Here is a 66530-nt window from a genome sequence, read left to right as displayed (position 1 = left end):
TCAGTAGCCACATGAAGACTAGAGTTGGGTTTATGCAGTTAGTGTTGGGGTTGAGATAGTTGGATTATCTTTGTGGTATAGTTTATGTAGAAATTTAATTGCCACTAGTTTTACAGAGATTTCACGCATGTGGTTAAAATGTCTGCTTACTCTATGCGATCTTTTTTTTTTTTCTTGTCTCAAGAAATATCTGCATCCACACGAAACCACTGAAACCGACTCAAAACGATGTAGTATACATGCCAGACCAGTATGTGGCACTGTAATTCTGCCACAGAGATACACTTAAAACAGCGAATAAGGAGCATGCGCCTAAACCTTGCACTCTGTATACAAACTATAGTAAAGCTTAGAAATAACGCTTTATTTTGGCTCAGTAGCTTCTGCAGCACGAACACAAGCATCTAGAGTCTGCTGTTGTTGTTGTTGTTGTTGTTTTGTGCTGTTAGCAGCGTCTGACTAGGGTCGACACGTGGCGTGATGACATCATCGTTTCACAAAATATACGGATAGGCTGTCCACACGAAAATGCAAAGACAGCGTTTTCAGATTTATCCACTCTTGGACCCGGTTTAAAAAAACAGCGGTTTCACCTTCCGAAAACACAAATTCCAAAATTTGTGCGTATTCACAAAAACGCGTCTACGTGTGGATGGGGCCTTAGTTATTTTTGTGTTTCAATAGGGCGAGGCTGCAGTACAAGTGCGGATGGAGGACACCTGGGCCCAGAGTCTTCGCTCATTATTAAAGCTTCCTACTTTTCCCCCGGAGTGTGGGGAGTTTCTCTCTCCCACGCGTCTTTTTCTTATGTTTTGTTCCTGCCGGCATTTGTGTTCAATTATTTAGATTTGAATTTTTGACAGCTGGAAGTTTGAAAATCGGAACATTATGTCAGTGTAAGCCAATGGGAGTCTTTCCAAGTTTAGATCGTCATTTTTAGACAAAAAAATAAACATTATACAAACCATTGAAGCTCCAATGACCAAAGGCTTAGCTTTTCTTTTAGGCTTGAGAGAATGAATTGTACTACACATATCTGTCCTGTACTACTTTTCATTACAGGTCTGATGAAGACAGGCAACAAAGATACAAAATGAGGCCTACTGAAAAGAATGTGTGACATTTAATAAGACTTTGTTTCTTCTCTTAACATATATAGATTGACTTGTATTCTCTGATATCCTTTTAGGCACAAAAGGCAAACATGACTCCTGAGTTGCAACTTTTGGATGCAAGATGACTTTTTTTCTTTAGTGCTGGAATACTGTAATATTCCATTCAAGCAAATGAAGGATTAATCCTTTTATAAATACTTTCCAGTTACTCATGGAGATCTTGGACATGATACTCCTAAAAGTAGTGCTACAGGATGGAGATGCTGCCTACATGAATCGGTCTCTTACTTGCAGTTGCTTTAGTGCGATTGTAAACAAGGCCCTGTTCAAACAGAAGGCACACTATGCATGGCTTGACAGTAAGTGTGTTGAAGTTTAAATGTTCGCAATGAAGTATGCATAAGGTATGCATAAAGTTTGGCTTTATTAAGTAATCTTGCTTCTTGCATTTTCTAAAGCAGTGTCATGATCTTAGATGTGCTTACGAAAGAGTTCTGTTTTGTGTGTTTTTGGCTAACTGGGGAAAATGGAGTGAAACAGCCAAAGCTAAATTGCTGGTGCCTTTTGAAATAAAAGAGGAATGAAATTAAAATATGTAAAACCGTTTCCGAATCCTGCTCAGGTTTTTAGGGTAACGGGAAGCGTGGTTGCCTGAGAGGACCCAGACTGCTGTTTCATGTGCCAGTAAAGTGTGTAAAGAAGGAAGGTTTAATGATTAAAGGAAATTAAGTATTAAAGGAAGAAAGTGTTCAGTTATATATATATATATATATATATATATATATATATATATATAATTATGTATTACTAACATGTATAAAGCATTTCCTGTTTACTGTGGTGTTGAAGTCATTACTTTGCCGCTAACCAATGAGAAGCGTTGTGGGTGGGGCGACACGTGCAGCCCCGCCTCGATGTGCAGGCTGCAGCCAGGTGTACTTGGAAAAATCGGATCTGTTGGAGACGTCCTAAATATTATTTAGACACATAAGTGGTGAAGCCAGTGATCCAGGGCTGCATGTTTCTGGCTATTCCCATACAAAGGTACTGCACAAAAGCAATTTCATCCAGGTATTCTCTGCTTTTATTGTATTTTTTATGCATTCCATTTTTGTTCTTATGTAATTTTTTCGTTTTCATGTAAGGCACTTTAAATTACCATCGGGTATGAAATGTGCTATAAATAATCTTGCCTTACAGTTGAAATGCAATGATGACCGATGACTGTTTTTTTTTTTTTTTTTTTTTTGAGATGGTCTTGCTTTTAGGGGTTTATATTCTCAAAAACATTGATATTATTAAAGGAACAGTGTTTTTTTCCTAATTTTTTCAACAATAGGCATACATTGAGAATACAGTAGGATTTTGTGAATTTTTTTTGCTTTACTTTCCCGTGTTTCAGCACGCTGTCATGGGAAGAGCACATCCACAACGAGTGTTGCACTCTCTGAATATTTCATTTGCATGCTTTTGTGCAGATAGAAGTTGTAATGTTACATTTATGTTGTGCCTCTAAGAAATTTTAATTAATCTCATAGCATGTGTCATAGAACTGGCTTCAGTCTACTGAAGTTTATTTACTCTTCAGCTTCACCTCATGCAGCTATTCCTTTTAGATGTTTCTTTTTTGATAACAATCTAGAAACGTTTTTTTTTTCCTTGTCATTTGTTCATGTTTTTATGTAATATTTTTATTTGTCAAAATGATTTTCACAACAGTCTTAAATTAATTTTACCATGAGTACTCGTTTTTTGAGACCCATCGATGATCGAAATGAAAAATTGACAAAAACGCCCATTCATAATCACCTTTGGTCATTGTTAAACAGGTCAGATCGCACCTTCAGGTTAAAGAAACAAAATGCACTTAAAATTTAAAAGCACTGAAACTCTCTCCAGTAGTGTAAAATGTTGGAAAACCTTGGATCAAACAAAAATGAACACATGAGAGGACACAAATATTGATAATAAAAAAGATGCCAGAAAAGACTATCTTTGATAATGAAAAGGGACTTTCCCAGCTAATGTTGTTCAAACCCAGCAAACACAGAACAACCCCCTAACAATAATAACTTTGTTACCATCAGTAGGTACACTAACCCCCAGTTTCACAGGCAAGACTTAAGCTAGTCCTAGACTAAAATGCATGTTTGAGCCGTTTTAACTGAAAGCAACTTTTACATACATATCTTAAAATATATCAGAGCCATTGTTTTGTCTCAAGATGCACACCAGTAATGTTTTTTCTAGTGTACGTTTATAAAAGCTACTCAAATATCCTAATTGAACTAAGGCCTAATCCTGGCTTAGGCTAAGTCCCGTCTGTGAAACCGGCCCTAAATGTAATAAAACCAGAGCCATTCTTGCGTTTTGGTGATTGCCTAGTTATTTTTGTTGCTGACATTTTAATCAGGCTACTTGTCCGGTCTGACAAGTAAAATCCTCTTTCACTTGCCCCGGACAAGAATTAATGTCCAGCCCTGGCTTCACCTGACTCGTTCTGCAGGGCTTCTCTTTGGTGTGGATCCTCTCATGCATTTTCAGAGTAGATGACTGTCTGAATCTCTTGTCACAGTATGAATACTTGTAAGGTTTTTCTACAGTGTGAATTCTCTGGTGTTCTTTTAAATCACTCACATTGATCACATGTGAATGGCTTCTTTCCCGTGTGGATCCTCATGTGGTTCTGAAGCTGTGATGTTTGTGTGAAGCTCTTCCCGCACTGATCACACGTGAATGGGTTCTCTCCTGTATGAACTCTCATGTGACGCTTAAGGTCTTGTTTTTTTGTAAATCTCTTTCCACACTGATCACATGCATGCAGATTCTCTCCAGTGTGGATCCTCATGTGTTCTTTAAGGCTTGCTGACAGCGTGAAGCTCTTCCCACATTGATCACATGCATGCAGATTCTCTGCAGTGTGGATTATCAAATATTGATAGCAATGTGATTTTTGTGTGAAGCGCTTCCCACACTGATCACATAAGAATGGCCTCTCTCCAGTGTGAACTCTGATATGACGCTCAAGACCATGTTTGTTTGAGAAACTCTTTCCACACTGAGTGCAGGTGAAAGTTCCAGGTTTGACATGATGTTTCTCCTCCACTTCACTCAGTTCTTCAATCTCCTTGTTCTCTTCCATTAGGTCTAAAAAAAAAAAAGAAAAGTAATTTCACTGCATCAAAATAATTCAAGAGAAATATGAAATAAAAAACAAGTGAAAACGTACTCGGTTACTAACGTAACCTCGGTTCCCTGAGATACGGAACGAGTACTGCGTATGGGGGAAGGTCTCCTTTTTCCCCGTTACTGAAGCCTTTTTCAATAACGCAGTGTAACTGCATCGTCATTGGTTCGCTCATGGAAAGTTGTTGAACCAATGACGGCGCGGCATAGCGACAAAGTGCGTGAAGAAGCCCGCCAAAAGAGGCGGGGCTTACGGCTATATAAGCAGGCATTTCGCCATAGGATTTCAGGTCATACGACTGAAGCGACGACACTGAAGCCGCAGCCTCATGGCACGGCATGTAACGCAGTACTCGTTCCGTATCTCAGGGAACCGAGGTAACGTTAGTAACCGAGTACGTTCCCTTTCGATACTTCACTTGTACTGCGTATGGGGCACGAATTCAACCGCGCCGTGCCACGGCAGGGAATGACTGAACTTGTCTTGGACACCGTGAGGGAACCAGTGGACAAGTGAGAGGGCCGGAGCCGTCAAACCCATGTGTTACACTTGCAAGAGGGGAGCTAACTCCCGGGGTGGCATGAGGTGGAGCTCGATAGAGGCCGCCGTATCATACCGAGAGGACCCGAGCTTGTAAGGTCAGAATATCCAAGTTATAAAATCTGACAAAAGTGAACAGTGAGGACCAGCCAGCCGCCTCACAGATGTCTTTAATAGGAACTCCACTGGACCATGCCCAAGAGGAAGCCATTCCTCTAGTGGAGTGGGCTCTAACTCCTATGGGGCAGTTGAGGCCCATAGAGGAGTAGCAAAGAGCAATAGCGTTGACTATCCAACGCGAAAGACGTTGCTTTGAGACCGAAGACCCTTTGGTGCGGCTGCCAAAGCAGATAAAGAGCTGATCGGATTGCCGGAAAGGCTGTGATCGCTCAACATAGGTCCTCAATGCCCTGACAGGGCAGAGTAATTCCAGCTCTCGCTCGTCCAACGACGGAGGAAGCGCTGAGAGGGAAATGACCTGTGCTCTGAATGGAGTCGAGAGCACCTTAGGAACGTAGCCATGCCTAGGTTTCAGAACGACTTTGGAGTCGTTGGGCCCGAACTCAAGGCATGCAGGGCTCACAGAGAGGGCCTGCAAGTCACCGACTCGTTTGACCGATGCTAGTGCAAGCAGCAGAGCGGTTTTGAGTGTCAGGGGCCTGAGGTCAGCTGAACGCAGTGGCTCAAAGGGGGGCCCTTTGAGAGCTCTGAGGACCAAAGAGAGGTCCCAGGTGGGAACAGTGAGAGGACGAGGTGGATTCAATCGCCTAGAACCTCTCAAGAAATGCGCCACAAGGCTGTTTCGTCCCACTGATTGGCCAGCGATAGGAGCGTGAAACGCTGCGATGGCTGCTACGTAAACCTTGAGCGTTGAAGGGGTGCGACCCATATCTAAATGCTCCTGGAGAAACGACAGTATTGGTGATACGTCACACTCCACAGGGTCTATGCTGCGTGCAGAGCACCAGTCAACAAAGACCGACCATTTCTGGGCGTAGAGGCGTCTCGTGGACGGGGCTCTCGCCTGAGAGATGGTATCTAGCACGTCCCCTGGGAGGTTTGGAGGCTCCCATCGAGGGACCAGAGGTGCAGAGCCCAGAGTTCTGGCTGGGGATGCCAGATCGTCCTGTTCGCCTGAGAAAGGAGGTCCTGTCTCGGGATCGGCCACGGGGCTTCCGTGGAAAGCCTGAACAGCTCTGAGGACCAGATTTGGCTCCTCCAGAGCGGGGCCACTAGGAGGATGTACATATAGTGGGTTCGTGGAAAAAACCCCATATAAATAATTGGACATTGGGCGGATAATGACTCGGAGGGATCGTAGGGCGAATTTGGCGCCCAAATCACCATTAGCTAGGTGGGTCATTTGACGTTTTACGATTACCTTGCCCCCGCTGACCGCAGATCGATTACCCCGGAATACTGGCTCTACGGACCACTCTAGCGGGCGACACAGAGCGAGAAGGCCCCTGGGACCTTTGTAGCAAAATACCACTCGGCCATTATTTGAATGGGTTTGCCGTAATGGGTTCGCGGACGCCGCTACGAAAGGGCCGATCCGCTAGGGGGCGCCATCTTTCTTCTCGTCACGACCCCCCGAGTCGGCCTGAAAAGTTTGGGGGCCCCACGACCTCGTTCAGGGGTCAAAAGGCCAAGAAAGCCACCGCGCGTCCCTCCAAAGCAGCGGAGCGAGGGACGGCCCCCGCGCGGAGACGAAAGGTCGTGGGACCTTGAGATTTGGGATGCCGACTCTCCAGGGGCCCCCGACTCGGGGCCCCAAAGCGCGAACCTCTACGACGTTGCAATTTTTTTCCCTGCGCCTCAGGGCCAGGCCCTTTGGGTATGTCGCTCGGGGGGCCCCCAGGGGCCACCGTGCGAAATTTGGGGCCCCTCGGACCTTTGTAGCAAAATCCCACTCGGCCATTATTTGAATGGTCTTGCCGTAATGGGTCGAAAGGGCCGATCCACTAGGGGGCGCCATCTTTCTTCTCGTCACGACCCCCCCGGGTCGGCCTGAAAAGTTTGGGGGCCCCACGACCTCTTTCAGGGGTCAAAAGGCCAAAAAAACCACCGCGCGTCCCTCCAAAGCAGCGGAGCAAGGGACGGCCCAGGGGGCGTCCCGAGGGCCCGCGACGGATGTGTTCAGGTCGTGGGACAGAGGAGAGTTTTTGACCAAAGTTTGAGCGCTCTGGGGCTTTGCGTTCCCGAGTTGTGAGCAAAAGTTGGTTGAGAATAGTGCGTTTCTACGGGGGCCGCCATTTTGAAAAGTGCCGGATCGTTTTAGTCGAATACCTCCGCGGAGACGCGGCGGATCGTCTTGAAATTTGAACCAGTCGTAGAACTCGATTAGACGGTTCGAACAAGACCGGTGCTGCCAGGGTAGCTTTATGGGTCCCAGAGTTACGGGCGTTTTTCGACCCAAAATTAAAAAATTCATATCTCGGGAACGCTTTGGCCCCGGAGCTTGGGGAGGGTGTCGTTGGAAAGGTCTCGAGGGGCCCCGTCGAACGCGCCCTACCTCGAGGTCGGGGGCCTCTGGGTTCGGGAACTACAGCCGAAAACACAGAAGCATCCCAGTTCCCAATTACATAGTGGCCGCTAAATAACGGGTCCGCGGACACCGCCTTTTCTATGCCAATTAAGCATTCGAATGACTTGGAAAGTAGATGAATCTGTTCGGTTGAGTGTGCTTAGTACAGTTAGAGTGTTTTAATCCATAAAAACTGATATTAAATGTGAAATATCATCTATAAACACTGTAGATGGGAAGAATGATTCCAATTTCCCATCCCTTTGAACTGAGGTTGGATCCAATTTCCCATCCCTTCATTTCCCATCCCTGATTGGTTGGCCTTTTCCTCGATCCTCTTTCCCATCCCTTTGAACTGAGGTTGGACCCGAAAAGACTATAAAAGGCTCCTGCCCCGACAATCTTTGTCATTCATTTACATCTTTTTCATTTTACACCACACCCTACATCACCTCACACCCTCACCTATACACCTGCACCACGGTTGCTGACGCCTTCCGCACTTTTGTTTTACACCTGCGACTAATTAGTAGTTATCTTATATTATATATATATATATATTATTATTGTTTATATACGTTATTATTATATATTTTTTTATTATTTTGATTGTATTTTATATTTGTTTTTCGGTCATTATCGGACATGCCGACCAGCGACTGCCCGCTTTGTTTCCATGGCTACAGCCAGCTGAGCCAGCACCTGGTTGTTAGCCACGGAGTACGGAATAAGGATGAAAGAAAGCTGCTGTTGGCCATTCCATCCGGGAGGGTGGACGTTCGCAAGGGCACCTGCCCCCTTCCAGCCTGCGGCAAATACACCTCCCGGATGGACCGCCACCTGGCCTCGCACACTGAGACCACCGCCGCAGTCCGCCGGCAGGCCATGGAGACCCTCAAAAAAAACAAAATTATTGAGGGTCTGGCCAAGCTGCGGGCGAGCGACCCGGCTGTTGCGATGGTCTCCACTCTGGACCTCCAAGGGGTGCAGGATCTGGAGGACCCCATCACTGCTCCAGAGGAGGAGGCGGCGACGGGGGAGGAGGAGAGGACCTGTGACAAGCCCAGCTGCCGGAAGGCCCGGGACGAGCGAGACGACCTCCGCAGGCAGGTGGACACCCTGAGCGAGGCGCTCAGGCAGGTGACTCGCCGCTGCCGCCTGCTGAAGAGGAGGTCGCGGGGCGCCCCCTCCAGCCAGCTCTCCCGGGTGACCAGCCGGCTGCTGTCTTCTCTTCGGTCCCCCGAGGAGGGAGAGGCAGAGGATGACGAGCCCCTGGCCCTCCCCTTGGAGGAACCGGCCTGCCAGGACCAGGGCCCCCAGGACCCCGCCCCCCAGCCGCCGGCTAAGGCGTCCACCTCCTCTCAGCCCCCGGCTAGGGCGTCGACCTCCTCCTCTCAGCAGCAGGAGAAGCACCCCTTCCCGGACCAGGTGGCGGCCCTGAGTGAGTACCGCGCTCTGTCGCTTCTCCCTGTCTCGCTCTGCGGCTTTGCTTGTTCTGACCCCGTTGTTCTTGTGTGTTTTCTCTTTTCGCAGACGTCCTCCTCGAGGAGTACCGCGGCCACCAGGAGGACGCGGATCCCGGGCCAAGGCTGGTAAACAACGTGGCGTCCAAAATATTCCAGATCCACCACTTCATTGGGTACATGGCGGCGGGGCAGACCGACCTGGCCAGCCTGGGCTTCCTGAACCACACGGCGAGGATGCGGTCTTGGCTGAACAGCCTCAACCAGGCCAAGATCGCGGAGCCCACGGTTCACCATTACCTCAAAAATGTCGCCCAGTTCCTGGCCTACGTGGCAGAGACCCCGCCGCCCACCTGCCGACTCTCCCGGACGGTAATGGTTGGACTGAACCGGGAGATAAGGAACATGATCCGGTCTGTGCGGCGGAGAGTGAAGGTCCACGAGGTGAGGGTCAAGCAGGCCAAGGAGGGCCGCCTCATCCCCAAGGCCACTCTCCGCCAGTGTGTTGCCTCCGCCAAGGCCGCCATCCCTGATATTCTGGGTAAGTTTTTGCCTCCTCTCACCTTTCTCCAACCTCCCACACACGCCTTAACACTTAACGCTTCTCCCTCTTTTCTCGCAGCCCGTCTCCGAGAGACGGCCGACAGGACGCTCCAATGGTCCTTCTACGGACACCTCACCGCCTACTTTGCCTGCATATACGGGCATCGCGGTGGGGTGTTCCAGAACATGACCATTGGGGAGGTGGAGGCGGCCCAGGCCGGATCAAAGGAGAGGGGTGCTTCGTCATCAACGTGAGTGGTTTTATTTCTCTCTCTCTCTCTCTCTCTCCGCACGGTTCTCCCTCTTACGCCGCTCGCTTGTCTCTGTTTCCGCAGATTTCCTCTCACAAGACCAACCAGGCCTTCGGGGCGGCCCAGCTGGCCTTGAGTGCCGAGGAGTACGGGTGGATGAAGGACTTCCTGGAGATGAGGCCCTACCTAGTGGGGGGTGAGAACCCTCACTACTTTTTTTTTACTTCAAAGCCCAGCTCATGCAAGAATCTAAATCAATATTTCCAGGAAGCATGGGCTGGGCTGGTCCTCCCAGGAAGTCCGACGTTCACCGATATACGCACTTCCATCGCCACTCACGTAAGCGTTCCCCCACGGCTTTCTGCCATGTGAGTTTCCGACGTGCGTGTGTTTGTTGTTTCTAACTATGCTTTCCTCTCTCTGCACAGGCCAGAAACTCGCACAGCCCCGGGGATCGGCACAAGGTGGCACAGTTCATGTGCCACGACACCTCCACGGCTGACCGCTTCTACGCCCTCAACCTGGACGCCAAGCAGGCGGCCGAACACCGCCGCCTGTTTGAGGCAGCCGTGGAGGGTGAGGACACCACCCCGGGGCCCCCGAAGGCCACAAAGAGGTCGGCGAAGGGGCGGCCGAAGCCCACACCCGCCGCCAGCCCGCCGACCTCCTCCAGCTCGTCACCCTCTGGCAGCCCGTCGGGGGATCGCGACCCGAGGGAATCCGCTTCCATAAGTCCGTCTTCTCACGGGGGGCTCGTTTAACCGTTTGTGCGGCGAGTAGGTGTGTTTGCTGACTCTTTGCCTTTCTCGTTTTTTTTTCAGGAGCAACCTAGGCCACCTAAGCCAAGGCAGAAGGTGGCCACGCCAAGGAAGAGCTTCCCTCGGGTCCAGCTGTCGCCTTTGAAGCGTATGATGCTTCTGAAGGTCTCGAAGAGGCAGAGGAAACAAACAGATTTTTTTTTTATTTATTTTTACGTTCGTTGTTCTGTTTTTGTTGTCATGTTGTTCAATAAATGTTTTAAAAGTTCCTACTGTCATGTCTTTTTTTGATGCAAAACACATTTCTTATACACATTTAATTTAAAAAAAAATTGAGGGCAAAATGATACTGACCAAAAAACAAAAAAGTGAAAAAAGAAAAAGAAAAAAAAAAAAAATTTAATTAAAAGTGGGCGGGGCATTTTGATTAGTGAGCGTTCCTTGTTCATAAGGGCCGCTATTGGTTAAAAAAGGGGAGTGTAACGACCGCCATTTTGTGGATCTCATTTCTGATGCTGACTCATCAAGAAAGGTGAGATAATCTGTCATATTATTCTTAATTTATGCAGTTAAGTGTTATTATAAATGGCACGTTTGTAAATTCTTCGACCTCTGTCGGTACAGTTGGGGTTAGTTCACCAGCACACACTGCTCATAAAGCTTTATCGCGAGATTCTGATGAATTATAATCTGCATATATATATTTTCCGGCCTAAATCGGAGCATCCAGGTCTGTTATTTAAGGCCATGGTCCCGGAGGATCATCCGACCTTATCTTTATACATTTGTTTTATTATAAATTGTACGCATGTAAATCTTTCGGCATCGATCGGTACAGCGCGGGTTACCGGTGCACACCTACGCGATTTTGATGTATTATATACTGTATGTATACATATATATATATATATATATATATATATATATATAGACGTAGATATAGATGTATTTTTCGGCCTAAACCTGACCATCCAGGTGAGTTATTTAAGCCCAAGGTCCTGGAAGGTCACAAGTAAAAAACATTTAAAACATTCATATCTTAGTCTAAACCTAAAGTAATATTGACAAACTATATATCATTTGAAAGCTTGCAGTCTCTAGTTGTTATATTTGTTGTCTGCTTTTCCCAAAAAAACAACTACACACGTACAGTAATTTATTAATGTTATAAAATTACATTTTTTTTTTCCTTCTTCTTCTTCTTCTTCTTTACAGATCATGCCGAACAGATACAGCTCCGGTAAGTTGATCTCTTCTGTGATCCTAGTTCCTTGTGCCATCACAAAGTGTTACGAATCGTTTATTACACATTTTGCGTCGTACACTGTGTGTTCTAACGTTTGTTTTTTGTCAATTTTCTCATATTAAATCGTCTTTTCATATAGCAGTCAAGTGTCCGATGTGCCCGACGTGGATCGTCAACGTCACGAAACACCTGAGGGCGGTCCACGGTGTGGCCAATCAACAACAGAGGGGCCTCTTGGCCCAGCTTGCCCGCCACAGAGTGAGGCTGGCCAATTTAATTTGTCCAGTCTGCGGCAAGCTGGTCAAGTACATAGAGAGGCACCTGGAAAGAGGCCACAGGGGCATGTCGGTAAGTGTTTGACCGGTTGTTTTACGTTAATGTGTCAAATGGCTGTCTGTTTAAAGAATACTGAAATGTTGTTTTTATAATGTTTCAGGAGTCATCACGTTCAAAGGCGGTGAGGTCGCTGGAGAGGTCGGTGACCGCGGGGAAGCTCAAGATCTTACGGGATTCAGAGCCGGCCATCCCCCTGGTCGCCGACTTCTCCCAGCCCGAGGCCCCGCCCGACGCCTGGCCGGACATTGAACTGCATCGGGCGGGGGCCTTAACACCTCAGGTGCCGGCCTCACCGGCTACGGCTGTGGAGGAGCGGAGCCTCGTCCAGATATGGAGTAAGAATCCGTTGATCGTCATGATCCTAATAGTGCTGAAGTTACTCAATAAGTAAAACTAAATTGATGGTTTGTGTTTCAGATGAACTGTTTCCACCGGCATTCCAGGACGAGCTGAGCCTGCGGAACAATGAATTCCTGTTCCAACTGTAGTTGAAGTTACTGTTCAATTGTTTATAAATGTCATGTGTTTTTATGTGTTTTTATATACTTGTGTTTTTTAAAAAAGTTCTTATTGTGTTTTAATTAAAAAAAAATGTTCTTTTAATTGTGTTCTTGTCTTTTTTTGGCTGCGAAACAAATTGCATAGATACAGTGTCCGCAGACCCATTATTTGGCGGCCACTAAATAAATGATATCTGGGATGTCTTTGTTTTTTTGACTTCCATTTGTATCAGAAGGTTACAAATGACTTGAAAGTCAGTGGAACGCATCCGACTGAGTGTGCTTAGTGCAGTTAAAGTGTTTTAATCCATAAAACTTTATATAAAATATGAAACAGCATCTATAAACACAGTGTCCGGGAACCCGTTATTTGGCGGCCACTGTATAATTGGGAACTGGGATGCTTGAGTTTTCTGCTCTTATCCCGGGAACGCAGAGGAGGAAAATTCTGAAATTCGGGTCGAAGGAAGGTCTTGGGGGCCTCTATCGAACGTGCCCTCCCCCGAGGTTCTGGGCCCCGGGGTCCTGGAGTTACGGGCGCTCAAACATTTAGGGTTTTTGCCTTGTATCTCGGGAACGCTTTGGCCCCGGAGCTCGGGGAGGGGCTCGTTGGAAAGGGCTCGTCGTGCCCCGTCGAACGAGCCCAACCCCGAGGTCGGGGGCCCCCGGGTTCGGGAGCTAGAGCCCTCGAAAGTTCGGGACCCCGCGGATCCGCGATCCGCCAGGGGGCGTCCCGAGGGCCCGCGACGGATGTGTTCAGGTCGTGGGACAGAGGGGAGTTTTTGACCAAAATTGGGCGCTCTGGGGCTTTGCGTTCCCGAGTTATGAGCAAAAGTTGGTTGAGAATAGAGCGTTTCTATGGGGGCCGCCATTTTGAAAAGCGCCGGATCGTTTTAGTCGAATACCTCCGCGGAGACGCGGCGGATCGTCCTGAAATTTGAACCGGTCGTAGAACTCGATTAGACGGTTTGAACGAGACCGGTGCTGCCAGGGTAGCTTTATGGGTCCCAGAGTTACAGGCGTTTTTCGACCCAAAATTTAAAAAATCATATCTCGGGAACGCAGCGGCCCCGGAGCTCGGGGACGGTCTTGTTGGAAAGGTCTCAAGGGGCCCCGTCGAACGAGCCCATAAAAACATATATAAAACGTGAAAAAGCATCTATAAACACTTTGTCCGGGAACCCATTATGGGGCCGCACTACATAATTGGGAAGCGGGATGCCTTTTTGTTTTCGGATCCCGTTCGTACCAGAAAGCCCCAAATGACTCGAAAGTTAGTGGAATGCGTCCGGCAGAGTGCGCCAAGCATGGTACGGGTGGTTTCGTCCATAAAAAAAATATATAAAATGTGAAAAAGCATCTATAAACACTTTGTTTTTGGGATCTCCACATCTCAGCCCCAAAGAGGTCTAGAGAGTCGGGACTTGCGCTCCTGTCTACGTCTCAGCGCCCTCTATCAGAATCCTGAGTTTCGAGAAGATCGGAGAAACTTCATTTTTCCACCCAAAGAATCTATAACCCCTTTGAGGTTTTTGGCCGAAAATTTTCGAGGTTCTCCGATCTCCTCAAAACTCTGGATTCTGATAGGGGGCGCTGAGACGTAGACAGGAGCGCAAGTCCCGACTCTCTAGACCTCTTTGGGGCTGAGATGTGGAGATCCCACTTTAGGTTTATTCCATTGTACCGAATAACGGGTTCGCGGACGGCGGAATTTTACCACGAAACTCAGTGCCACGGACTCGGGGGGGCCTGCCGAGCGCAGTAAAGTGGTTTTTATCACGACAGGAACTACGGTTCAACTTGTTGAGTCACAATGGTTTAACTGGTTAGTGAACAATCATCCCAGTGGCCCAGTAAAGTGATCCCAAAGCAACTGCAGTGTTCAACATTAGGCAACAGGTCATTTGCCCAACATAGTGGGTAAGCGGGCAAATAACGGGTTCGTGGGACGGGGGCGTGGCTTGGGAGCGGTCAGGGGGGGTCACCTGATCATTTGCCCAACATAGTGGGTAAGCGGTGTAGCGTCTGGATAGATCTGGCGGAGTCAATCAACTTTAGAATCTTCAGAATGCTTTTAGCCTCCTGAACTGTCTTCTAAACGATAAAACTCAAGTATAAACTGTATCTCACCTTTTATGTCTTTGCCATCTGACAAGTTTGGTCTCATTGTAAAGCTTTCGTTATGCTCTAATTGAAAATGTATGTCACATGACTGTAAAATGCATTCTTCTATTTTTAATGGTACTTTGAAGAAAATGTACTCAGATCGGACACTTCATAAACCATGCAAATTAGGTCATAAATGGAGACAAAGAAAGAGTTTGCCCGCCAAAATCGCACCCTCATCATTGGCTGATGTATCCCAGGAGGCGTTCTGGCCTGTTGTCCTTAAAACACAATGACACGCATCTCTCATTGTCTCTCGATTGTCTCTCGCCATTTAACACACGTCTCTCCCGGACATCTCGGCGACCGCGCTTCCATCACGCGCCCCCTCTCTTCGGGACGACCATCTTTTGGCAACAAGTTTCTTTGTCAAACCCTCTTCATCCGTCGCCCTAAGTCTTCTCTCTTCATCGCCTAGGAGACGGACTCTTTTTCTTTATTTTCCGGTTATCTTACTCTTAAGTCAAACCCTTGTTTGAAAATCCCGCCGAAGAACACCTTCTCGGAAAAGGACCAATCGCTTCAGCCGCATGCACCGAAACTCCTGCAGAAACACGAAACGACCACAGCACCTGAACCTATGCAAGTATAGAACCATTCTTTCCAAAGCGTTTTAAGCTCGATGTGTAAGCTTAGTTTCCTTGCTGGCTCTCAAAGGTTTTAACTGTTAGTAAGTTGCCATTCCTTTGATCACCTCTGTTTTCTTGACTTTACTTTCGCTTTCTATATATGTGTATTGTTTGTGTATGTTTAGTAATATAGTCTCTGTATCCGTAGTTTCATATATTAAATACATTATATTCATGCTCGATTGTTTTTTTGCTCATGCAACAAACCCAGGTCACTTTAACGTTTCGATCCAGTATCCTTGCTTTACGCATTGATGCTAGAATAGGAAGTCTTTCTCGTGGCCAGAGAAAAACCTTCCTTTTATAATCGGCTATGAGGAGCTAACGGTTTGCTGGACAAACTAATAGTTTCTCTAAATTATTATCAAACCAGAACTAATCATATATGTGATTGATTATAATTCGTTGTAATTAATTCACAATATATGTATAATTCCCTCTCGGGTCGGTATATGTATTATAATTAATCATAAAGCTTTATGATTTATTATATTCATATATTTCACCCATAAATTAATTAAATACCTGTACAGATTCACTACAGCGGGCAAATAACGGGTTCGTGGGACGGGGGCGTGGCTTGGGAGCGGTCGGGGGGGGTCACCTGATCGTTTGCCCAACATAGTGGGTAAGCGGGCAAATAATGGGTTCGTGGGACGGGGGGGCGTGGCTTGGGAGCGGTCGGGGGGGGTCACCTGATCGTTTGCCCAACATAGTGGGTAAGCGGGCAAATAATGGGTTCGTGGGACGGGGGGCGTGGCTTGGGAGCGGTCAGGGGGGGTCACCTGATCGTTTGCCCAATATAGTGGGTAAGCGGGCAAATAATGGGTTCGTGGGACGGGGGCGTGGCTTGAGAGCGGTCAGCGGCAGTCAGCTGGTCATTCGTCCAATATAGTGGGTAAGCGGGCAAATAATGGGTTCGAGGGACGGGGGGAATCGAGAAAGTGACCGCTCCCAGATTATAAGAACAGCAGAGAAGCCCATTGACATAATCTGGGACCGGGACGGTGATTTTGCCACACTGTGGATGAGGGCGGTACTGCCTTTAAGGGTCTCGGATTTGGGGGCGCTCCCGTTTGATCCCTGGTGGGGTCAGGCCGACCGAAACCACTCAGGACGTATCGGGGGGCCGGGGAGGGTCGGGGGAGCACGTCGGCCGGCCCCTGAAAAATTTCGGGTGGGCGGGGCGCGCCGTCCGCGAACCCAGTCCCACGATCCTTGTTCGTAATGGTGAATCGGGCACTTTAACAAAGTTTTGGACTATCTAGAGGACTCTGTGCTTGTCTTCCCTGACTCGTCTGATAACCTGAGGGATCAGAGCGATCGGGGGAAAAGCGTAAAGGAGGGTGCAGGGCCAGTCGTGGGCCAGAGCATCTTCCTCCTTCGAGAAACAAATTGAGCAGTGAGAGTTGTCTTCTGAGGCGAAGAGGTCTATCTCTGCCCTCCCGAAGAACTCCCAGATCGTGAGAACCGTCTGGGGGTGGAGCATCCACTCGTCTGAGGGGACGTTGCTCAGAGATAGCATATCTGCTCCCAAGTTTGTTCTCCCGGGCATGTGAGTCACTTTGAACGACTGTAACCTCGGAAATGCCCATTCCAGAAGACGTTTCACCAGTGCGCATAAGCGGCTGGACGAAAGGCCGCCCTGGTGATTTATATATGACACCACTGTCATGCTGTCCGACTGGACTAGGACGTGGCGTCCCGTGAGGTATGCCTGAAACGCCTGAAGGGCTCGGAACACTGCCAGCATCTCAAAGCAGTTGATATGCAGATGGCTTTCCTCGCGAGACCACGAGCCGAAGGCCGGTCTGCCCTCGCAAAGAGCGCCCCAACCCATGTTGGACGCATCTGTCGAGAGCACTGTCCTTCTGGACACCGCCTGTAGGGGTACTCCAAGACTGAACCATACAGGGTTCGTCCAGGGTTTCAGAGCTGTCAAACAGGCCTGATTGACCCTGAGACGCAGGCGGCCATGCCGCCAGGCGTGAGGAGGGACCCGAAACTTCAACCAGTATTGCAGAGGCCACATCCGGAGAAGGCCGAGCTGCAGAACCGGGAAGGCGGAAGCCATCAGCCCTAGCATCTTCTGGAAGAACTTCAGAGGGAGGTAGGCTCTGTTTCTGACTGAAGCCGCGAGCTGCTGAATGGCCAGGGCGCGCTCTGGCGAGACTACCGCCGTCATACGGACTGAGTCGAAAACTGCACCCAGGAACGTGATGTGTTGGCTGGGAAGCAGCGAGCTCTTGGCAAAGTTGACCCTGAGTCCTAGGCACTCCAAGTGGCTGAGGAGCACGGATCTGTGGAGTTCTAGCTCGGCTCTCGACTGGGCCAGAATGAGCCAGTCGTCGAGATAATTCAGAACACGGATTCCCATCTGTCTCAGTGGGGAAAGCGCAGCGTTCATGCACTTGGTAAAAGTGCAAGGAGCTAGGGACAGCCCAAAGGGAAGGACTGTATATTGGTAAGCCACGCCCTCGAATGCGAATCTCAAGAATCGTCTGTGACGAGGGGCTATCTGGATGTGAAAGTAAGCATCTTTCAGGTCCAGCGAGCAGAACCAGTCCCCGGGGCATGCGCGAGGATCTGCTTCAGCGTTAACATCTTGAACTTCCGTCTCATGAGGGAGAAGTTCAAGACTCTGAGATCTAAAATGGGTCTGAGACCGCCATCTTTCTTGGGAACCAGGAAATAACGACTGTAGAACCCCGATACGCTCTCTGAGGGGGAGACTGTTTCTATAGCTTCTTTCTTCAGTAGAGTCATGACTTCGGCTCGGAGAACATGAGCGTCGTCCGTGTTTACTGAAGTCTGAAGCAACCCGCTGAAGCACGGGGGCCTTCGGGTGAACTGAAGCGAGTAGCCCCGACTTATGGTTCCCAGGACCCAACTTGACACCCCGGGAATGGCTTGCCAGGCCTCGGCCCGCTTGACAAGGGGTTGTATGGCATCGGATGACGGACCGCCGGTCGGGGGCCCGTACACCGGAAAGAGTGGCAGAGGAAGTTTGCTACTTTTTTGAGGAGGTAAAAAATTTATAGTGTTCGCCATGAGAACAGCGTTTTGCATGGGCGCAACATTTGTGGGCCCAGTTAACGCAACACTGAACATATCTCCCACGCCCGGAACTAAACAGGGCGGAGGAGAAACTGAACGAAGGAGCTTTTGGGGTGGTCTGGCCTCGGCGAGACTTAGCCCCATCCTCTTCCTTCCTGGCAGATCAGGAAGACTTAGGAGGCATCGGGTCCAGCGAAATCTTAGGCCGGGGTCCCTGACGTCTTGGGAAGGAGGAGCGCTTTGCGGGGCGTGAGCGCTGGCGCTGTTCCTTGGGAGGTGCTGCCTGAGAGGTAGAGGGGGCAGTCTTGCTCTGCTGAGCCGGCGCAGGCCTGGGGCAGCTGGAAGCAGAAGCAGAGCTGGAACGCTTGGGCAGGAAGTGTCGCATGGCTTGGGATGACTTCTGTGCTGCGGTGAAACGTTCCGTGAAGCCCTCTACCGCTGGCCCGAAGAGACCGGAGGGAGAGACCGGGGCGTCCAAGAAAGCCGTCTTGTCCAGGTCCTTTATCTTGGTCAGGTTGAGCCACAAATGGCGCTCGAGCACGACCAGGCTGGCCATGGATCGTCCAATGGCCTGGGCTGTGGCCTTTGTGGCACGCAGGGCTAAGTCAGTGGAGCTGCGGATGTCACGAAAGGCAGGTGCATCAATGCCGGACTCGTCCAGAGAGCGGAGGAGCTTCGCTTGGAACACCTGGAAGATCGCCATGGTGTGCAGCGCTGAGGCAGCCTGGCCTGCGGATGCATAGGCTCTGCCAGCCAGGGCAGAGGTGGTCCTGCAGGGCTTGGATGGAAGGGCCCTCTTCGTCTTCCAGCCCACAGCCGCGGGGGGACAGAGGTGAGCCGCCACTGCTTCATCCAGGGGCAGTAGGTGCTCGTAGCCCTTCTCATCAGAGCCGTCCACAGTGGTGAGAGCTGAATGGTGCGTAGGCGGGCAGAATAGGGAGCGCGCCACGACTTCGTCAGCTCGTCATGCACCTCTGGGAAAAACGGGGCGGAGCGTTGGCGAGGGGCCTGGCGACGACCCGGCAGGAACCACTCATCAAGCCTGCTCCGCGATGGCTCTTCTGGCGGGGTCCATTCAAGGTCCAGGACGGGGGATTGCTCTCTAGTGGGAGAGAGCGAGGCACACGGGGGCCGAGCCGGCGTGAGCTCGCACAACTCCGGGCGCTGATCCACTCTGCCCCGCTGTCTCTTCCTAGCTGGCTCGCGGGAGGAAGAAGACGGGAGGGCGCGACCGCTTTCAGTGAAGAAAGCGATCCGCGAGCGCAGAGAGGCTAGACTCATGCTCTCGCAGTGAGAGCATGAGGTCCCGGTGAGCGCGGCAGTCTGCGAGGGCGCCGGCGCTGTCTTCGTCCGGCGAGCTCAGCTCAGTCCGCTGCGGGAGCCTCTTCGACGGCGGCGAGAGCTTCTTCAGAGCGGCGAAGGCTTCAGCTCGGAGATCAGCAAGGAAATGCATTGTCGTCGCTGAAGGAGAGAGAACTGAAATCCTATGGCAAAATGCCTGCTTATATAGCCGTAAGCCCCGCCTCTTTTGGCGGGCTTCTTCGCGCTTTGTCGCCATAGGCCGCGCAGCTATGCCACGCCGTCATTGGTTCAACAACTTTCCATGAGTGCAGTTACACTGCGTTATTGAAAAAGGCTTCAGTAACGGGGAAAAAGGAGACCTTCCCCCATACGCAGTACGAGTGAAGTATCGAAAGGGAACTATTAAATACATTTGATCAATGACAGAATTATCTAACATAATATAAAACATACAATAGAGCTGTAATTTTGACACCAAATTTTAGATTTCTGTTTAATTTGTTTTACTATATACTAGGGTTGTCGTGGTTAAGGAATTTCCCTTGCGGTATTTTTGAGTGGCTCAATAGTTAAGGAATTTCCCAGTGCTCTATTTTCGCACACTAATTTTTAGTGGTTAAACGAATTGTTGTTGATCCATGATCCGTACGGACCAAGCCCCACGGTTCGGCACACATGTGATTCACGGATCAATTGCAAGTTTAACTGCAATAGTGAAAGGTTATCATTTACATGTGTTTTGTCTTGCTAGTTTACACATTAAATAGATATAAAACCATTCCAGCGCTAGAAGAGGCAAAAGAGGATTTAATTCGGTAGGCTATCACACGCCACGCTGTTACATACAAGCACATACATACAAGGCTCGCGTGCATACACACAGAGAGAGAGAGAGAGAGAGAGAGAGAGGCGCGTTTCATATAGCTCGCAAACTCCAAATTGATTTCTCTTTCGCATCCTCAGTGCACTTGGATGGACACGTACACGCATTGTCTCAGTCAAAATACCCCTCTCGGCAAGTATTCTCATAATCTTTATTAAATTTATACAGTGAACAGTGTAATTTAATTATTACATTTCTGTACACAAAAAATAATACTACAGTTAGACCTTATACTTTATTTGTAACATTGTTGCATTTATGCTTGTAATTGGTGTACAGTATTTGTTCTTTTTACAATATGTTCACTTGCCTTTAATAATGTATTAGTTAGGCTAGTAGTTTCTGCTGTGGTATCGGAGTAGTTAAAGTGGGCAAAGTAATAAATGCAAAGTTACGCTGTATGTCCTACGCCTTCCCTATTCTACTTACGGGAAAAAAAATGGAACTGCCGCTGTGTTCGTTCCATAAGTAGAATAGGGAAGGCATAGGACATACAGCGTAAGCTTTCTGAAGAATACAAAAATGTGGTTTTGGAAGCACTTGGAAGGTGATCATTTGTTTATATAAAGCATATACGTTTACATTTTTTTTCGAATATGACTGATCGTTTCGCTAGATAAGACCCTTATTCCTCGTCTGGTATCGTTTAAAGCCCTTTGAAGCTGCACTGAAACTGTTATTTTGACCTTCAACTGTTTGGACGCCATTAAAGTCCATTATAAGGAGAATAATCCTGGAATGTTTTTATCAAAAACCTTAATTTCTTTTCGACTGAAGAGAGGACATGAACATCTTGGATGACATGGGGGTGAGTAAATTATCAGGAAAATTTTATTTGAAAGTGAACTAATCCTTTAAATAAACTGCTTTGTTATTAGATTTTTTTCATTTTTGAGCCAAATCTCAAAATTGTCCTATGGTGTGACTGTCTCAAACATGGCTCAATAAATTACAAGTTCTATAAATTAAAAAGAAAAAGCATAAAAATGTTAATAGGCTGCCTCAGGCATAATTTTACAAGGGTCTATTTTAGTAAATGGCAATCTTTTTTTTCATCCATATTATTTCTAAAAGCGTACAATCTTGATACATTTTGTTACTAAAAACTGTCCTCTGGCATGATGCCATATCCTGATATTAAATCGGGCAATTCCACTGACAAATTTAATTATTTGAAGGACCCCATTCAAGGTCATGTTACTGAAGCCCCCCGTGTGACATTTGCACATGGTTAGTTTCTGTCTCAGAATGGTTAAAATATTTAACTTTTTTTGAAACCACTATAAAGGTGTTAAGTTTTGTTGTCCTTTGGTGTGAAACCCCTAAATTATATTTTTTAATTAAAAATTTATGTTAAACTACATAATCATTGCTAACTGCTAATGACAAGTTAGCTGTGAATAGCAAAGTCATTAACTGACTTAAAAGGCTGAAACATCCTATGGTGTGATGGATAATGTCCAATGTCCAGGACAAAGATGTCACACCATAGGACAAGGTCTCTTTAAGAAGCATTTTAAATAATTAAATACGATTGTTCAGCTCCTTTTTATTCTTATTCTTTTTTTTTTTTTTTTTATCATCTGTTAAAAAGTGTTATGAAAATAAGCATAAAATGTGATATTATGTTTTTGAGAGGAAGAATTGAGGTAGACTAATAAGTGAGAGGGAGAGGACAGAGAAGTAGAGAGAAAATTAACAGGGATCAACACAACCATATATGCTGATTTAACAAAATGAAATGTTATTTCTTCTTAAACAACTTAATTACACTAAAAAAGATTTGGGGTATTAAAGTTTAAAAATTATTTACTCTGTCAAAGAGTCACTGCTCATTTTGTTGAAATTTTTTTTATTTTTTTTGTATCAAAATTAAATTTTTCTTTCTTCTATTTCAGTAGGGGAGGTATAATCATCACTCATCTTAAAAGGGTATCATTTTCAGCTGTTTTGGAAGGACGACAGCAAAGTTTGTCTCGTATTTATTGAAAATGTCCAACAAGTGGAAAAATGTTTTTCATAATTTTATATTAAATAACTAGCACTATATGAAAATAAGTGTATAACAATGAAGATAAATCTCTCTTGTGCTATTTGTATATTATTAAGAGTTTTTTTCCCCCTTAATTTTTGCTGTCACACCACAGGACACATTTACAGTACAGTTCAGTAAAAAGAAAAGAAAAGTTAAAAGAATTGATAGTTAGTGACCCCTTATATTTTCTCAAACATCAGACTTCACACTACATATAATTTTTTTCTTCAAAAATGGTTTTACAAAAAAAAAAAAAAAAAAACATTTTTATTGCCCATTTGTTAACTACCCATTTATGAAAGTTTGGTTCGTTTTGTAGATCTGAATTATAAGTTTACACAATACTGTGTGGTATCGCAATCCCACTTGTTATTCTTAATACTTCAGCTGGTATAGTATTGTAAGACATATTTATGGTATTCATGACAGTTGACGCCAGTGAAATGAGCTTTAAGTGGCAATTCACAGGAGATCTGAAGACATCAGCATGATAAATGAGATGAAAACTGGAACTACTGACATAAAATAAAGAGTCTTTTCAGTAGCTGTTAATATTGATGATCCTCAGATTACCAACACTCATTCAACAAGACATTCAGATCATCACTTTATTGAGTGTTTGCTGTTAGAAACTATTGAGTCAGAATATATGCTAGAAGACTATAAAACTGCTCTACAACCACACCATAATATGTCCATATGAATATATAACTCGACTTTACAGTAACTATTAATTTCAATAAGTAATTCGATCATTAACATGTTACAGATTTGTATGTACATAAACTGACAATGATTTTAAAAAATTATTAATAACTTAATAATAAAGACCACCAGCAATATTTAACGTTTCCTACCTTCATTAATATGTATCTATATTAAAATTTATGTTTAGATTTGAAATTTTCCACGTTTATTCATCTCAATTTTAACAAGTAAATGTAATCTGCCAAAGATAAATGTCGACAAATAAAGATAAAAATGAAAATGGCAGCAGCAAAACTTGGAATCGATTCCCATCAATTCTCCTCACAAATCTCAAACTTTTACTTAGTTTTGACTTACATTAAGCAACAATTCTCACCCCAAACATCGAAACAGAAATACAAACTAACACACAAATGCACACAAACTCGCTCAGGTCTGAATGAATTCAACATATTTTCCTCACATGTTCGCTGCTGCTGATGCACTAAATGTTTATTTCAGCAGTTAGACGCCAGAAAAGACGCACAAGTAGCGCTGTACCCGATGAAAACAATACAGAAATGAGCTTGTAAAATGTCGCTTGAAAAAAACTGTATAAAGTGTGTTTGATGGTTGAGTAAATATGTGAAACACAATGAACCGCTCACCTCGGAAGACTCGAAGCTGACCGAACGAAGTTATCAACCACCAACGCACGCGCGTACAAGTAGTGCTCGCTGCAGAGCAAAATGATCTCCAGCTCCACCTCTCTGGAGCTCAAGGGTGGAGCTTAACCTGTTTAATGGGTGGAGAGATGGGTAGGATTAGGGTGTGTGCTTATGGTACACCCCCGCGGCCAATGGAGGGCCATATAGCAGATTTGCTAGTGGCCTTCAATTATTTTTTATTTTTATTTTTTTTAGAACTGAACTACAGTTACTAAAGGTGAAAGGAACATGTCCAAGTGAAGCCCAAAATAGGCAGATAAGAACCTGCGGTGACGCGGGTATCACAAACACTGGTGATTATCTGGAAAGGTCTTTTTAAAGCATTATCCCTCAATTTCAACACAGGAAGTCCCTAAGTGACATATAAGGGGCCGTTCACATTACACGTCTAAAAACGCGGCCGCGTTGCCTATCATTGCTATGCTCACCATGATATGGAAGTTTAGCAAAGGATAAATTGATTTCTAGCCCTTGCATTAGCTTTACTACTAGATATATTTATGGAGATGAGATATAAAAACCACCCTGTACAGCTATGATCAGCTATTCAGCTGAGCTTTCAATGTTTTGTTACGAAAAGGCCGAAGCTGATTGTTTGGTTCTTGTCACATGACCCGCAGTGCTTTTGCGGCATTCTGAAAAGTTGAGCTTTTTTCATCAAGATGCACCTGGAAAACGCACCGCATGCGCGTCGTGACCACATCATTTCCGTTATGAGCGCACCTACAGTTGAAATAACGAATTAGAGCACGTAAAAGATGAGATGTGTGAATGGCCCCTAAGGAACGCACGGGTTCAGTCATGTGACAATGTGTGCTTTTTTGTTGCCATGGCAACATTTCCAAAATGGTGGCCAGTCTGGTTAGCACATGTTGGAGTGTCAGCAATTTTTAAAACGGCTTGTTTTTGTTACTAAAGGTATGTTTCATCCCATGCAACAATTCTAATGTTTTAATAACATATCCTATATTATACGTAACTTGAATTTAATACAATTCTTGAACAAATTGATATAAAACAGGTTACGAAAATATTGTGGTGACCAGTGTTAATTTCGTTGACGAATAATTTTCGTCATAATTTTTGTCAACAACATTTTTTCGCGGACGAAAACAAGACGATGACTAAATAAAAATGCGTTTTGAATGACTAAAACTATGACTAAAATCTAATCTAATTTTTGCCAACGAATAAAATCGAGACAAAAAGAAAGAGAGAGACTATTTGGGAAGATATCCAGTCAATACTGCTGTCCTGTGTGGAAGATGCGCACATTTGAAGTGTAACGTGCTGATCTAACCGCGGGAAAAGCGGCACTGTTGTGCACTTCAGACTGCTTCGCAATTAATGAATAATGCACATTTATGCCAAGCGATTGCTTATAAGCTAATGTTGATGAATTATGACAATGTTTACTACACAATGTTTATATGATAGTATGTTTTAGACGGTTGTAAAAATGCATATTTTATCACCCTCATGAGCAGCCTGCTACAGTGCAGACTGCAGACATTTCAGAATAAGAGTCATGGTGTATTTCGGGATGGTTTATAATTATTATTTTTTTCCTGGTCATTATTGTTAATTTGTTTACACAATAAACTGTATTTAATTTAATTTCTATTTAATTCATTGTGAACTACTGTACTTCTGTCACAGGAAGGAAAGACAAAGAACATTATTTGACACATTATTCAATATATTTTACAAGTATAAGGGTTATTATAGTTAACTAAACCTAAAACCAAAGGAATCTTCATTACTTGAAATAAACATTAACTGAAATAAAAAATAAATATATAAAAAATGTAAACATTTTATTTTATCTAGTTTCTAAGCTTTAGCTTAACCTGAGGTATTAAAATAACAAACAGAAATAAAAACTTATAGACATTTAAAAGCAAAAACTAAAAGACATAAACACACAAAAAATTACTAAAACTTTTAACTAAAATTATAATGAAAGCAGAAAAACTAAAAATCAAATCTAATAAAAATTTTAAATGAAAACTATAATAGTACCTCAATGATAAGTGTGTCAATCCCTGAAAAGTACTGAATTTTGCTCTTTCGTGTCTTTTTGCACTTGAACGGTCAAAAAACGTCTGCTTTGTCGAGCAAAGTACAGTTGGGTGAACATAAACATTTACCCTATTTGGGGAATATCAGATGTACCTATATCAGTGTATAGGATCTGTGTATTGTTAGAGAAATGCTTAATGCATTACAATTGAACTAAATTAGATTTTAAACTAGACTAAAACTAAGACAATTTCCGATGACTAAAATATGACTAAAACTAAATGGCATTTTAGTCAAAAGACTATGACTAAAACTAAGTCAAAATTTGCTGTCAAAATTAACACTGGTGGTGACATATTTGTCACATCAGGCTGTTAACCTTAAAACAGTAGGTGGAATTTTGATGTGACGTATTTGTTGCATTAAGAAAATTGGTAATAAGCTGAGCTGCTCAATTAATTTAGGTGATTCAATTATTTTTGTGTTATATATTTTCTGCTGCTCATTTCAAAGCATATTTTAACCGATGTAAATATAAAAATAATGTAAAATTAATTACATTGTTAATGAAATACTAAAACAAGATGTTTATATCATATGTTGGTCCTATTTTAAGGTTATTTATTTACTTCTTTGTAGTGAGAATAACATGAATAGATTCAACTTGATGTTCAGCATGTACTGAAGATCATCCAAGGAGATGACAGTGAGTATGAGGGATGTGACAGTGACTTGGATGAAGGTTCATACACATTTCTACCAATAAATTTCAATTACTTTTAGGCAAATATTCATGACCTAACGTTCCATGAAACGTCTGTGTATACATGTAAAATAAGAATAAAAATCCATGTTCAAATGTAAAATCACAGCATATCTTAACTAATTAACGGCAAGATATGTAGTTTAATAAAAAATAAATACTGACACACCAGTAAGAGCGTTAGATAAAATACTGTGTCTGACCCTAGCAACAGATTAACATACATCAATGGGAGGCAATGATGTTAAAAAAAAAAAAAAAAAAAAGTGTACAGTAACTGACTGTAACTTCACAAGGTTGCAGGACTAGAGACAAACTTTTAGAATAAAAAAATTGGGTAACTAAGAAGATTTAAAAACAGCTTTGCCTCCTAGTCCTATTTAGCATTAGTCTCACTGGAAGACCATCAATCATCAACAAGATAACATCCCTATTTAAATTCCCCCAAGAAAGTTGAGTTTATTTATTAATTTCTGCAATTTACACCTATACAAACTGCAACTGCCAGACATTACCCCATGCCAGGGTCTTTTCCAATATGGGGCCCCTTGCAATTGATTTCCAGGGGCATTTTATTTATATATAAGTGCAATTTTTTTATGATTATCTGTGTTGTCAAATACTTAACTTTAACCAATTACTTAAGTCAATCTGAACACTATATAGACTGTTACCAATAAAATTTTAGCATTAACAAAATCCATCTTTACACTGCAAAGGTGGAACAGAAGCTGCACCTGAAATAGCATGAAAAGTTATTTACACAGACTGTTTTATGTTACTCAAATTGACCCTTTTCACACTTCAGCGTTCGAGAACCGGAAGTCGTCATAGTTGGGTAAACAATGGTGAGACCGTGAAGAATAGCAATAGCCACTGCCACTGCAGTGTTCAATTCAGTGCTCAAATTCTAAAAGAAAACGTCCGGATTTGTCTTTCTATGAATTTCCAAAAGATGCTGAACTTTGTAGGAGGTGGGGTCAAGCAATCAAACACAAAGAAAGCAAAAATTTTGTTATTAAATGAGGAAACACTTTCGTCTGTGAAGAGCATTTTCAAGAAGAGGACTTTAAGCAGTCACTCACTGGTGGAATTGTGAAACGCCTTGAAATCGGAGCAGTACCTTCAAGGTTTCAGTGGAATGACTATACATCACAACCGAAATGAGTGTGTGTGTGTTTGAGAGAGCTAGACGTCGGAAGGAGCAAGACATTGATCTCGCTACTCCTTCACATCCTGCAATGTCATCATCGGCCGGTTTCCATGACCATGACTACGAGAGTCACGCCCCAACAGGTACATTATTAGTTTCACCTAGTACTATTCCTAAATCTGTTAACTGTACCCCCAGTTTTCATGTGTCCTGTGCAGTTTGGAAATGTATGGAATTCCATTTGAGTAATTTCTATGTCTATATGAAATAAAGAAAATGGAGTATGGAAAAAAAAAAAAAGTATTAGAATTTATTATGCAAGCAGAGTGTTTTCATGGCAGAAGTTTAGTGATAATTTACAGATTGTCGAACATTGCCTATTCATTTATCTGATAGCATATTGTTGTTAAAATTAAGCATAATTAATGATAGGTGATAAAACATTATGCTATTATCCTCTTACTAAAATACATTTATATATCAAAAAAGTTGCTTTGGTATATAAATGTGTTTTAATAATAGGTTAATATTATCATGATTTAACACCCATCATTAATGTTAAAGAATCTTTATAAAATTGTATCTTTAAAGAAACTATTCTTAGCTTATTTTTGGAGTATACATTTTCTGTTGTTAATTGTTTTGTATCTTATGAAGGTGCACTTGATGAAGCTAATGCAAGAATTGAAGAGCTAAAGAGATTGTGCAGCTGAAGGTATCATCTGAGAGCAAGATCTGTGAGCTAAAAGCACAAGTACAGCACCTTTCCCAGCATCCTCTTGCCGCTTTTGCAGAACAGATGAAGACTTCAGGTTTTATATGCAGTTTTCATCCGAGAAGACATTCAAAGTTTTCTGGGATTCTGTTGCACCATCAGCAGAACAAATCTGGCATACTGGGCAAAGGCTCAGAGAGATGCTGAGATGGACCAAACTCCCAGTCCCCAGAGATCACTGGAACTCATTGATGAGTTTTTAATGTACTGTATGAGAGTGGCAGTCGGCCTGAAAGAGAAGGTACTTGCTGATCTTTTCAGTGTCAGTTTATCAACTGTGAGGCAGGATCATCATTACATGGGCCAATTACTTGTACCTCGTGCTAGGCTCCATTCCTATATGGGCCACTAGAGAGCAGGTAAATGCATCTATGCCCAGAAAGTACAGAGAATACTGTCCAAATCTACGAGTCATCCTCGACTGCACTGAGATAAAATGTGAGAAGCCATCATCACTCACTCTTCAGTCTGAAACCTTCTCACAGTACATGAACACTACCACTCTGAAATCTTTGATAGGAATTGCTCCTAATGGGACAATAAGTTTTGTCTCAAGGCTCTACACTGGCTTTATTTCTGACAAAGAACTGACCATGTTATCTGGCATCTTAGACATCTTTGAACCAGGTGATGGCGTCATGCCAGATAAGGGCTTCACAATTGAGAATATGTTAAAGGATGTTGGAGCCAGCCAGCCTGATAATTCCACCTTTCAAACGAACATCCCAACTGACCAAGGAAGACACACTGAACACCCAGGCCATTGCCAGGCTGAGAGTCCATGTAGAGAGGGTGATTTGCAGGGTGAAACAATACCACATCTGGGATACCTCTGTACCCCTTATCCTGGTCAGAACTGTCAATCAAATTTTGGCTAACTATTGTGTAATGGCAAATTATCAAGGACCACTGTCAGTGAATGAGTAAGTCAAAGTGCTTAATTATTGTTGTTCTTTAATATCTCCACACTTGTTTGATCAAATACACTCATTTACATATACTGTACATATTTGTATATAATTTAGTATAAAACTTGTATAAAAGTACTATTCACACATTTACACAAAATTAAAAGCGAATAAGTTGTTAAACTAATTGATAATAAGATAATTGATTACATTTCTTTGTACATACAAAATTTACACTGTAAATAAATAAAGATGGTGAAATATAAACAGTGTGACAGGTTTCCTTTTTTTAGTGTAGTATGCTTACACTACACTTAGATATGCGGTCATGTACTCATTAAAGTAATAAAGGTCTAGTTTGTTTTTCATTTCAGTAATGAACTCATTGCTTCTCCAGATTCACTCAATTAAGAGCTCTGTTTCTGTATAGGTGACAAAGACACACCAAGACAAACCTGAGATGGCTAACTGACCTTGTACTTGCCAGTAATTATGACTACGTAAAAGCTTAGGTCTACCATCCAATATGTTTAGATGTTGCAATTCATGAGCATCTGTTTTTGTTGTGCATTTGACCTCAACCAGTCCGAAAGGTGGAGTTTCCTTTGAATCAAATACCCGACCATCAGGGCTTGCTCCCAGATGTGGCGCCTCGCTTCGCACTACAAAGCCACAAGGCAGGACATTCACCTGGGAGGCATCAGCATACTGTTTCATGGCAGTTGTTTGCTTTGCACCGGTCATCATTCGCATTACAAGAGAAGCAGCACTTTTGGTGGTGGTGACATGGCAGGCTTCTCTAAAAAAAACTTGCAGTGACCCTTGGCTTCCTGATTGTTCTCCATAATGTACATTTAGATTGTGCTCTAGTTTCATACTCTGTTTCTGTTGCTAAATCATGTGTGATTTCAGGAATCGAGGTGAAGACTGAGGGATCTGGCAGTGGCCCTACAAAAACAGCAGATACACAAAATTAAAAAACAAAACAAAAAAAAAACAGCTTGAACACAATATTTCACTGAATTAGAAACACGCAAGAATAATGAAACATACAGTGTGTTGAGAATGTATTTTCATGAAAAGTTTATATCCTTAGGTCATTGATTACACTGATAGAAATGTCATATCATATCAATATCACTCATACCTGTGTGGGCTCTGTAAAGTGTGGATGAAATGGCACCTCTTTTTGTGTTGACAGATAACTTTGGTGCAATAACAACAAGCCTCAGGCTCAGGTTGGATACCCTACAACAATTAGTAAGGATATGTACAAATAAAAAGTAAAATTATTTACACTAATCAAAAGTTTTTCTACTTATCTCTGTTCTTGGCCTATGCCACTGCTGTAAAGAACTTGTGCATGCAAGTAGTGGAGGAACACAGTCAGTTCCCAGTTGTTTATAGTGTGCTGTCTGGAATAGCATGGCAACTAAATGGCTGTACAATACCTTACCAGCTGTACAGATGCAGCAAAAGTGTTCAAGGCTAACAGGGTTCTCTGTTGCATCTAGGATTATCTGAAAAAAAAGCAGTCATAAATTATTATATATCACTCATAAATAAAATAAACCACTTTATCAGAACCAGTAATTGAATAGTCAATTTAAGGGGAAATTTATTATAGTATTGCATTAAGACCATACTTTGTAGACACATTTCACACAATACAAATATTAAAGCCAAAAAATATGTATCAAAGCAACTTTCATAAATTAAAATCACTAAAAGCCTTGCTTTCCACTGGGGAAAAAAAATAGTCCCTGACCATGAACAGAAGTTACTTAAAGTAAATAAAACTCTTTGCAGTGCTCTCTGTTCTGCTGTCATTGTTTGTGACTCTAAAACATTTGCTTGCGAGTTGAAAAGTTTTCAATTCAAGTGAAGCTGCACTTCGGTGGGGAGTATCTCAGCAGGCCTGGAAGACTGAACCAGAAGACTCTGAGCCAGAGGATTACAATCTCATAGAAGGTAATACAGAGTTGGAAGAGTACCACCAGGAAACTGATGAGGAGTACTATGAGGAAGAGGGCCTTACAGACCAAATATAAAAATCAAAGAATAGAAAAATAACCTGGACTACTTCCCCACCTCCTCAGAGGCCAGGAAGAGCTTCGGCTGCAAGAGTCATAAAACTAAGCCCTGGACCAACAAGGTATGCATGTTCTCATGCAGAGGACATAAAGTTAAACTTTGTATTATTTTTTCCATCGACAATCCAGAATATCTTGGTTGAGATGACAAATGTGGAAGGAAAGCATGTGTATGGTGAGGGCTGTGGACTGGACAGACGTTGAAGCGTTTATTGGTGTCCTCATTCTTGCGAGAGCTTATCGATCAAACAATAAGACTCTGTCCAGTTTGTGGGAAGATGAAACTGGACGTGCAATTTTTCTGGCTGTCATGCCTCTAAAAATATTTCGAAAATTGTCATCCGATTTGATGACACGGCCACAAGACCTGCTCGGCATGAAACTGACAAGCTAGCAGCAATTTATGATGTCTGGAATCTATGGGTTGAGCGTCTTCCACTAATGTACAACCCTCGCCAGGACATAACAGTGGATGTGTGCCTGGTGTCATTTAAAGGTAGATGTGCATTCAAGCAGTACATGCCCAGTAAGCCAGCTAAATATGGGATCAAAATCTGGGTAGCATGTGATGCCAAGACAAGCTATGCATGGAAAATGCAGGTTTACACTGGCAAGCCACAAGATGGACAATAAGGAAAAAAAAAAAAAAATCAGGGCATGTGTCTGGTCCTTGATTTGACCACTGGGCTCCAGGGACATACAATTACTTAGGACAACTTCTTCACATCATATGCCCTTGGCCAGGAGCTCCTGAGGGAAAAAAAAACAAAAAAAAAAACATTTACAATGGTTGGTCCAGTAAGGAAAATCAACTGAACTCTTACCTGCTCTTCTATCAACAAAAGAACGAGTTTGCTTGTCCTCTTTATTTGCATTCACCAAGACATATAGTCTTGTTGCCCCAAAAGTGGTAAAAATGTGTTGCTGATGACCAACATGGGAGAGAGGAAAAAATTTCCAAAGGAGGCTCTTCCTTGAACAGCTGGGGAAAGCTCTGGTGTCCCCTCACATGAAGAGACGACAACGTGTGCCTTGAACACTAGCCTCAGTCACACGAATGAAGAAATCACAAGGTTCTTCTTCAGACAGGGATGAAGCTCCAGGCACCTGTACATCAAAAAGGAGAAAAGGTGTCAGGTATGACCACGGACTAAGGATACAAAAACTAAGAAGCCATTTGCATTACTCATAGCATCTGCTTGTGCCAGATGTGCACAGACTCATAAAGACTATTTTTCATTAAACTTACATACTCATTTTTTATTTTCTAGCTTGTTATTGCTTTTATGGTCACTAAAAGTTCAGAATATTACTGTCAGAAATGTTACTGTTATCCAGTGTTTACTCTTCACTCGTCATTTCTGCATATTGCTGGTTTTATTTACATTTTATTTCATTAATTTCTTCTAAATTCTAAAGTTAATAATTTTTTTTTTTTTTAAATAAATATGCAACTACAATCTTACTTGTCTTTTAGGTACGTCTTATGTGAAATTTTTCAGTCACATTTCTGTGGCGTAGGAGCAGTTGGTCACATCCAGAAAAATGAATTGATCTCTATGACTCTACTGGATGTATATGGTCAAAACACTTTCTTTCTAAAACTGTAATACATATAAGGTTTTCTCTAAGCAGCAGATGGCGGAATTCTGCCTATAACACCTACATCAATATACAGAAACAATTTATATGTAATTAAGTTAATCATTAAAGCAATTGTTTTCATAAAAATGTATTATTTCATATGTAAGCTATTGGTGTAGTTGAGGAATTTTGTGCTAAATCTGAAAAAAGTACTTCATATCTCAAAAAACACAGGATAAACGTAACCAAATAATGATATATCATTTGTATTATTAAAAAGTTATATATATTTTTTACAATCTCTCTATAAATGTTTGTGGCCAAATGGAATAAGCCACAAGTCCTACCATTTACAGAGGATGTCAAAACACTGCACTCATTTTTTAACTCAAAACAGCAGGTGTATGTGGATGCCCTACAAGAAAAACCAAATGGCAAAAACGTTGCCTATCTTTGTAAAGTCATGCTAACACAGATCGTCATTTTTAATAGACGAAGAGGGTGAAGTTTCCAAGATAAATATATTTAATCTTACACGTCTACAGACCAGACACCTATGCACAAAGATATCACTGTGGGACTCAGTGACTTTGAGAAAAAGCTTTGTGGGTACTTCCAAAGGGTGGAAATACGTGGTAAGAGGGGGAGGAAGGTACCAGTGTTGCTGACCCCTAATATGGTTGTGGCTATGGATCTCCTTGTAAACATGAGAGAAAAGTGTCAAGTGCCTGTTGAAAACCAGCATTTGTTTGCTCGTCCAGGTGCTCTGTCTCATTATCGTGGTGTGGACTGCATTCGCCAGTATGCCCAAGCCAGTGGAGCAAAGTATCCAGATGCCCTTTGCTCAGCAAAGCTGCGTAAGCAAGTAGCTACATTGTCCACAGTATTAAATCTAAAAGACAATGAGATGGATCAACTGGCCAACTTCCTTGGCCATGATATCAGAGTTCATCAGGAGTTCTACCGCCTCCCTGAAAGCACGCTACAGCTTGCAAAGATTAGTAAACTCCTCATTGCAATGGAAAAAGGGAAACTGCCCGAACTCCAGGGTAAAGGATTAGATGGTATAACAATAGATCCACAAGGTAAATATAATTGTGTAATATGCATTTTAACATTATTGTGTATTTCACAATAATGTATATTCTGTAGAGTATTAGGAGTGTTGTCAATATTTCCTAAAATATCAAACATTGGCAGGTAATTTAATACAGAAGTAATGTACTAGAAGTTTAGCTTCACAGATTTTTGTAATAGGCCACATCGAGAGAAAATGAAGTAGAAATGGTGATAGTGGCATTCAACAGCTTTATGCTTTTGTCTTAATCAGATGAAATGGATGTGTCCAGCAACCGTTCCAGTGATGAGGCAGAACCCCAAACACCAAGAAAGTAAACAGGAAAATAACACAATATGAGGGTTAAACAGCCTTAAATCTTGAACTGAATATCATTAGATATAGGGCTGAATATCATAGATATAAGATTTAGGGCTCTATCTTCAATATTTGTTTATGTAATATCACTGTTTATGATAAAAATACGATTATTTTTTATTAATATGATTGCACTAAACAACATCCATTAGGTGTTTTAGTCCAAACATGTGCACATTACAGAAAATGTATAGCTAATTTTAGCTATAATGCACCAGGTGCAATTACGCACTACATAATGAACTTACGATACTGCATATTTAAACTCTTAGTATCTTCAGAAACTGTTCAAATGAACAAAAATCTCATCTTCCAAATATCCCTAAAACTGATTCAAATATAGATTCTTATAAATACACTTTTGAGAGCAAGTTAAAGTGCCTCAACTTGACCATTTCAGTTGATTTTTGGTCCTCAGAGAGGTGTGTTTTATGCAGACATTATTAATTCTTCAGACATTCCCCTTTAAATGCAATAAGTATCAGCTGTGTGCAAAGTGAACCACATTTGTTTTTTTGTCCATTGAAAATTCAACAATATAGACATGGACACGTAGATGGAATTGATTCATATAGGGCTTTAAAAATGACAAAGATTTCAAAAGAATGTAGAAGGATATTAAGATGTCTTTAATATTTTTAGAGTAACAGGCACCCAAACTTTGGAAGAACGTTCCACGTCTCATTACGCCGGAATGAGAGTATAGTTCCTAGCCATATCGGCCTAGAAAATCACAACTTTTAATTTTCCGTCGGTCTTAGTACAAGATGTAACTACAGAAGAGTCAAGTTTTAAATAGGAAAAATATCGAAACTCTTTGGTCATTTTTAAGCGAGATGCTAACGGTCTAATCAGATTCAATGAACTATGCTAAAAGTGGTACCGTCAGACCCGGAGATCGGCTGAATGGATTTGAAAACGGTAAAACTCAACTGTTTAACTCTAGGGGAGTTGGAAAATTAGCCTATTTTCAAAAAAAGTGTAGTGTTCCTTTAAATCAGTTTATAGTGCAAACATTTTAGAGACAAAATTACTCATCTTTTGCTGCTAATTATCTATTATATTCATATAATAAATTGACAATATTAAACTTTGCTTTTAAAGTAAAATAAATATAATATATAAAGCTTTAAAACAGGTTAAGCTTACATGTATTCTTTTGAGCTCTTTGTGAAGCTATATAAATTATTAGGCATATTTGTTTGATTCACATGCATTGATATAGTCAGATATTTTCTTTCAGCTGCCTTTTCAAACTTTCACTACAGCAGCAGTGTTTACTCCTGCCATGTATGAATTTAATTTCATGATAATTTTCATAACAATCTTTTAATCTTCAGAAGAGAAGTGAATTGCACGGCTCTCTCAGCAGAAGTGAATCAAATGGACGCTCTTCTGAAAGTGTGACACGTGCGGCAAACAGCCAATCACACGGAACATGGTGCATGCACATGTTAATCGCAAACTCTGGATCAAACCCAAGTTGACGGAGAATGTTTATACCGAGCTTTGTGAGCCCGTTGAGCCTGATCTAAACCAGTTTGGATATATCTGGATTTGTCAACTCAAAACCTACTCTGAAACTCAGAGTTTGTTCAACTAGCTTCATGCAACAGGCCACTGCAGTGTGAGATTCAGATAAACTCAAAGATGAAGTAATAATATCTGTTTTATTCTTATATATCATTTTTGCTTTATGATGTAATAGATGTGAATATGCTTTATTATTTTGTTAATTCTCCTAAGTTCTCTCTTACGAAGGAAAGCAGTAGTTTTTTAAATGAACAGCATTCTTTGAGGCATAGTTCAGGGAGCTGAAGAAGAGGCCATGACACTTTAAAGAGAGAAATGAATCTTATAATAATTTTTAATTCATTCTTCATTGTTTTTCATTAGAACATCTAGTTTCTCTTACACTTCTACTCTGCCCTACAAAGGCAAAGTGCAGTAACTACACAAACACTGAAACTGAGAAAAATGCCTTTAAAGTTTTTACACCAGCCAGTCAAACATGTTGTGGGTAGATTAGTGGAAATGCATTTATTTATTGCCTTCTTAGGAAGAAATTTTTTATAGATAAAAACCATGACCACCGATGTGATCTTTGACCCCCAAAATGCAGATACTGCACTCTGCCTTTGGATGACCTTAAACAACTAAAACACTATTGCAAAAGCAAAGTACAGTATCTACATACAAACTAAATGTGTTTATCTAATTTTTTTTCATGCTTCTTAATACATGTTGATTGTTTTTAATAACTGTAATACTATTGATGTTTGCATGTTGTGAATGTTAAAAATGCTCCTTTTACCAAAGAGTTTTTTGCTCATTTTATTTAAAAAAAATAATTCATTAGACCAAGGTTGCTTTAAAAACAGTAGTTAAAACTTAACACAATTTAAAAAATAGAAGAACAACAAACATTGTTAGTGTGTGTGTGTGTGTGTGTGTGTGTGTACTTGTCTACCTATCTAACAGGGGACCATGGTGTCGTTACACATTCACCAACAGGGGACCACCGAGCAAAGGGGACATTTTTCAGGTCCCCTGTTGGTCATGCTTTAAATCATGTTAAAAATCAAGTAAAAAAAAAATGCTCTGGTGACTTTTTTTCATTTTTGGCCAAGTGGGGACGTGTGTGTGTTTAAGCCCATACTCAGCAGCACCCCTGTAGGCTGGAGCAGGAACTGTAATGGCCCATTAACACACGTCGTTCACACTCCTCTATTGTTTGAATGGCTTGCTGTCCTAGAAAAGCTCTGAGACTGTGAGCTGCTGTTTAACAGGCTGCTTACTTAAGGAACCTTTTATTTATTTTTTATTTTTTACTACTAGGACAATTATTGAATTTTTTTGAATTATCTTAATCATTTCACTGTAATGCTAATACATTCCAAGATAATTACCATATAAATTAACAAGATGTTCAAATGTTAAGGTTTCTAAACATTTCTATTTTAAGAAATGTCTAAACGTTTCTATTTTAAATAAATGCTGATTTTTTAAAACTTTTTATTCATCAATAAATCCTGAAAAAGAATCACAGGTTATAAAATAATATTAAGCAGCACAACTGTTTCCAACATTTATAATAAATCAGCATATATCAATGATTTCTGAAGGATCATGTGACACTGAAGACTGGAGTAATGATGCTGACAATTCAGCTTTGCATCACAGAAATAAATTATATTTTAAAGTATATTAAAATAGAAAACCATAATTTTAAATTGTAATGATATTTCACAATATTATTGTTTTTTCTGTATTTATTATTAAATAAATGCAACCTTAATGAGCATAAGAGACTTCGTTCAAAAACATTAAAAATAGTAATGTTTCCAAACTTTTGACTGGTAGTGTGTAATATATATATATATATATATATATATTAAAGCCTAAAACTTACTAGTTTCAAACTTTGCATTACATTAATATAACATTTTATTTAAAATTGAAATTTTAAACAGTAAGTATTTCAAAATATGTACTCAACCAGTATAAAATTAAATACAACTGCCATCAATAGAGGGAACAAACAAAACAAAGCAGCTGAACAGGTGTCGCACTATATTAGGTGAAGATTCAAAATTTTATATCAACTTGCTACATTGAAAATGTTCAGCTGGCTTAATCAAATTATGCTAACTGAATGTCTTTTCACACAGGCACTTTAGTTGAACCAACTGAAGATTTTCAATAAAACAGTCAACTCATAATTTTCAACTTTGACCTTGACATAGAAGGCTTTTAAGTGCTTTTTAAGCGTCTGGGTTTGTATGGATGGCATTATATTTAGTTATATAGGGTACAACAGTAAACTTTGAATTGCAAGAAAAATTACTTGTGTCAGCTTAAACTGCTCATTTATCATGCACAGTTTAACTAGTGTGGAAATTGGCATGGAATAGTGAAACAAAATGCCTTTGGTCCCCTGTTAGATGGTAAAGTGTGGCACATGTTTGGTTGCTTTGCCACTTCTTACCATCACTACACACACACACACACACATTATTTTATATATATATATATATATATATATATATACACACACACACACACACATATATATATATATACATACAAACATACATCTCAAAACTATATGGGCAAGAACTGGTGTTTAGTGTTACTATGAACATTGCTGCTATATTCAGAGATATTCAGAATATGAAATATTGCTAATTGCACTTAAACCATCTAACAGTGTCCTTTTGTGTAGTGAAATCACTACTACACATGCACATGCTGCTCCTGCTTAACTTTAGCATGAACATTTTTGCTTGTGTAGAATTGGGCATTGAATGAATAAAAATGGTAACATCTAAATTAACTTATTTTGTTCAAGTCAAAAAATATTATTTAACATCAATGAACCAAACTAAATACATCAGTTTATAGCAACAAAACTAAGTTTTATGAGTTAAATCAAGCAGAAATAGCTCATTAAGGTAACAGTTGCAGGTCATCACTTTATACAGTGAATATTGATTTAATTAAACAAAATGTCTTTAGTCCCCTGTTAGATGGTAAATTGCGACATCTGTTTGGTTGCTTTAGCATTTCTTACCATCACAAACACACTGTAAAGATTTTGGAGGTCAGATCTTAAACTTTTATGTTGACTTGCTGCAAAATTGTCAGTTATTTCAATTAAATTATGTGAACAATGTCTTTTAACACTGGCACATTAGTTTTTCAATGCAACAATCAACATAAAACAGTTCTGACCTTCAAAATATTTCTACTTTTTTTTTTATGGTAAGAACTGATGTTTTAGTTTTATTACGAACATTTCTGTTACATTCAGAGCTAATCAGATTATGAAATATTGCTAAATGTAAAGGCAACCAAACAGGTGTCAAACAGTGTTAAATGTACGGTGTGAAATTTTTGGTGTTGCTCAGTGTTAAAACTGGAGTACATTTTGATCCACAAGTGTAAAATAGCATCTATAAACAGAGTTATTTTTCATATGGTTTTGAAGAACCATATTTGTGTATTGTTCCAGTGCATTGTTTTGTGCATGAAGATCTGTAATCATCTTGAAATAATTTCTGATTTGTTGTGGAGCACAAAAGCTAAAATTATTTGGTCAGTTGAACTGATAATGACTGCTAATAGTTGCTTATGGGCATGTTCAAGCTTAATGTAAGAAAGAAAGTTTAAGTGTTTGTCAGGTAACCAAGTTTATGAGTTACATAATTTGAACCAAAGTCATTGTTTTTATATTTGATATTTTACAGTTTTTATACTGTTTTATATGCACTTGTTTCTGATTTGTCAGAACAGCAAAGTTTATGAAGTTATAACAGATTTTATGAAATGATTTTTTTTTTTTAAATTGCAGTGTTAACGGCCTTGATTGTCAAAAAGCAAATTTCATGAATAAAAACATTTTTACATGTTTATTTCATTGTTACTTGTATCACACACTAATTAATAATACAAAAGAGTATGACTTAAAAAAAAAATGACTCCCTCCATTTGGGAGTTAAAATAACACTTTCGAAAGTGTGAAATATGTACATTACTCCCAGAGTACATTTTAACACTGATGTAAGAGTTGTGACACTTCTGTTGGATTTACAAATAAACTCCTACAGTGTTAAAATGTACTCTGGAAGTAATGTACATATTTCACACTTTCGAAAGTGTTATTTTAACTCCTAAATGGAGGGAGTCATATATACATTTAAGGAGTGTTAAATTTGACTCAAATTGAGTGAAATGTACACTGGCTTTTTTGCTGTGCAAGACACTACAAATTCTGTAGTGTTACAGTGCTGCACAAATGGCAACAAGGTTTCTTATTGAAATAGCAGACATGATAGCAACCCCCACTGGAAATATACATTTCAATACAGGAAGGCTTCAAAAAGGCCAGTTTATCACAGGTGAGGTACAGACAAACAAACTCACTAACTACCAATACTGTTACCAATGTCTAAGAATCTGTGGAACTTCTCAAATAAACAAGATGCTGGGATTTATCCAAATTAAATTAAAAGTTTTTACCACCGCTAGGACACATTTTTTCAATATTTAGAACTGAGTGAAAAAAAACGTACCAACTTTTAGCTTCACAACAGTTAATTTCACATTCAAAATGCACTAAAACTACTAAAATACTTCATTCATGTGTCAAATCAAGTCATTCTTCACAAGACTAGAAAAAGGTTTCCCCCAACAAACACATTTTGTCACTTTGTCAAAAAACAGGAACATTACATGTTTTCTTTTGTAAAATGTCTTTACAAAACAAGAATGACACTGTTTACTGTTTATAATTCACTGCAGTTTGTTACATGACAAATAACTTTATGTCATGTAACATACAATTAATTTCTCACTTAGACACAAACATCACCAACGCTTTATGTTCTATATAGGCCAATTTACACATGCTTACATACTCTTTACAAGACCTAACACAACACAAAAATGAGTAAGACTGAAATTTGCTAAATTTCTACAGTAACACTATATTTAAATATATTCTGAATCCAAAAAAAAAAAATCAAATGCAATCAAAATAATTAGATGTAAGCTGAACACCTACACAAGTTAGTCTTTGTTTCATCACCATCTATACAAAAGGGAAAATTTAGAAATAATTTTGTACAGTAATTTTAACATGGATTATGTAACAAACTACTGTGAATTATAAACAGTAGATAATGTCATTTTTGTTTTGTAAAGAAGTTTTACAAAAGAAAACAACTTGTAATGCTCTGTTTTGTTGTTGTTTTGTTTTATGAGTGACAAAGTGTGTTTGTTGGGGGGAACCTTTGCTAGTCTTGTGAAGAATGACATGATTTGAGACATGAATTAAATATGGATATATTTTTTTTACACAAATGCAGCGTTTCACTTCAGAAGTCCTTTATTAACCCTCCAGAGCCGTGTGGAATATGTTTATGATGGATGGATGTAGATGGAGACACTTTGTTCAGCTCATACTCATTTGGTAATGCATACTGCCAAACATAAACAACTCTGACAGACTGCTTGTACTGTGAAAAATGACCTTATCCTGTCAAGATCTAAGGAAAATTGAATTAGTTACTCCTAACTTTGGATGATTCATTTTAAGTATTTAATTTCAAAATTTTGTAAATTAATTGCTAAGTTATAAGTAATAATGATTTTGTTTTATTTTATCTTTAAGCAACAACTTTAGTGGGCAGCTATTTTTTTTTAACATTTGCAATGCAGATGCTAGTTTTAGCTCTCATTTATTAAAAAAAAAAAAAAAACCTTGTAAACTTTTTGGGGCTAGTTAGATGGTCCATCATTACTGGTCTCCTCCTCAACAAACTTAGGGTTTGGCCTGCATTTTCTTTTGCTCAGAAGTTTTGGACTGGACTGATGTTGCTGGGTCCGTGTTTTTCTAGGGTGGACTGTCTCTGTGGGGAAAAAAGGGGCAATACAATTTGTAGAATCTAAAGCAAAAGTTACAACTAGTGCTATGATGTTTTTTAAATGCCCCTGGTTTCACAGACAAGGACTAGACTAAAATGCATGTTTGAGCTGTTTTAACTGAAAGAAACTTGTACTGATATCTTAAAATATGTCTAAGCCATTGTTCTGTCTCCAGATGCACACAAGTAATGTTTTTTTTTTTGTCTAGTGTACGTTTATAAAAGCTACTTACATATTCTAATTGAACTAAGGCCTAATCCTGGCTTAGGCCTAGTCTGTGAAACCAGGCCATAGTGTAGTTAACAGTCATGCACATTTTTTTCTCCACTACATGTGTCTGACAGCTAAAATATTACTTTCTAAAGATATTATTCTCACATAAACATTTAAAGATCATATAATTATGCACTGCAGTGTAATAATCTACTCGTAGTTAAGGTTAGCTGTTAAATATGAACATACAACGCACACAATTATGCAGTAATAAGAGCAATTTAAAAAAACGTAATAATTAAACACGGTTAATTTCTGCTCAATTAACCGATCTGTAGCCTACTAACGTTAGCTGCGCTACCCTGATCAGTAGCTTGGTATATCAATAACTCATGCAGTTTAGCGATCATTTAAAATGTATTCTCCGTGCAATATTAATGTGTGAATTATAATAAAAACTCAGAAATTACCAGCAACTTTATGCATCGTTGCCTCGTACAAATGCCATCCGCCTTTAGGTTTTTTCTTCAGTCCACCTCTCCACTCAGATAAATATACAGATCTGTCATCCAGTCTGTCCAATAAATCATCATTATCTAAGTTTTTTTATGTGTGATGTTGGAACAATGCTCAAACTTTCATTCCGTTTCTTGTTTCCACTCGACGAGGGCGAACATATTCATCCGTTGGTCTCTACTGAATGCGCGTAATTTAACGGTCTTTTGATTACGTTTGAATTTGGGCGCGCGTAATGACGTAACACTGGATTGTAGCATCCTAAATGCAAGGCCTGAAATGCAGACTGAAAGTGTTTCTATCAATTTTTTGTTTGTTTGTTTTTTGGGTCAAATCTAAACGCTTTATTCAATAATCAGTAAGCATTAAGCATACTATTTCCATTATGTAACTCTTGGTTTAAGTCAGAGTAATGTCAAATAACAACAACAAAAAAATTAATTTAAACCATACAAAATGATTAAATAAGTAATTTATTTAAAATTATTTTAAGCTGAGTTAGATCTTTATTTTCATTGCATTTTTTTTTTTTTTTTTTTTACAACAGTTTTTATGAGCTAGTTAAGATAAGGTAAAATAAATAATGTAAAAAAAAAAAATCAAGTTTATTAAAAATTGTGCTAATTCTAAAATGGGAAAGAAATTGAAATGAAATGTGGATTGTTAAAAGTTCAGTCTGTTCAAATAATGAAAACGTAAGGAATTAATAAGGAAAACAAGCATGTAAAACGTTTGTATGTATGTTGTTTAAATAAAAAAAAAATATTGGCATATATAAATTAAACATATATCTGTGACATATATGGCCATAACATATAATATTATATAAACAAAAATCATATACATAGTATTAATATATGTCAATATATTTATTTAATATGGACATTTTATACATGTTATAAACATATATCAACATATATCTAGAGACATGTATATATGTGATAGCAATATATTGTCATATATTTTGCATATATGACAGTGTCACTTGCGATATAGGGACATATGTCATAAATTACATTTCCGTATGGGCCATCATAATTATGAAAAGATATGTATGTTATGGCTCTGCTTTGCCGCTTGAACAGTCTCTTGACTATGACGTCGTCAAAGCCACTGTTCTAAGGGCTTATGAATTAGTGCCGGAGGCATACCGACAGAAATTCCACTCCCAAAACTGCCAAACAAACGTGAGAAGTGGTGTTTTTCGAGCCATATCACCACTCTTGAACATCTTCAGGAGTTAATTTTGCTTGAAGAGTTCAAGAATTGTGTACCCGAAAGTGTAGAGGTACATGACCAAAAAGTGACTTCTCTTATTGATGCGGCCGTGTTAGCTGATGAATTTGCGCTAACACATAGGAATGTGTTTACCACTGCAAGGCGTAACGTACTGCCTTTACCTGATGAGAGTCGTGTCTTTTCTCATGCTAAGACCGATAACCTAATTGCTTCATAAGAAAATTAGTGATAAGCAAGTTTGCTTTTTCTGTCTTGACCCAGACCACCTCATTTCCAATTGTAGGATTTGGAAACAAAAAGTTGCTGCATCACGACCCAAAAGTACAGCTTTGGTTAACACATTAGGTGACGTGGGTAATTACACTACTGCTACTTGTGGGTATCAGCCATTTTTATTGGATGGCACAGTGTCTCATTCACCTGACTCTGAAGGGAAGTCAGTGAAGATTCTGAGAGACACTGGATCAGTGCAGTTATTTATTCGTGAAGAACTTTTGCCTTCACTGTCTAATTATTCTGGTGCCGACATTCTAATACGAGGTATTGGTATGCAATGCCTCAGACTCCTTCTACATGACCTGTACTTCAAGTCGGATTTAGTCACAGGTCCTGTTAGACTTGGGGATACTTCATGTTTACCCGTCGAAGGAGTAGATGTCATTCTGGGAAACGATCTTGCTGGTGGAAATGTCTTCCCACGACCAGTGGTAATTAGTGAACTGAACGCAAGGGATTGTTCAAGACTTGTACAATGCTTCCCTACTGACTTTCCTGCATGCGCAGTGAGGCATACCCAAGCTGAAAAATTGAGAGACGTAGTTGACCCCTCTGAAACCCTTTTGGACAATTCAAGTGATCACGACTTAACATCAGAAAAGGCTGATGTAAAGGAAAATGGTAAAGTAGAGACTGTACCAAAATTGAATCCTGTTTTAGGGGTACGCAGAAAACAATTGGTGGCCGCTCAGAAGACTCACCCCTTGTTTCCCAGGTGCATTGAATCTACTGTGGATCTCAAGACAAAATGCTATAAGAGAAGTGTCTCCTATGGTTTCCAGCCAAAGGATGTTCTTGTATTTTTTACTGAACCTGGTTCAGCTTTGCTAGCTAAATTTGCAGGCCCATGTCAGGTGAAAGAGAAGCTCAGTGATACAGACCATGTGATCAGTACTCCTGATAGATGACGAAAGACTACGGTTTGTCACATTAAGGTGTTGAAGAGAGTTGTGTGTAACTCAAAGCCTGTCCCTCTACCTAACCCTGCGACTGTTGTACCTGTGGAAATGGCAGCTGTGAATGTGAAGCTTTTGAAGCAGGAAAAAATCTTCTTTTGTCTAATTTTGACCTTTTTTAATTTACAAGTGGATGCCAGCGCTTCTGGTGCTGGACCTGTGCTGATCCAGGAAGTTGCGTACTGTGTTGAACACCCTGTGTCCTACTCCTCCCTGAAATTCTTGAAACATCAGAAGTCATATAGCACCAGTGAAAAAAATGCCCTGGCCTTATTGTGGGCCATGCAGCATATTGAAGTTTATCTTGGGAGCAGTGCAATTCCAATAACTGTGAATACAGACCATAACCCTTTGACCTTTCTCTCTAACATGTCCTCTTCTAACCAGCGTTTTTTGCACTGGGCCCTCAAATTGCAGGACTACAATCTCCAGATCCAACACATCAAGGGCACTGATAACATCGTGGTTGATGCCCTGTCCAGAACTGGGGAGATGGAATTTTAGGGTGTGTGTAGACTTATAAGTCTAATACTTTAAAAGAATGTGGAAGTAAATACTACTTTGGTTCCTGCAGGGTATCCGCGGGGCATTAAAAAGCATTAAAAGTCATTAAATGGATTTTGCGAAAATTAAGGCCTTAAATGGCATTAAAAAGCATTAAATTTTATTCCTACATGCATTAATTTTTTCTAGATAGTTTCGAAGGAAAATAAAACCAGTTTATATTGAATATAGCATTCATTATTCATTATTATCATCACAACTTTGATTTGCTGTCACAAAATATGTACATTGGTGTGATACACACAGAACCACTTTGGTAATTGCCTCCAGCCGGTGCAAAATTGAGACCTGGAGACGGAAGGCTGCATCAGTGTTGCCAACTTAGCGACTTTTCAGACCCCTTTTGCGACTTTTTTCCAAGAAAGCGCGTTGTGACAAATATACTTGTTAACCTGATCTAGCTTCCGAGACCCCCTGGTACTGCCGCATGAGTGCGAGCTCAAGCACACATACATCTGCAAGATGTCTGTTAAAGATCACTTCATCTGGAAAACATCTGCTGTTTACAAACATCTGATATACATCTTTAAGATGTCAGTTTTACATACATTCTAAATCATAAACATCTTAAAGACATTTTCTAAACGTCTATTTGACATCTGACAGGAAACGTCCTATAGACGTATTGCAGATGAGCAAACGCTCTAAAAAATACGTCTTCCAGACGTAAACACACACCTCAAATAGACGTCTCCGAGATGTACGTGTGCTATCAGGGCTGGTACTGCCGCATGAGCGCGAGCTCAAGCACACGTACGTCTGCAAGATGTCTGTTAAAGATCACTTCATCTGGAAAGCATCTGCTGTTTACAAACATCTGATAGACATCTTTAAGATGTCAGTTTTACATACATTCTAAATCATAAACATCTTAAAGACATTTTCTAAACGTCTATTTGACATCTGACAGGAAACGTCCTATAGACGTATTGCAGATGAGCAAACACTCTAAAAAATACGTCTTCCAGATGGAAACACACACATCAAATAGACGTCTCTGAGATGTACGTGTGCTATCAGGGAGGTCTTGCTTTCCTGCTGCAGGCGTATCTGCATCTGCTCTGTTTAGTGAGTGGCTGAGAGGAGCAGCGCATTCAGTTGAGGATGTCAGAGAACAAATAAAATAGATACTATTGCTTCTAACCTGAGTGATCATTTTATGTGTACATATAGCCAAAATCACAGCAAATGTCTTTATATTATGTGTATGGTGATTTTGTCAGACAACGTCTCGATTATAAATCAGGATTTTAGCGCAGGTTTAACATGTCAGGGCTTGACACTAACGCTTGTCAATTAGTCACTTGGGTAAATATGGTTTTATATTCGCACATTCGGACTTCCGCATAGGCTACAATAACTTTGTAAACTACATTGGACATTCAGTGGATGTTCGCAAGTAAGTATGCCATTAAAATAATACTTGCCCATTTTGATCGATTGTGAAAAATGTTGTAGGGTTACAATCGTTGGTTGTAAATATCATGTCGCTGTTTAGAATTTGCAAACATTAACTTTATTGCACATTATTAGAACATTCTTAAACGCGGAAGTCCGAATGTGCGAATATAAAACCAACTTTACCCAAGTCAATTAGTCCGGGATAAGTGTATTTTTTGAAGGGGCAAGTGAATTTTACTTGCCCAGCCGGGCAAGGACCTGATTAAAAAGTCAATACCAAAAACAAACAAACAAACAAACCAAAAAAAAAAAAAAAACGTGAGAATGACTGATTTTATTACATTTAGTTTAAGTGGCAATCCATAGTGAATGATAATAGGCTGTATACTGTACTGATGATAACAAAGTCGCGCTGTTGAGGATCGCGCACTATCTCGAGGAGAAATGGAAACATGAGCGAAGCACACACAAAAAGAAGTTTTTATAATTTGATACAGGTAAGCAAAATCACACGATGAGAGTCGTGTGATGAATGCTGTTTTCCTAAATAGGCTACCGTCGCGATTAAAAACGTGACACTGATTTCATACAACTGTTAACTGTGACGATTCAGAAGTGTATTGATCCATTTGCAGTTTATTCAACAGTTTAGTCAGTACAGAAATCATAAACCAGTAGACAGGCAAAGGGTCGTGGCAAGCGGCAAACAGCGAAAACAGGGACAGGCAATAGGTCGAGGCAGGCGGCAGACAACCACTGTCCCATAGTGCCCTGGGTGATTACTGCACTGCTGGCCTTCTCATACAGCTGTCTGATGGTGTTGGTTATCTTTTGTCCCATGTTGTACTTCTTCATGGTTGCCCATAAAGCATCATGCCAGACTCTGTCAAAAGCCTTTTTAAAATCTATAAAGACATGATACAGATCTTGTTGGTGTTGCGAGTACTTTTCACACAGGACTCTGAGATTGAATATTTGATCTGTGGTACTTCCCCCTCTGCAGAAACCAGCCTGTTCTTCAGCAATAATTTCTTCTGCCTGAGGCTGTAGTCTATTCAAGATAATCTTGAGCATCACTTTGCTAGCGTGGCTGATCAGACTGCAGCCCCCTATATTTAGGATTAACAATCAAATGATTAATTAGTTAGAAACTAGTTGCTATGAATACAGGTGACATCAATTGTCTTCTTATGAATGACTTGTTTGTCATTGAGTCAGTGTTGCTGATGCAAAGTAGGCCCTTCATTACCAAACACCAAGTAACTAAATTAGGATACAATTATGAGTCATTCGCAAACTGTTAAATATTAAACTGTTGGTTACTTTAAAACTAACCTTCATCTGGGAGATCATAGGGATCTGTAAACATTTGATCTTATTCAGTCGCTTATCCTTGATTTGTGGAATCATGGGATGTGGAAAAGAATTGGGACGGGTCTTGGTCAGAAATCATGTTTATGGATGAGATTATTAATGTTACTGTAGTATGAAGCAGAACAGGGCCAAGTGATGTTGTAGCTGAACGAGGCCGCTGGAGCGATTGCTAATGTGAGACGAACGCAACACACGCCTCGAGAGCAGTGGAACTTTTGTTATGCCACATTCGTCGCTTCTGCTTTATTCGGTCAAGCGTATGTGGGGTAAAGTAGCGCTGTTTTATCATACTAGATACATTTGTGTGTTGAAAGTTGTTATAATGCTACTCTGCGTTCGCTGGGCAGCTGCTATGACACTTGTTGCACACTGCAGTAAGCTAGATCGATATTAGGCATGGTAAAACGTGGTACTCGCAGTAAATCAAGAAAACAAGATTTAAACAAGAAGCTATATAACATGATTAGTTTTCTGTCGATGAATGAATCCAAACAGTTCCTCATCTGTCTAATAAAACATATAATATATTAAAGCGTCTTCGGTGTTTCCTTGGTTTCTACAAAATAAAACCAAAAACCGAGGGTAACGCGGGTATGATGTCATTGATAGGCGACACACCAACACAGCCGGTGTCCTGGTTAAAATTGCTTATATTTCTCTGGATTTAAACATTCTTGGAAACATTTGGGATAATGTAACTACACAAGTCAACAAAATAAATAACATTGTTCTAGTGGCTTTTGGATATTTTAATCCAAAAATCCTACTGTACATATTGTGCCTTTAACTGGTTGCACATGTCAGATTTATTGCATGACTCGGGCAGAGAAAAGCTGTTGCTATCAAACATTGTTTACTTAATCAACTGAGTCAGTGTAATGGTGAAGGGATAGATCAAATAGGCCAATTGATGTAAGGTTTGTGAAGAAATTTCATGCTCCATTGTAAAAGTATTTTTTAGTATTTTTAAAATACAAAAATACAGTAGTTTATTTTGATGCTGTGGCTGCTGTATTTTGTAGTTTACTTTGATACACTTAAAATTAAGGTATTTGGTATTTTATTTTAAAATACTTTTTGATATATTTTTGCCCAACCCTGGATGGACAGATATGTTCTCTATAATCCATGTCCGCTTCAAAAATCCAGAAACAAAAATCAAACCCTGGTATAACTGGTTTCTGCACTCAAAAATGATAGTTTTGTCTTTTAGACAGAATCTCTCATATTAGATGTGCTACACACTCTTTCATTGGCAGCTCTTTTCAGCACATAATTGGACAGCATGTATTTAAACATGTATTCATCTATAATCCATCCGACATATATTATTTTGCTTGTATGTAGCCCAAATTTCTATGCACTTTTGTGATTTTAGCCTGTGACCAGGACTTTTATTTTGAAGTAGCGTTGTGACGTCATAAGACCGCGGCACGCTGGGCGTTTGTTGTGAATCGGCTGAAGAAAGGTTTGTGTTTTGTAAACATTTAAAGTTGTCAAATAGACATAGTCCGTCTATGTCTATTTCTGGGACCCTAGTTTTTAGTTTGTACTAGCAGTTTCATAGCACTTATGTTCAATTATGTATTTATTTTTAGTAACCCTTAACTATTTAATTTTTCCTAACTTTCCTAACTTCCTAATTTTTCCTGAACATAACTGTTGGTAACCCTCTTGATATATATAACCTAATTTGTTTCAATATATGAATCCATATATTCTGATTCAGTTTTGATGTAAGCAAAACCTTAATTTCTCAACGCAAAAGGAAGCCATTTTCTGTTTCATTAGCTGTGACACTATCTGATGTGTGACCTTTTAACAAAGTGCAGTAAATTGTTAATAATATAATATGAAAACACATTTCAGTTTGACAACATCAATCAGCCATAATGATGTTTTTGTTCCTGTTAATTATTCTCATGTTAAACATGACAAATTGTCCAAACACAGCTGACATCCACGTGACACACTATTATAAAGATGGCGTTTATTAAAGAGGAGAGTGAAGACATAAAGATTGAAGAAGTGTTCAGCGTGAAACATGAAGATACTGAGGAACAAACAGGTCAGTTTCATTCTCAAAGCTGAACTCATTTGATCCTTATTAAAATGTCAGTCTCTATACAGAAATTAATGATGTTTTTGTGACATCATATGAGTGCCCAAAACAGTTTTTTTGTACCATTAAACCCAGTATGTATTTCTAAATTGAAAACAATGAAAACCATTCATTTCTGTCAGTGAATTATGCAACTCTTAAATTAAACAAAGAAATGTAAATAATTATCTTGTTGATCTACATTATTTTCTTCTTTTTTTAATTTTCTGTTCAATTAGTGATCTTTTAGGTTAATTACAAAACTGTGGCGGGACAGATTAAGCAATGGCAGACTTGGGTAAATTTGGTTTTATATTCTGACTTCCGCATAGGCTACAATAACTTTGTACACTACATTGGACATTCAGTGGACATTCGCAAGTAAGTATGATATTAAAATAATACTTGCCCATTTTGATCGATTGTGAAAAATGTTGTAGGGTTACAATCGTTGGTTGTAAATATCATGTCGCTGTTTAGAATTTGCAAACATTAACTTTATTGCACATTAATAGAACGTTCTTAAACGCGGAAGTCCGAATGTGCGAATATAAAACCAACTTTACCCAAGTCCATGGCAGGTCATCTTTGTAATTAAATCAGAAATAGACATTTACATAATCATCAGACGATCTCTTGTTGTACGGACTGTAAAGTCGAAAGATGCGTGATATAATAATAGATGGCGGTGATGAACAAATTTAGTTTGTGATCTAGTAAGAAAACGACGCTGCACTGCTTCACTGCAAGGGTTAGTTCACCCAAAAATGAAATTTCTGTCATTAATTACTCACCCTCATGTCGTTCCACACCCGTAAGACCTTCGTTCATCTTCAGAACACAAATTAAGATGTTTTTAATGAAATCCGATGATTCAGTGAGTCAAATGTGCTTCACAATCATGGCCGCGGGAACCCCCTGCAGATGGCTGTTTCTTTGCATTGGAATTTAAGACGACACGATTTGAAAAAGTTGTGTTTTTCAACTTTTTTTTTTTTTTTTTTTTTAATTTTCCACCTTTATTCATAAATGATTAAGATTATTTCATTTTTATATGTTGTCGAATCTGGTGTATGACTTTAGAAATTAATATTTCAAAAGCCGATCTTGAATAGGGTGACATGACAGTAGATGTGATTTTGCAGGACAATGCAAGACACGTGTGTAAGAGATAAATTTATGTAAATATTTAATTTTTTACATTAGTTGGAAAGCCTATTTGCCATCACGTTGGATAACGTTTTAAATCGCCAAATAAGCTTTGTTAATTGTGACCGGCGCTGTGACTATCACTGCCCACGGTTCGAGTCATATGATGTAATTTACTCAATGGGACCTGCAGTCTACTCAATATAATGAACTAAATAACGTGTCTCTCTTTTACTTTCGTTTTTAACAGCAACTACAGGGAAAACCAGTCAAAGAAAACATTGCTTAAGCTTGTGTATTATTTTTATTAGCTGTCAAATAAAAATGTATTTAGATACCACTTATAGTACATTTGAACTCATAGTGTACTACAAGTAGTAATTAATATATTTTTTTAAATACAGAGATAGTACATTAAAAGCACATTTTAGTTCATATTTCATGGTGTTTCAAAATAGCACAGTTGAGTACACTTACATGTTCTTAAGATTATCTTAAGAAGCACTAAAGAAGAATTTTTAGTATATTAAGTACAAAATTAGTGAATGAAAATAGAGTACTTTAAGTACATTACAGAAGTGTACTTTTTTTTCACCTGGGATGCAAAGAACACAAATACATTTTTTTAAATTTGTATTTTATATGTTTATTTAAAGATGTAATTGTAAAATCAAAGTCCGGATATTAAGCTGAATGACAATTTTACACTTCGGAACATTATTTCCCCTATATGTTGACATTTTATTTTCTCAAAAGTTATTTGAAATATGAAAGTAGACACACTGCTTGCATTTAACATGTTTTTTATGTGCATAAAATTACTTTTGTAAATTTAATTTGTTTTGGACACCAAAATCGTGACGTCTCATTTTTGACCCATAAATAAAAAATTTACAATTTTCTCAGTTACTACTTTTTCTACTATTTTAGACCTTCCTGACAAAATTTAAATCGGCCTATAATTTGCTACATTAGTCCAACCACTTGCCTTGAAATCTGGGGTAACTAACCTCTGACCACCTCACACCCTTAAACCAATGCACTTACACACAAAACTTTTGTCCTCTGCATTTCACCTCTTCTCTAGTTTGCCTCTTAATCTATTTGTCAGATAAACCTGGCATTGTATATTACAAATATTTTTGGCTCTTGAAGGATTGCTTTTATTCCTCTCTTTTGCGTAGCTATGGATAAAAGCGTGTGCATAAATGCCTAAATGTAAATAAACTCCCAGTGGATGAAGACCAGTGTTTGCTAATGATCTTTTAGGGGATAATTTTTCTGCCAGAATTGATGTGAGATTAATACGAGGTTAAGTTGAATAATTAATCTGCACATCATGTAATTAATTTGATTTTTTTTTTTTTTTTTTTTTTAAACCCTCTTTCAGTAGCTTAGTGCATATAGGATGTAGTATACTGTATTGGTGGGTGTTGATGTTTTAATGCTTTTATGTTTGTTGTTTTGTGCCATTAAACTAGGGTTAACTTGTATTTGTTTTGCTTTAGACCTGATGCAGCTGAAAGAGGAGAGTCAAGAACTGGAGGAATTTGAAGTGAAACATCATTATGAGAAACATCATGATTTCAAAACAGAAGAAAAATCTTTTAGTTGCTCAATGACAAAAATGGTTCCCTCACAAAAAAAGACTGAAGTTCTGAAGACAGAAACTAGTAGTGATTTCACCTGCCAACAGTGTGGAAAATGTTTCGGTCGAAAACAAAACCTTACAATCCACATGAGAATTTACAATGGAGAGAAGCCTTTCACCTGCCAGCAGTGTGGAAAGAGTTTCAGTCAAAAATCAAGCCTTAATGGCCACATGAAAATTCACTCTGGAGAGAAATCTTTCACCTGCAATCTGTGTGGGAAGAGCTTCTCACTAAAAGGAAATCTACAGATTCACATGAGAATCCACACTGGAGAGAAGCCGTTCACATGTGATCAATGTGGAAAGAGTTTCAGATGTAAATTAATTCTTAAAACCCACATAAGCACTCACTCAAGAGAGAAATGTTTTATATGTCATCAATGTGGAAGGAGCTACACATACAGTAAACGTCTTAAGAATCATGTAATAACTCACGTTGGAGATACGCCTTTCATGTGCCTTTACTGTGGAATGACATGCTTAAGCAAAGCAAGCCTTGAGGTTCACATAACAAGTCACACTGAAGAGCCTTTCACATGTCTTTAGTGTGACACGAGTTTCACAAATGAAACAGACATGAAACATCATTTAAAAACTCATTCTGGAAAGAAACTTTAATGTTCTCAAAAAAATTCTTTTGCCATCACACTTGCAGATACACCTAAGACCCTGTTTCCACCTGGTATTAAGATGTGTTTCGGTCAATCCAGGTGTAAACATACCCGTTTACACCTGGTATTTTAATCCATCTCTTTTGTCCACTTTCAACCACTTCTGTCCTGATTTCTTCTAGGGGAGGGTCTATGGGTGGGTAAATGTATGGGTTTTTTTCAGATCTTTCGATCTAATGGGCAAAATAAGTTTGCGCAATTTACATATGAATGTATGGAGCTCATCAGCTTTTGTTTCTGCTCTGACAGATGCAAAATAACGTTGAACGCGGTGAGTGTGTGCTAGAAATCAGGAATGGTGAGAGAACATTGTGCTTGGATTTTTTGTCTCTGAACCAGACTTGGTTCTGCAGCCAACAAAGTTTAAATCCCATCTAGCTACCACACTTTGCATAATTTACGCATTAAGCCAGTAGGCAGAGGTAGGTGGTCTTTTTTTGTCTGTTTGAGCACATTCGTCCACACAAGGGTTTCCACTACAAAAGCAATCCGGTCAAATGCGTTTTCGACTACCTCTGAAAGTGGGCGAAAATGGACAAGCTTAAAACGTTTTTCACCCTGTTTACACCTGTATTTAACGTTGTCCGCTTGTGATCCGATCAACCAAAACGCACCTTAATACCAGGTGGAAACGGCCTAAAAATTATGCAGATGTGAGACCCTGTTTTTGTGTGGAAAGTGTTTTAAATGGCTCTGCAATTTTAAATGCCACCAGCAAATATCTGTGAAATTAGTTTTGGTTTCATTTATTTGAGTCAGTTCAATACTTCACAATAAAAATGTTAGATAAACTTCTGTCTTGGTGTGAAATGCAACAATGTAAATGAAAAAATATGAATAAAAGGACAAACTGAATTAAAAAAATGAATATTGAAATTAATTAATTATTTGATTTATCTTTTATCTTTAGAGAACGCACAGGTAAACATGGTTTAGACTTGAATATCCCTATGTTTGGGAGTGTTTCAGTACATGTGCTGGTGTGACGTAGGGCATTGTGGTATTACAAATTTAAGAATCTGTTTAAGATCTGCTGATCCCTACGTCCAGACATAACATCATATGAAATACTAAGGTGAAGTACATTGTATTTATTTGCTGGTGCCAGCAGCCATATCACCCTGTAGCCCAAGACTGGTTGCCCACTGAAGCTAAGCAGGGCTGAGCCTGGTTAGTACCTGGATGGGAGACCTCCTGGGAAAACTAGGTTGCTGCTGGAAGAGGTGTTAATGAGGCCAGCAGGGGTGCTCACCCTGTGGTCTGTGTGGGTCCTAACACCCCAGTATAGTGATGGGGACACTATACTGTCAAAAAGCACCGTCTTTCGGATGAGACGTTAAACTGAGGTCCCGACTCTCTGTGGTCATTAAAAATCCCAGGATGTCCTTCGAAAAGAGTAGGGGTGTTACCCCGACATCCTGGCCAAATTTGCCCATTGGCCTCTGTCCATCATGGCCTCCTAACCATCCCCATACACTGATTGGCTTCATCACTCTGTCTCCTCTCCACCAATAAGCTGGTGTGTGGTGGGCGTTCTGGCGCAATATGGCTGCCGTCGCATCATCCAGGTGGATGCTGCACATTGGTGGTGGTTGAGGAGATTCCCCCTTCCGTATGTAAAGCGCTTTGAGTACCCAGAAAAGCGCTATATAAATGTAAGGAATTATTATTATTAACATTTTGAGGTAAAGATAATGACATTAAGGAGATCAAGGCAGGCAGCCCAGGTGTCTGAGACATTAACCTTTTGTCTTCATGCACTTCCTGACCATTTGGCATGACAAGCTCAAGATACAGCGATGCCTTTGTCTCTGTGATAATGTAAAGGTATGGGCGATACTGTCAGACTGAGTGGATTAGCACCTATGCATTTGAATGACACCGTTATGCTGATTAGATCATGGCTGGGAAATGCAGGGAATGGGCTGATTCCTGCACTGCATTTGCATGCTTTGTTTAGATTGTCTCCACCTCCCCCTTGAATGTATTTGAACTACCAAGTATTACTGCTTTAGTTAGACTTGGATGACTACAGCGATGCACAGCGCGTTTCTCAATAAAGAGTAACTTCTGCTTGAAAGATATCCCAATGTCTCCTGGTCTCTGCTTTGACGAGGAAAAAGTTTCCTACAGTATGTCTGTGAAACACATGTGCCGGACTCACATGAAGGGAAGTTTTAATTTGTTTATATGTAAAGGCCCTTAAACACTTAACGCAATGTGAAAAAGCAAGGCAAATCACCAACGAATGGACCTTTCACTCCAAACACGAAACGACTGATCAGCTTCTGCTAATTCACAGATGCACGCTAGGTGGCGCCGACCAACAGTGCATTTTCCTCATGTATGTATCTCGTAAATGGTTTCAACATCGTCTGCTGCATAATATACAGCATTAAATTAAGATAAATAAAATTTGGTACCACATCAGAAACACATACTATCTATCCTGCTTTCAAGAATACATCCTAAAATATATTTAGGGGGACAATTAGCATGAAGCTTTGTGTGATTATTAATGTCTTTGCTCAAAATCCACTTTAAATCATCAAGTGCTTGTAATAACTTCAGATTGTGATCTAAAAAGGGAGTTTTTCAACCATCTACCTCTCCCTTGGCTTCTCCTGTAGTTGTTGTCCTGAAAAAGGATGGAGGGTCCAGATTCTGCGTCGATTACAGGGGTCTAAACTCTAAAACTCACCTAGATGCCTATCTAATGCCCCATATTCAAGATATCCTGGAGTCATTGCATGGATCAACAATCTTCAGCACTGTCAACCATAAAAGTGTTTACTTGCAGCTAGAGATGGAAACAGACAGTATTCATAAGACAGTGTTTGTAAAGTCAAAAGAGTTATATAAATACTTGTGTCTTCCTTTTGGGCTGAAAAATGCTGCAGCATCATTTCAGAGGCTAATGGAACATGTGCTATGAGAAGTTAAAGGAAAATGTTGCATGGTGTACATTAACAATATTGTTGTGTATTCCAAATCCATCTCTGAACATCTACAACATCTTCATCAAGTCCTCGCATATCTCCATAAAACTGGTCTCGCTCTTAACCTAAAGAAATGCAACCTCCTTCAAAAATCATTAAGGTTCCTCGGGCACATAGTTTCAGAAAAAGGAGTGACTACAGACCCAACTAAGGTTGCTGCAGTAAAGTCATTTCCAGAACCTCAAACTGTGAGCTTCAAAGAGGTGCAAAGATTTTTGGAACTTGCAGGCTGGTATCACTGGTTTATACCCCAGTTTTCGACTTTGGTCTAGAGCAGGGGTTTCCAATCCTGGAGGGCCACTGTCCTGCAGAGTTTAGCTCCAACACTAATTAAACACCTGAACCAGCTAATCAAGGTCTTACTATAGGCTAGAAACTTCTATGCAGGTGTGTTGAGGCAAGTTGGAGCTAAACTCTGCAGGACAGTGGCCCTCCAGGACCGAGTTTGGACACCCCTGGTCTAGAGTCTGAAGGTGAGGAGCTTGTCATTGTTTATGTCTCTCGCTTACTTCGAGGAGCTGAGAAAGCATACTCAGTCTCAGAAAAAGAATGTCTAGCTGTGGTATGGGTGGTGAAAAAGTGGAGACCATACTTGGAAGGCAGTCCATTTGAAGTAGTTACGCGTCATGCTGCTTTGGTATAAAAGCACTGGGTTTGCTACCGCTGAGGTTGCTTTAGAAAGGAAACTGAAAGGACCATTGGAAAGGGCTTTACAACCACCTCCTGACACTAGCACTGTTCAGCCCTCTGTGGAACGTCAGAAAGACCTCATCAAAATGGTAAAGGAAAATTTTGCACAAGCCCAAGCCAAACAAAAAAATATTACAACCTGCGACACCAGCAGACGCAGTTCCAGGTCGGAGATGTGATGTGGGTGCAAAAACATCCTTTATCCAAGTCAGATAGATGAAGTCCAAGTTAGAGGCACTTAATATGGAAATGGTATGCATGCAAGTCTTACTAAAATACACCAAAAGACAGCTACAGTTAGGGCAAATAGCTAGCATTTTTTATCAAAAGTGAAACAACTCCTACTTTTGCTGCAGGGAAAACTGCTAGCTGGGTGCCTGAGCTTGGAGTGTATGAAATTGATAAAAATAGTTCCTATAAGTCTGTAAAAATCTTGACAAGCTCAATGATTATACTTAACTTTCTTTTTACCACAGATGTGCAAATTTACTTCTCCCTCATAAACATATGCTACTATGGAGCTTGTGAAAGAATTAGTTCGGAAAGCTATGCTGCCACTCAGTAATGATCTGAGTTTATTGGCGCAAACAGTATAAATGACCTTAGCTTTGTCAAGAAGGAGGACATTGTTGGAATTCTGCCACCCATTAAGTGTAGAAGACTATTTGAAGATTTCAGTGCAGGTAAGTTTAGATTTCTAACCCTAAGTGTCTCAAAAATAGTAATAAAGCATTTCATTAATTAACATTAAAACATTCATTAACATTAAAAATAGGCATTATATATTTATATATACATATATATTTATTGCCCATTATTATTTTAATGGGCAATAAAGGGAGTAATTATAAATAGAATTTATAAATGAAATATTAATCCATCCATAAATGTTTGTTTAAAAAAAAAAAAACACAACATAAAACACTCAATAAGTACATCATTTAAAAATACATTAACAAATTCATAAAAGGCATAAAAGACAGAGTGAAAAGGCATTTGTCGTAGATAGGATGGAGACAATGACATCATTTAATTACAGGGATAAAAAGGGCATATTTTCACGCAGTCTCTCCTGGATCACATTATTAGTGTTGCAAGTTCACTTAATGTAACGAATCGTCACACAGGCTGGGATCCATTTGCATGCTTTTATTGAGTAAGAGCGTGGTCGTACAGGCAGGGTCAAACAGGAGCAGACAGGTACCAAAGGGACAGGCAGAATCGAGGTCGGGAAACAGGCAGTGGTACGGGACAGGCAGATATCACTCACAGAACAGAACACAAGGCAGAGGTCAAAGGCAGGCAGCAGAGAGTTGTGGACGGGTAACAAACAGGATCAGCAACAGGTAATCAGACAGGGTAACAACGCTCAGAAATGTTCACCAAAGCAAAACAAGACTTCGCAATGAACTATGGTACACGGGAGAGCTTTATAGTCCGGGTAATGAGTAACAGCTGAGGTGGTAATCAGTCCAAGGCACGGGCTTGTGGGAAATGTAGTGTGTATGCGGGTGTGTGTGTCAGTACTCAGGAGAAGGCTCCCTCCGGTGGCCAGAGGAGGCAACCACGGAGCTCATCTCCGTGACACTTAAATAATTTTAGTGGTATTTACCTGAGCTCTGTGTTAAAAATATTTGCAGATACAATGTGACTTATTGATACTGAACAACTGAACACTATTTCATAGTGAAAACATCTGTGTAAAGTTGCTAAAATGAACTAAAAACATGAAATATTAAATATTTGTGTGCTTAAGTGTTAACCCCACCCAGTCACTATTCAGTAAATAAAATAACGTGTTGTTTTTCTGCAGAATATTTGCACCATATGCTGACTGGACTCTTGGTAACCGCTGTACCACGGCAAGTCATCCGACAAGCTATACAAGATCATACTTCTGTTTGGACAACACTGATCAAATGTTGGTACCAACAAGAAAAAAAAAGACAAATTCAGTGCGGCTGGCCATGGAGAGAAAAGTCTTTTTTTGTTTGTTTGTTTCTTAAAAATTGCTTGGAAACTGTGATGAAAACTGTGCAGAGGAGTTCAGAAGTCACATTCTGGCAGCCTCTACCCATGACCGAATGACAGTGGGGGGTTTGAGATTTTAAAATTGTCTGGGATGACCAGGAGCAAAAAGCTTTCTCTGATGCCTTGCCCAAGCACAGGGTATACCATTATATCAATCAAGAACCACATCAAGAGTGCCATCATCCACATACGTCCAATGTACTGCAAGTGTTTACTCAGATAGCAATTTTTTGTTCTAAGAATGTTTTCCAAAAATTGTGTTTTGTTATAGGATCGTCAAAATGTCTGTTACATAACATTCCATTGCTTACAAAAATTGCTTTGATAAAGGCCAGATCGGTGGGAAATAAGAGTTTTATTCTGAATGACTTTTTTTGCCACACATGGTCTGGATATATCATGCATTACTGAAACTTGGCTCACAAGTGGGGACTCAAGCCCACTTTCTGAACTTCTATGGCTTACTCCATGTAATACTGGATTAATAGAGTGACAATACTGTAGACCCAAAAGAGCAATTATGAGAAAAGAACCAGGGGACTACAAATAAGACACTTAAAGAGCCATAAAACCATGTGACTTTAAAATACATTGAAATGTCTCAAAAAAAGTAGAAAATAATCTGATGGCTTCCAAAATCACTAGATGGTATCACTTCAGCAGATTTAGCAGAGGCACATGAACAATTATTTGTCTCATAAAGCAGTGATAAAGGAGCAGTCAGTGACTTCAAAAAGGACCTGTTTAGGGACCTTTTTAATACTTAAAAGAGTAGAAAAAGGATGGCAAAGTACTATCAGGCAATGTCAGTGGAAGAACAAAATGCTTAATGCATAACTTTTCCACCTAGAACAGACCACAGTGGTCTGTCTGGTTTTGTCTGTGCTTGCCTTCCTGTCTTGGTTGCAGTTGACAGCTGATTTAGAGACGATATGCTAATGTCTATTTTGCTACAAAACAGGCTGTTCTTAGACTGTTGGCTGTTTCTCTAATGATAGCATCGTTTATCTTCTCTGTTAGTGTGGGGAGGACCTCTTTTTCTTTTGGTGCTTCAATTTCTAGATCCCTCTGATGAGCCTGACTGTCCCGGGGTTGGTATATTCTTTTCCTCATGGCATGTACATTCATTGTTTGGACCCTCCCTAAAGCCCAGTACTGCTTCCTCCGTACTTCTAACTGATTTCTCCAAGTATCAACATCCTTGGAGAAGCTGCTGACGTGCTCCGTGCTTTTGTTGGTGCTGACCCCTTCAGAACAGTTGGTGGGGTTGGGTTGGGTTGGGGGGATAGCATTGAGCCACTTCCTGACTTCTAGGGCCAAATACAATGACCATTAGTTTTATCATCAATTAATTTCAAAAAGTTTGCAGCCATCCAGGCTTTGATGTCCTGTAGACAGGCCAATAAATGACCCATAATGTTCAGCTATTTCACTGGAAGATAGATCTGTCGTCCGCATAACAGTGGAAGGATACATTGTATTTTTGAAAGATGGATCCTAAAGGAAACATGTAAAGAAATAATAATATTGGTGCAAGAATGGAGCCCTGAGGCACTACCCAAGGAAGAAAAGTGTTTTATTTTCACGTCAGAGTGATGAGGCTGCAAAGAATCAATGGTTAAAATTCATTTTTCAACAATACCACAGCAGTACAATCTTTTGTTGCGTTCCCGTTATTTTACTGACGACTGCTCCTCAAACCTCGGGGAGTTTAATGCAGGATTCACAAAACACTTGGTCTTAAAATATTATTAATGCCCAGTTTATTTGGACCAGCTTGCTCCTCTGAATCTCAACCTGTAAGCATGATTAATATTTGATGTTTATATTTTCTAGCAATTGTTCAAAATTTGTAGTTTTGTATGTTAAGTTGTGTAACGTACACACTAGTCTGTCTCCTGTTAACCGGCTAACTCATGTTTCTGTAGTTATTCAGATGTGCTTTTCAGATGTGAGTCCAATATTGTCTAAAAATGTGTGGATTAATGCAGCTCGTCTGTCTTATTACTTGGAGTAATAATCAAGGATGGATCACGACTTTTGTTTACAAAGTGTATTGCAGCTATTCACGTTTGTGCTCGGCTAACATGTGAGTTTACAACATAACTTTGGCCCCGTTCGCTTACATAACTGTAAAACAAACAGTTTTTTCCTTCTGTGTTTTTATTATTACAGTAGAGTGGAGCTCTATCTGTATTGTAAAAGGTTCCGCGCACTGTCCACACTAACTGGTTAAAGTATTCTCTCTGTAAAGACCTCTTGTAATGCCAAACAATGATATAGCCATTTTTCTTTGTTAATAGTTATGGCGAAAAAGGTATGTGTACACCTCTGGCCTAGGTTTATCAAATCAGATATACAAATCATGTTTATAAACTCAATACAAAGTTTTATTAAATGATTTCTATGTACTTATATTTTGGTTTGACATTAAATAATTTTTTCCTTTTTCTTTTAGAGTACATCACAGCAGAACATTTTTTCAAAACCCTTCTCAAGTACAGGTATACCTCTTGAGGTGGCTGACCTTCTGCACACTAGGTCAGTGGAAACACAATCTACTGAATTGCCTAAAATATCTGTCGGAACATAACTTTCTGTCATTAAACTGAGACACGAACATGAGGTAAATATTTCATATAATGTGTTGTAGTACCTTTTTCTCTAGTAATAATTTGTGTTGTTCATCTTTGCACAACATGAAAATTATTATAAATTCTATGATTTTATTTTCAGGCTCACAGGCAACGGTTTCTTGTGTGAGTGTAGGCACAATAACCACATAATAAAGTGTGGATTTAAGTCACACTTTGACGCCTTTTTTTTTTTTTTGCACTAATTGTTTACTTTGTGTAAATCGGGTTTGTCTAAGAATTTAAACAAACTGTCTGAAGAGGTGGCAGCAGCGCAGCATCAGGAACTGTGTTTACTGGTGCGCTACATCGTCCACATCAGGACCAGAGAAGGTGGCCAAGTGGACTTCTCTGGTGAACCATCTTCAGAATGTGCATATTCATGACAATCCCATCTTTCTGAACTGTGCACATCCTGATCAGGTATCGAAGGATCCAAAGAAATGGTTCCAACCAGGTAATTATAGAATATATTCATTGTACGCTATATATCAAATGTAAGTAATGTGGAACATGTGCTGTGCTATTACTCCAACAATATTTATAACTGAATACATTGGTGAGTTCACCATTTTGATAGTCATGTATTGTACAATAATACATTTTCATGACAACATAGGGTCACTGGCACTCCACAAGGTTGAAAAAATCCTATGCAACAAGAGGGTTTCTTAAAGATGTGGAAAAGCTCAGTCACTGTTTTCAACCATCATCACTGGAGACTTTAAACAGCTTGATTCTCCGCTTCACACCCAAAAATGTAGGTCTTTGCCAAATCCTAAAAAGGAGAATACACTGCAAGGCCATTGAAAACAGACCCGACATACCGTAAGTTATGAAACTGTTTTATTATTACAGTTCAATATATATTTGACAGATTTTTTTTTATTTTGCAGATTACGTGGAGGAGCTACTGAGGCTTGTCTTGAAGGATGTGATTTTCGACCCCACCCTGTTTGTTGATCAATTAAAGACAAGCCCCATCCCCACAGCACTTTGCTCGGCGTTTGAGAGACCATCAAAGGAGGAAACAATCCCCTGCCATGTCTCTAGATTCAGTCAGTGGTTGAAACCCAACATACTGACCAGACAAGTCTGGAAACTCCTGGCGTATCCGGGCTACAACACAGGACAGAATGACAACTGGGATATGCCAACCTAAGTAACCCCAGCACCAGCTAACAAAGACAGAATATTTCATGTTCATGCCAAAATTGCAAATATGTACATAAATGTTTTTTTCAAATTTTTTAATATAACACTTTATTTCACTGCAAAATTTGGTTCAAATGTCGTTATTTATTTAGTCAAGATATGTAAAGACATTGTAGTTATATTAATTTGTAGGGATGCAGGTATGTATCCGATTCAGCCAATATTTGTTCAATTTACAACCATCGGCATATTGGCTGTAACAGGAAAAAGGCTGATATAACAAACCGATGGTTTATTAATTAACTGAGTGAAGGCGCTGAGCTGTGTAATGACTGTTGCTAATCCTAGCGCTGCTGTCTGCACTTTAACGCTAAACAAATAACAAAAGATCGCACACTATTCTTGACTAAATGTAACGCCACGCTAGCAGAGGGAGCCCTCTCCCGAGTACTGACTGTATGCCGCTCCCTCTGCTTCACTGGTTACTTCCTGTTTCGTGGACATTTAAGCATGGCCATGCTCTTTGTACTTCGCAAAGTATTGCCAGCCTGTCTGCCTTAACGAGCATTTTCCCATTGCTATTGTTTTGCCTTATTGTGTATGATCATTGCCTGTTTCACCCATTTACTGCCTTTTGGATTGCCTGCTGTTCTATTGCCTGGATTGGACTGCCTTACTGTGTTTGTACCTGCTTCACGTTTACGATTATTTGCCTGCTGTTTTGGATTTGTTTGCTGTGGATACATTAAACACTGCACATGGATTCTAATGCTGCCTCAGCGTCCTTACACTAAATAACTTTTGTAACTTTCATTAAGTAAGTGCACCCCATCCGAAAACCATTTTGGTCATCAAAAGTTTATTGCAACCATTTGAAGATGCAAAAGCCTCTAAGTGCCGTCTGAAATTTTCTTCTAAAATGATCATTTTTATCAAGTTCGCATGTTTAGGTTCAGTAATTTCACTTTAATGGCAATTAATAGGTCCTTTTCATTGCCATTAAAGTGAATTAACTGAACATAAACATACAAGCTTGATAAAAATGCTCATTTTAGAAGAAAATTTCAGATGGCACTTAGAGGCTTTTGCATCTGAAGTCTTCAATTTTTCACTCCAATAAATTCACCATAGGCCTAAGAGCTAAACAATACACAGCTCAAGAAGAGCACATTAAACTCTCTCTCCGTTGCGAATTACTCAAAACATTTATTACAACTAACAGTAAACAAATACATACAGACCTCATGCCTTTTCAGGGGATGCTTAATAAACTGACAAACTTTAAATCTGCAAAATATCTCTGAAGAACTGCGTGCTCTCCATTACCTGTATCGCTCCGTAGACTAGAACACCCGTCAAAATAAGAGTCCTGCCTTAGTAAAGGAGATCTCATAGATATTTAAACTTATAAAAAATGTTAGAATGTATACAAAAATAAATTAGAAGATTAATCACAATAAAGTCTGTTACAATAAAGGATTAATATAGTGAAGAATATGCAGTGTTATTTTACACTTGTTTACTTTATTTCTTTACCTCAAAACTATTAAACATACATAAAAGCACTGTTTATTTCATATGTACACTACCAGTCAAAAGTTTGGAAACATTACTATTTTTACAATGATTTCTGAAGGATCATGTGACACTGAAGACTGGAGTAATGATGCTGAAAATTCAGCTTTGCATCACAGAAATAAATTATATTTTAAAGTATATTAAAATAGAAAACCATAATTTTAAATTGTAATAATATTTCACAATATTGTTTTTTCTGTATTTATTATGAAATAAATGCAGCCTTAATGAGCATAAGAAACTTTGTTCAAAAACATTAAAAATAGTAATGTTTCCAAACTTTTGACTGGTAGTGTATCTTTGTTCTGTTGTCTTTATGTAGGCCTGCTGAATGTTAAATGGATCCAATCCATGTTCATTAAAAATTATTTGATGATGCAGTAATAAACCTGCTAGTATAATTTAATGCAGGTATTTTTAAACTTTGCTGATTTAAAACATGATCAAAATACTATCTGTTTTGATGACAAAATTTTAAATAACAGAGGAAGTGACAAATCGGAATCGGCCAACAATTGTTTGTTAAAATCGGTATCGGTATTGTCCCCAAAAAATCCTATCGGTGCATCCCTATTAATTTGTCATTGTTTATGCTTTATAAAGTAAAACACACTTACTTCCTGTCTTGATCTGCGCCTTATAGGGCCATAGTCACTTCTATATATGTTGTAGATGTTCTGCAGGGTATACAGATTTAGGCAGTTGGGTTCAAAGCCTGGATGGTGTACCATGCATGTTGGAGGGGCTGGAATCTGGTTAATTTGTCTTCGAACCAAAGGAGGAAATTATGACAATTATTATCTAGAAAATTTTGCTTTATACTATGTTGTATTATTATCAGTTGTTTTGTTTTCTCCTCGCGAGTCTCTCTCACACAGACAGGCAGCGTGAGCCTTAACTGACGCGACCTTGCTACTGTCAATACGTTATCTATTATCAGTTGCTGTTTATACTAATGTAATAAAATCATAATCATTCTCAAATTCTGTTACTTGAGTATTTATAATAATATGAGTATTTTTCCATTTCACCCTGGTCTGCATGTTACTCTGTAGTTCTGTTTCATTAATTTCATTTCTTGTGTAGCTAAAAAAAAAAAGGATTCATTTCTTTAAAAAAAATTCTGGAAATAAATCCTGAACGAGGGTCAAAGGCTGAGATGAAGTGAACAAAACAGCTACACATTCCTCCAAGACTGCTGAAGCTCTTGTATGAACCA

At 39.9% G+C, this 66530-nt stretch overlaps 1 long non-coding RNA gene and 1 pseudogene across 1 annotated transcript; both read left to right on the top strand.

The window, feature by feature from the left end:
* The first annotated feature begins 50046 nt into the window (after nucleotides 1-50046).
* On the top strand, nucleotides 50047-55093 carry LOC127508956 (uncharacterized). The gene is made up of 3 exons (XR_007929035.1): nucleotides 50047-50121; nucleotides 50607-50721; nucleotides 53412-55093. It is a non-coding gene; the product is annotated as an uncharacterized LOC127508956 (long non-coding RNA).
* Nucleotides 55094-55328: 235 nt separating this feature from the next.
* LOC127510283 (uncharacterized) lies at nucleotides 55329-55445 on the top strand (annotated as a pseudogene).
* The last annotated feature ends 11085 nt before the right edge of the window (nucleotides 55446-66530 follow it).

This window comes from Ctenopharyngodon idella, chromosome 3, assembly GCF_019924925.1.
Source record: "Ctenopharyngodon idella isolate HZGC_01 chromosome 3, HZGC01, whole genome shotgun sequence".
Taxonomy (NCBI): Eukaryota; Metazoa; Chordata; class Actinopteri; order Cypriniformes; family Xenocyprididae; genus Ctenopharyngodon; species Ctenopharyngodon idella.
The sequence above is the reverse complement of the archived record's forward strand: the minus strand, read 5'-3'. Positions and strand labels throughout refer to the sequence as shown.